This window comes from Bos javanicus, chromosome 7 (assembly GCF_032452875.1).
Source record: "Bos javanicus breed banteng chromosome 7, ARS-OSU_banteng_1.0, whole genome shotgun sequence".
Taxonomy (NCBI): domain Eukaryota; kingdom Metazoa; phylum Chordata; class Mammalia; order Artiodactyla; family Bovidae; genus Bos; species Bos javanicus.
The window spans coordinates 39,669,533-39,741,621 of record NC_083874.1 but is presented as its reverse complement, the minus strand read 5'-3'; the positions used below and the strand labels follow the sequence as shown (position 1 = coordinate 39,741,621).

At 43.5% G+C, this 72,089-nt stretch overlaps 1 protein-coding gene across 4 annotated transcripts; it reads right to left on the bottom strand.

Annotated features, from left to right (window-relative positions):
* Positions 1-36,715: 36,715 nt before the first annotated feature.
* On the bottom strand, positions 36,716-61,468 carry BTNL9 (butyrophilin like 9). 4 transcript variants are annotated; one of them, XM_061423164.1, is made up of 12 exons: positions 59,382-61,468; positions 57,684-57,795; positions 53,825-53,959; positions 50,951-51,298; positions 49,145-49,426; positions 43,580-43,708; positions 43,350-43,382; positions 43,038-43,058; positions 41,896-41,916; positions 41,630-41,656; positions 38,752-38,778; positions 36,716-37,647 (listed from the first exon to the last, which is right to left on the bottom strand). In XM_061423164.1, exons 3-12 carry the CDS (start codon positions 53,931-53,933, stop codon positions 37,031-37,033), a joined length of 1,614 nt encoding a protein of 537 aa, XP_061279148.1. In that variant the 5' UTR covers positions 53,934-53,959; positions 57,684-57,795; positions 59,382-61,468; the 3' UTR covers positions 36,716-37,030. The 4 variants fall into 4 exon arrangements, with proteins under 4 accessions (XP_061279148.1, XP_061279147.1, XP_061279149.1 ...); XM_061423163.1 differs by lacking the exon at positions 57,684-57,795 and having other exon boundaries at positions 59,382-61,467; XM_061423165.1 differs by lacking the exons at positions 41,630-41,656; positions 57,684-57,795 and having other exon boundaries at positions 59,382-61,467.
* Positions 61,469-72,089: the final 10,621 nt, after the last annotated feature.

Here is a 72,089-nt window from a genome sequence, read left to right as displayed (position 1 = left end):
ATTTTGAGCATAACCTTGCTAGCATGTGAAATGAACTCAACTGTTTAGTAGTTTGAACATTCTTTGTCATTGCCCTTCTTTGGGATTGGAATGAAAACAGATCTTTCCAGTTCTGTGGCCATTGCTGTCTTAGTTCTGTGGCCATTGCTGTTTTTCCAAATTTGCTGACATATCAAATGAAGCACTTTAACAGCATCATGTTTCAGGATTTTAAAAACCTCAGCTGGGATTCCATCACCTCCACTAGCTTTGTTCAAAGTAATTCTTCCTAAGGTCCACTTGACTTCACACTCCAGGATGTCTGGCTTTAGGTGAGTGACCACACCATCATGGTTTTCCATGTCATTAAGACCTTTTTTGTATAGTTCTTCTGGGTATTCTTGCTATCTTTTCTTAATGTCTTCTGCTTCTATTAAGTCCCTACCATTTCTGTCCTTTATCATGCCCATCCTTGCATGGAATGTTACCTTGATATCTCCAATTTTCCTGAAGAGATCTCTAGTCTTTCCCATCCTATTGTTTTCCTCTATTTCTTTGCATTGTTCATTTAAGAAGGCCTTCATATCTCTCCTTGCTATTCTCTGGAACTCCGTATTCAGTTGGATATATCTTTCCCTTTCTCCCTTGTCTTTCACTTCTCTTCTTTCCTCAGCTATTTGTGAGGCCTCCTCAGACAACCATTTTACCTTTTTGCATTTCTTTTTCTTGGAGATAGTTTTGGTCACCACCTACTGTATAATGTTATGAATCTCTGCCCATAGTTCTTCAGGCACTCTGTCTACCAGATCTAATCTCTTGAATCTATTCATCACTTCTACTGTATAATCATAAGAGATCTGATTCAGGTCATACCTGAATGGCCTGGTGGTTTTCTCTACTTTCTTCAATTTGAGTCTGAATTTTGCAATAAGGAGCTCGTGATCTAAGCCACAGTCAGCTCCAGGTTTTGTTTTTACTGACTGTATAGAATTTCTCCATCTCTGGCTGTAAAGAATATAATCAATCTGATTTTGATATTGACCATTTGCTGATGTCCATGTGTAGAGTTGTCTCTTGAGTTGTTGAAAAAGAGTGTTTGCTATAACCAGTGTGTTCTTTAGACAGAACTCTTTTAGTCTTTGCCCTGCTTCATTCTTCACTCCAAGGCCAAACTTGCCTGTTATTCCAGATATCTCTTGACTTCCTACTTTACCTTTCAATCTCCTATGATGAAAAGGACATCTTTTTCTTCATAGAACCAGTCAACTTCAGCTTCTTTGGCATCAGTGGTTGGGGAATAGTTCGATTACTGTGATGTTGAAGGGTTTGCCTTGGAAACAAAGATCATTCTATTGTTTTTCAGACTGCACCCAAGCACTGCATTTTAGACTTCATTGTCTGTAAGGGCTACTCCATTTCTTCTAAGGGATTCTTGTCCACAGTAGTAGATTTAACAGTCATCTGAATTAAATTCTCCCATTCCTGTCCTTTTTATTTCACTGATTCCTATAAGATGTCAATGTTCAATCTTGCCATCTGCTATTTCACCACATCCAGTTTATCTTGATTCATGGACCTAATATTCCAGTTTCCTATGTAATATTGTTCTTTACAGCATCAGACTTTACTTTCACCACCAGACACATCCACAACTGAGCATCTTTTCTGCTTTGGCCCAGCTGCTTCATTCTCTCTGGAGCTATTAGTAATTGCCCTCTGCTCTTCCCCGGTAGCATAGTGGACACCTTCTGACCTGGGGGGCTCATCTTCCAGCATCATATATTTTTGCCTTTTCATACTGTCCACGGGGCTATCCAGCCAAGAATATTGGAGTAGTTTGCCATTCCCTCCTCCAGTGGACCATGATTTGCCAGAGAATTGTTTACTGTGATCCATCCATTTTGGGTGGCCTTACATGGCATGACTCATAGCTTCATTGAGTTATACAAGTGCCTTTGCTATGACAAGGCTGTGACCCCTGTCTGGGGCTAAAGATGCAGTGTACCTGGCAGACCAGTTGGTTCCCTGGGCAGGCAGCCATACTAAAGCAAGTAAACACATCTCCATCTACCAGGGCCAGGCGTAGGGCAGGCTGGGCAATTCTCCAGCAGGAGGTGCCCTCTGACTCAGTCTGGAAGGCAGAGATGGGGGTGGAGACCCAGGTTGGGGTCCCTGCCTCCTCCTCCCTGGGGCCCTGAGCTTTGTCCATGTGTGAGTGCCTGGGCGCTTCCACCTCTTCCACCTCTGCTGACCTCTACTGGAACTGAGACTGCAGCTTCACTGAAGGGTGATATTCTTTTGGACAAAGAGTCTTAGGTGTTTATTTATGGGTGATTATGTGGAGATTAAAGTATCGGGTGGTTTCCAGGTACCAGGGATCAGGGGGAAACTTCTTAATACTTGTTGTCTGGTTTCACCTCAGTCTTAACTGTAGAGAACTGACAAGACAGTACAGCGGTAAGAATTTGGTTTCTACACGTCCCTCATCTTATTTCCTTCATGTTTTCCAAGTAGAATACTGGGTCCCATTATCTCTTTGATTTTTAAAAAGTTATTCGTTTGTTTATTTATTTCTTTTTGCAGTTGAATGTGGTATCCATATGTGTGGGTTTGGAAGCGTTTTCCCTGTATTGACTAAAAAGATGCACAATGTGAGAGTTGTAAGTTAAATTTTATTTGGGCCAAAATGAGGACTTCAGCCTGGAAGACAGCACCTCAGATAGCTCTGAGAGACTGCTCCAAACAGGTAGTAGGGGAAGGTCAATAAAAAAAATAGATTTTGGTGAAGAGTGAGTACAATGCCATCAAGCACTCATTTTGCAAAAGGTTTTCTGCTAGTCAGGAGGAGCTGATGTCACCATGAAGGGATTTAGTGCTTTTCTAGATATTAGGGAATGCAAGGATTGAGATCTTGAAGTCAGTTCCTGAAAACTTATATCTAAAGACCTGTTTCACACATTCCTTGGAGCACAGAATGCCTCATTCACCATCCTGAACTGCCTTGAGGGCATGTCGAAGGTCAATAGCTGCAACAGCACAGGATTCAATCTCTGTAGAGGCAGATGGCAAACTCTTGACAAGCACCAATTTGTAGTTGACACCTGCTTGGTATTCCCTTAACTTCCTTGATCTCTGCCTGTTTTGATTGTTGTTCAGTTGCTAAGTCATTTCTGACACTTTGTGACCCCATGGACTACAGCACAACAGGCTGCTCTGTCCCTCACTATCTCCTAGAGTTTGGTCAAATGCATGTCCATGGAGTTGATGTTGCTATCTAACCATCTCCTCCTCTGCCACCCCATTCACCTTTTGTCTTCAGTCTTTTCCAGCAACAGGGTCTTTTCCATTTTGTCGACTCTTTGAATCAGGTGACCAAAGTATTAGAGCTTCAGCAATAGTCCTTCAAATGACTATTCAGGGTTGATTTCCTTTAGGATTAACTGGTTTGATCTCCTTGTAATCCAAATGACTCTCAAGAGTCTTCTCCAACACTGCAGTTTGAAAGCATCAGTTCTTTGGTGTTCAGTCTTTTTTATGGTCCAACTCTCACATTTATACATGATTACTGGAAAAACCATTGCTTTGACTATACAGAGCTTTTAATTTGGGGAAATTCTTGGCCTTAATTGCTTCAATTGTTTCTTGTGTTTCTTCTCTTTGTGTTTCCATTATGAGTATGTTACACCTTCTTTCATTATCTCAAAATTCTTAGATAGTCTGTTTCCTTTTTATCTCTCTTTTTTGTTTACTTTTCAGTTGTTTCTATTGTTTTTGCAGGGAAGAGCCAACTCTGGCTCCATGTTGGATCTGTTTCTTTGGCTTTAATCTTTGTTTTTCATTGCTTTTTGTTATTATAATCATACATAATGGCCTGCCTCAGGGAACCCTGCCCCTCTACCTGACTGTTCAACTAAAGTGCCTTTGTTGGAGAGAATCTGACCAAGCCAACCTGTGAAAGGTGGCAGAATAGAAGAAATTAATATATCCCCTCCTATTTAGCAAGGTAAATGGCCTTTTTACTTTACTTCTCACCCCTTCTCTCTCTGTTCTGTGAAAGAAACTGGAATCCAGACCCTTATAAGATAGCTATTTTGAGACATTAGTCTGCCATCTTGGTGATCCAGCTTTCCAAATAAAGTCATATTCCTTGCCTCAACTCCTCACCTCTGATCTATTGACTTGTGTGGCAAGCAGAGTGAGCCTGGACTCAGTAATATTGTCATATCCTGAAGAGCAGAGATTCTTTCCTCAGCTGTATGTAGTCTAGTAATGAGACCATCAAAGTCAGGGGTCCCCACCCCTCAGGCCATGTACCAGTACCGGTCCATAGCCTGTTAGGAACTGGGTTGCATAGTAGGAGGTAAGCAGTGGGTAAGCAAGTAAAGCTTCATCTGTATTTGCAGCCACTCCCTATCTCTCCCACTACCACCTGAGCTCTGCCTCCTGTCAGATCAATGGCAGTATTAGATTCTCATAGTGTTGTAGCCACGCGTTCCAGGAACCAAACTCACTCAGAAGGACAATGCAGATAGTGGAGTGCAGTTTATTACACCAGCGGGCCCAAGGTAGGGTCTCCTCTTAGCCAAGGACCCCGACCAGTTTTTGTGACAACCTTATATACCCTAAGTGTACTTGCTCAAACCCACCTCCCCAAATTCCTTGAAACTAGTCTGGACAAGGTAAAAGAGAGATACGGTCAAAGTTAACCCATGATTCATGTGTCATAAGCCTAGATAGTTAAACAGTGGACATTTATCAATAGGCCTGTGGTCATATCCTGATAAACATAATGGAATTTATGACTTTGTTCTGTTACAGAGATAATTAACATATTCTTTTAGACGGAGAGTCCAAGTACAAGTCCTGAAGCTCCAGGGGTTCTGGTTTTCCATTGGTATGCCGTTTCTATAGATACCGGGCACAAAGTTCAGAGTCCATTGGGGAAGGTGACCATGCGTGTAGCCTAATGTTCACAGCCTGGCCTAAGATGGAGTCCAGCTCTGTCTGTTTCCTCCTTCAATATGTTAGGTAGGTAGAATAGGGAAAAGAAGTCCAAAATGGCGGTGGCTAAAAGACAAGGAAGGTCCAAGGACCAGAGTGAAGACTTCAGGCAGAACAAACAGAACAAACAGCACTCCTGGCTAAGCCCAATTTGCATAGGGCAGGCCCAGGTGGAGGAAAAACATATAAAAGGAGGAGCCAAAGCGCTTTCTCACGGACTCTCTCTCCTGCGTGCGTGCGCTCTTTTCTCTCTCTCTCTCTCTCTCTCTCAATCCCCCTCTCTCCCTCTTGCTATCTTCTAAATAAAATGGAGCTGTAACACTGAATTGCCTAAGAGCTGTAACACAGTTTGTCCAAGACCGGAGAGCTGTGATGCACCGAGGGCTTTAGTGTCCATTGCTCCAAATCTTTATTGTGACAAGACAAAGAACTGAGGAACATACACTCGCGTGACAAATAGGAGTGTGATCACACTATGAACTGTGCATGCAAGGAATCTAGATGTGTGCTTTTAAACCATCCCTCTCTCATTGTGCATGGAAAAACTGTCCTCCATGTAACCATCCCTAGTACCAAAAACTTGGGGACTGCTGATCAAAGCCTGGAGAATCCCAGGGATGGGGGAGCCTGGTGGGCTGCCGTCTATGGGGTCACACAGAGTCGCACACGACTGAAACAACTTAGCAGCAGCAGCAGCAGCAGATCAAAGGCATTCTTCCTTTCTGCTAGCATTTTTGAACTCTGGTATTTGTTTTTAATTCTTAGAATTTCCATCTCTCTGCTCACACATTACTCATCTGCTTGCTCTCACATGTCTACTTTTTCCATTAGAGTCCTTAGCATACTTTATTTATATATTTATTTAGCTACTCCAGGTCTTAGTTGTGGCTTGTGGGATATAGTTCCCTGATCAGGGATCCAATCTGGGCTCCCTGCATTGGCAGTGTAGAGTCTTAATCACCAGACCACCAGGGAAGTCATAGCATCTTGATCATAGCTGCTTCAAATTGCTCTGAAAATTCCAATGTCAGTGCCATATCTGAGTCTGGTTCTGGTCCTTGATGTCTCTCTTCAAACTGTCTATTTTACATTCTGGTACACCTTGAAAATTTTTGTTGAAAGTCACACATGATATACTGGGTAAAAGGAACTGCTGTTAAAGAGTTGGGGAGGAGAAGCATTTTATAATCCTATGATTAAGTCCTAGTATTTTAGAGAGCCTGTGCCCTTGGGCTGTGTATTTTACCAGTGCTTCTCAGTGCTTTTCCCACATTTAGATGAAGCTGGATGGCTAGAGGGATAGGATTGGGTAGTTCCCTTCTCCTAGGTTGGTGAGGCTGTGGTAAAGTTTTTCTTCAGGTGACAGAGTCAATTCCTAGGTAGGCTGATAAGAAGTCTGGGGTCCCCGAGGAGGAGAGAGGGGTCCGGGGCTCTCGAAGAGGAGATAAGGGTCTGCAGTTCTCAAGGGGGAGAAAAGGACAAACTTTTTTCTTTAAGCCCAGAGCTGATGATTGCACAACAAAACATCTCATCTTGCTCAAGGATATGTTTTTTCTTAAACTCTGTATATAACAACAATGTATCCTGCTTGAGGACATGTTTCTCCTTCTTGAGAACCTTCAGACTAATCCTGTCATCTTAAAATGTATATTATGGGAGTGGATCTGGTAAGATCTATTGTTAGTTCTAATCCTGTCATCTTAAAATGTCAACTGCAGAGTGGGTCTAGTAAGATCTTTACAACCTTGAGACATTCTTTTGATTTATTGTAATAGCCAATTTAAAAAGTATATAGCTCCCTTGCTAAGATTAGCAAGTGGTACACTCTCTGTCCCCCTTTTGATGTCTATATCAAAAGCTTTCTCTGTCCCTTCTTACTTTAATAAAACTCCGCTATACAAAAGCTCTTGAGTGATCAAGCCTGATTCCTGGTCCAGAAGCTAAATCTTCTTGAAATCTTGAATCCGGCATCGTTAACCATAAGCTATCACAGAGGAGCCTTGTGAACAACAGACTGCTACAGTATATTTCAATCTAACTACTTTTTCTTGGATTTTCAATGTGAGAATCTGGTAGAGCTTCTAAGGATAAAACTCACACAAGTGTGAGGACCACCAATGACTAGAGCCCCTGGAGTTTTTAACTTCCAAACTTGATTGATGACACTGAGCCCCCAGCAATTTGTCAATTACAGCTCAGGATTTCCTGCCCTACCACTAGTGCCTAAGAAGGTTTCTATCTGTGAGGAAGTTTCCGACTTAAGTTGTAATTCTCTGAATCTGCCTGTCTCTCCAGTTGTGGGGGGAGGAGTGGAGTGGTTTGCCCTGGGACTTTGAAGCTCAGCAGGGCCCTATGGGGCTCCCAGAAATGGAAGCCTTTCTGTCCTCCATTTCTTGTAGGCAAGACTCCAGCCATTATAACCTTCCCTGAGTTCCAAAGGGATTCAAATTGTTGCTAATAAGGGAAGAGCTGTAAAGAAATCTAGTCCCTTAAATCTATTTCTCACTTCCACTGTACAGTCATAAGGGATTTGTTTTAGGTCATACCTGAATGATTTAGTGATTTTCCCCACTTCCTTCAATTTAAATCTGAATTTGGCAATAAGAATTTCATGATCTGAGCAACAGTCAGCTCCTGGTCTAGTTTTTGCTGACTGTATAGAGCTTCTCCATCTTTGGCTGCAAAGAATATAATCAATCTGATTTCTAGATCTGTCAGACAGAGGGCCTGATGAACTATGGACAGAGGTTCGTGACATTGTACAGGAGACAGGTATCAAGACCATCCCCAAGAAAAAGAAACGCAAAAAAGAAAAATGGCTGTCTGAGGAGGCCTTACAAATAGCTGTGAAAAGAAGAGAAGCCAAAAGCAAAGGAGAAAAGGAAAGATATAGCCATTTGAATGCAGAGTTCCAAAGAATAGCAAGGAGAGATAAGAAAGTCTTCTTCTGTGATCAGTGCAAAGAAATAGAGGAAAACAACAGAATGAGAAAGACTAGAGATCTCTTCAAGAAAATTTGAGATACCAAGGGAAAATTTCATGCAAAGATGAGCTCAATAAAGGGAAAAATGGTATGGACTTGACAGAAACAGAAGATATTAAGAAGAGGTGGCAAGAATACACAGAAGAACTATACAAAAAAGATCTTCATGACCCAGATAATCACAATGGTGTGATCACTCACCTAGAGCCAGACATCCTGGAATGTGAAGTCAAGTGGGCCTTAGCAAGCATCACTATGAACAAAGCTAGTGGAGGTGATGGAATTCCAGTGGAGCTATTTCAAATCCTGAAAGATGATGCTGTGAAAGTGCTGCACTCAATATGCCAGCAAATTTGGAAAACTCAGCAGTGGCCACAGGACTGGAAAAGGTCAGTTTTCATTCCAATCCCAAAGAAAGGCAATGCCAAAGAATGCTCAAACTACCACACAATTGCACTCATCTTACATGCTAGTAAAGTAGTGCTCAAAATTCTCCAAGCCAGGCTTCAGCAGTATGTGAACCGTGAACTTCCAGATGCTCAAGCTAGTTTTAGAAAAAGCAGAGGAACCAGAGACCAAATTTCCAACATCTGCTGGATCATGGAAAAAGCAAGAGACTTCCGGAAAAACATCTATTTCTGCTTTATTGACTATGCCAAAGCCTTTAACTGTGTGATCACAATGAACTGTGGAAAATTCTGAAAGAGATGGGAATACCAGACCACCTGACCTGCCTCTTGAGAAATTTGTATGCAGGTATGGAAGCAACAGTTAGAAGTGGACATGGAACAACAGACTGGTTCCAAATAGGAAAAGGAGTACGTCAAGGCTGTATATTGTCACCCTGCTTATTTAACTTCTGTGCAGAGTACATCATGAGAAATGCTGGGCTGGAAGAAGCACAAGCTGGAATCAAGATTGCTGGGAGAAATATCGATAACCTCAGATATACAGATGATACCACCCTTATGACAGAAAGGAAGAAGAACTAAAGAGCTTCTTGATGAAAGTGAAAGAGGAGAGTGAAAAAGTTGGCTTAAAGCTCAACATTCAGAAAACTAAGATCATGGCATCTGGTCCCATCACTTCATGGGAAATAGATGGGGAAACAGTGAAAACAGTGGCTGACTTTATTTTTCTGGGCTCCCATATCACTGCAGATGGTGATTGCAGCCATGAAATTAAAAGACGCTTACTCTTTGAAAGGAAAGTTATGACCAACCTAGACAGCATATTAAAAAGGAGAGACGTTACTTTGTCAGCAAAGGTCCATCTAGTCAAGGCTATGGTTTTTCCCGTAGTCATGTATGGATGTGAGAGATGGACTATAAAGAAAGCTGAGCACTGAAGAATTACTGTGGTGTTGGAGAAGACTCTTGAGAGTCCCTTGGACTGCAAGGAGATCCAACCAGTCCATCCTAAAGTAGATCAGTCCTGGGTGATCTTTGGAAGGACTGATGTTGAAGCTGAAACTCCAGTACTTTGGCCACCTCATGCGAAGAGCTCACTCATTTGAAAAGACTCTGATGCTGGGTAAGATTGAGGCCAGGAGGAGAAGGGGATGACAGAGGATGAGGCTGTTGGATGGCCTCACTGACTCAATGGACATGAGTTTGGGTAGGCTCTGGGTGTTGGTGATGGACAGGGAGGCCTGGCGTGCTGCAGTTCATGGGGTTGCAAAGAGTCAGACTGAGTGACTGAGTCAAGAAATCACCTGAAGCAAGATTAAAGGGACTAGAGAAGCTCATCAAGATTAGGAGACCTGAGATGAGACTAAGTAGTGAAAGCCCTGCTCACGTCCTAATCTTGTCAGAGACCCCACCTCTGACCTACTATTATAAAATCTTCATCAAGTTCTCTGGAGTTGAGACATATAGTTTTTCAATGCAGAAGCTCAGTGTGTCTAAGCCTGGCAAAGCAATAAAGCTATCCTTTTCTGCTTCACCCAAAACTCTTTCCCTGGGATTTGATTCAGCACCAGAGTACAGAGATGCTGAGCTTTCAGTAACAACCTCACTTCTCTGATAGATCTAAGAAAAATTGTTGATTTTTCAGTTTGTTCTGCTTTTTCATTTTTTGGGATGGAGTGATGACTTCTAAGACCCTTACATGCTGGATTGGAAACTTGAAGTACAGCCCCATTCTCTCTGGTCAAGGTAAGACATCAGCACCAAAGATTGAACTTCCAGAGGGCCTGAGGGTAAGGTGAGCAGGGTCCTGGGACAGACAGAACATCAAGTGGACCCTGCTTCCTCTAGGCTTGGGCTGTAACAGGTTTTGTCAGCAGAAGTGTTGAAGTGTGTGTGTGTGTGTGTGTTTGGGTTGGGGTGGGAGGTTGGAGGGATGGGTGTCCTAGAAGGTCGGTATAAGTATCTTGCTTTTTTTCCCCTTTATTTCAGTATCAGATGGCTTTGTCTGATGTTGATGTTCTGTGTTTATATGTTCTGTGTTTATGTTCAACAGAAGAACATCAAGGTCTAGTCCTAAGTTGGCTGATGGTGTCAGGTCAGTTTCAAGTTGTCAGAGGCTGCTTTTATCTTTCCTGGTATTTCTCACCATCAGTTTAGTTCAGTTCAGTCTCTCAGTCGTGTCCGACTCTTTGTGACCCCATGAATCGCAGCACGCCAGGCTTCCCTGTCCATCACCAACTCCCGGAGTTCACTCAGACTCATGTCCATCAAGTCGGTGATGCCATCCAGCCATCTCATCTTCTGTCATCCCCTTCTCCTCCTGCCCCCAATCCCTCCCAGCATCAGAGGCTTTTCCAATGAGTCAAATCTTCGCATGAGGTGGCCAAAGTACTGGAGTTTCAGCTTTAGCATCATTCCTTCCAAAGAAACCCAGGGCTGATCTCCTTCAGAATGGACTGGTTGGATCTCCTTGCAATCCAAGGGATTCTCAAGAGTCTTCTCCAACACCACAGTTCAAAAGCATCAATTCTTCAGCGCTCAGCTTTCTTCACAGTCCAACTCTCACATCCATACATGACCACTGGAAAAACCATAGCTTTGACTAGATGGACCTTTGTTGACAAAGTAATGTCTCAGCTTTTCAATATGCTATCTAGGTTGGTCATAACTTTTCTTCTCAGGAGTAAGTGTCTTTTAATTTCATGGCTGCAGTCACCATCTGCAGTGATTTTGGAGCCCCCCAAAATAAAGTCTGACACTGTTTCCACTGTTTCCCCATCTATTTCCCATGAAGTGATGGGACCAGATGCCATGATCTTCATTTTCTGAATGTTGAGCTTTAAGCCAACTTTTTCACTCTCCACTTTCACCTTCATCAAGACGCTTTTTAGTTCCTCTTTAATTTCTGCCATAAGGGTGGTATCATCTGCATATCTGAGATTATAGATATTTCTCCCAGCAATCTAGATTCCAGCTTGTGCTTCTTCCAGCCCAGCATTTCTCATGATGTACTCTGCATAGAAATTAAATAAGCAGGGTGACAATATACAGCCTTGACGTACTCCTTTTCCTATTTGGAACCAGTCTGTTGTTCCATGTCCACTTCTAACTGTTGCTTCCATACCTGCATACAAATTTCTCAAGAGGCAGGTCAGGTGGTCTGGTATTCCCATCTCTTTCAGAATTTTCCACAGTTCATTGTGATCACACAGTTAAAGGCTTTGGCATAGTCAATAAAGCAGAAGTAGATGTTTTTCTGGAAGTCTCTTGCTTTTTCCATGATCCAGCAGATGTTGGAAATTTGTTCTCTGGTTCCTCTGCCTTTTCCAAATCCAGCTTGAACATCAGGAAGTTCATGGTTCATGTATTGCTGAAGCATGGCTTGGAGAATTTTGAGCACTACTTTACTAGCATGTAAGATGAGTGCAATTGTGTGGTAGTTTGAGCATTCTTTGGCATTGCCTTTCTTTGGGATTGGAATGAAAACTGACCTTTTCCAGTTCTGTGGCCACTGCTGAGTTTTCCAAATTTGCTGGCATATTGAGTGCAGCACTTTCACAGCATCATCGTTCAGGATTTGAAATAGCTCCACTGGAATTCCATCACCTCCACTAGCTTTGTTCATAGTGATGCTTGCTAAGGCCCACTTGACTTCACATTCCAGGATGTCTGGCCGTAGGTCAATGATCACACCATTGTGATTATCTGGGTCGTGAAGATCTTTTTTGTATAGTTCTTCTGTGTATTCTTGCCACCTCTTCTTAATATCTTCTGCTTCTGTTAGGTCCATACCATTTCTGTCCTTTATAGAGCCCATCTTTGCATGAAATGTTCCCTTGGTATCTCTAATTTTCTTGAAGAGATCTCTAGTCTTTCCCATTCTATTGTTTTCCTCTATTTCTTTGCATTGATCGCTGAGGAAGACTTTCTTATCTCTCCTTGCTATTCTTTGGAACTCTGCCTTCAGATGCTTATATCTTTCATTTTCTCCTTTGCTTTTCACTTCTGTTCTTTTCACAGCTATTTGTAAGGCCTCCCCAGACAGCAGTTTTGCTTTTTTGCATTTCTTCTCACCATAGTGAATGTTAAAATAATTTGTTTACTATTTAGAAAATAAACTCAGTCTTATGGACTCTGTGGGAGAGGGAGAGGGTGGGGAGATTTGGGAAAATAGCATTGAAACATGTATAATATCATGTTTGAAACGAGTCACCAGTCCAGGTTCGATGCACAGTACTGGATGCTTGGGGCTGGTGCACTGGGATGACCCAGAGGGAAGGGAGGGGAGGGAGGAGGGTGGAGGGTTCAGGATGGGGAACGTGGGTATACCTGTGGCCGATTCATTTCGATATTTGGCAAAACTAATACAATTATGTAAAGTTTAAAAATAAAATAAAATTTAAAAAAAAAGAAAATAAAGAAACCTCTTATATTTCAAAATAAAGAGTAAGGAGTTGAAAGTAAGCATGTAAACCAAGGTATATGTTCACCTTGAACTGACAAGGTAAAGATCTTTCTAAAGAAATTGCAAAGATTGATCTTTGAAAATAATACCTGTTTATCAAAGACACCCATGTATAAAGCAAACAGATAAATGACAAATTGGTAAATTTTGTTAATTTTTGACCAAAAGAGAAATCAATTAACATCTCTAATATATAAAGAGCTACTAAAGAGAGACATAACATTTTGACAGGAATGTGGACAGAAATTCATGGGAGAAATAGAATGGCCCCCAAAGAATCTTTATTGATTATTCTTTTTAATTTGAGATATCTTTCCACTTATCAAATTATTTCTGGTTGAAGAACTAATTCTTTTACCTGGAGATGAAGAGGGAATGGAGCTGGCTGCTGCTCTGATGGACCCCAGAGATACAGCCCATCCGGGGTTTGTGTTCATAATAAGCTCCCAGCAGATGCCTCTGCTCTCTGGAAATTATGAATCATAGTAGTATTCAAATCACCAACAGAAATCACAGCCATTTACAGATTATTTGCAATTGTTGCAGACACCTTGAAATAGTGTTTGTTACTTCTTTGAAATTATGTCATTTATTATGCTTACTGTTATATCTTTTTAATTTACTATCTAATAAGTACATATTGGGCTTCCCTGGTGACTCAGTGGTAAAGAATCTGCCTGCCAATGCAAGAGATGTGGGCTTAATCCCTTGGTTCGGAAAATCTCCTGGAGAAGAAATGGAAACTCACTCCAGTATTCTTGCCTGCCTGGGAAATCCCATTGACGGAGCTTGGAGGGCTACAGTCCATGGGGTCGCGAAAGAATCAGACATGGCTTAGGGACTAAACAAGTATGTGTTACTATTTGGCTGAACCACATTGAATTACTAACGGTTTTAAGACCATTTTGACATTCAAAAATGGCCCACCTAAATAAAATCTGTTTTAATTTTTGATAACCATGCATTAGTATAATAGCTTTCCTTTGTATATGGAGGGTGCATCATGTGGCATGCAGGATCTTAGTTCCTTAATCAGGGATCAGTCTTATGCCCATTGCATTGGGAGCACAGAGTCTTAATCATTGAACTACTAGGGAAGTCCCAATACTATGTATTTTCAATGTATCTCAAACATTTTGAGAGGGCATACGTGGTACAAAAAGGGTTAAGGTCCCTTCTTTCTGTGCAATGGTGCTCCTATTTGGTTGCCCATTACAGTCACTGCTGCTGCTGCTAAGTCACTTCAGTTGTGTCCGACTCTGTGCAACCCCATAGACGGCAGCCCACCAGCCCACCAGGCTCCCCCATCCCTGGGATTCTCCAGGCAAGAACACTGGAGTCAGTTGCCATTTCCTCCTCAATGCTTTTAGTGAAGTCTCTCAGTTGTGTCTGACTCTTTGCGACCCCATGGACTATACAGTCCATGGAATTCTCCGGCCAGAATACTGGAGAAGGTAGCCTTTCCCTTCTCTAGGGGATCTTCCTGACTCAGGAACTGAACTGGGGTCTTTTGCATTGCAGGTGGATTCCTCACCAACTGAGCTATCAGGGATATCTGGATCTCAAATGGGAACTTTTGATTTTAATTGCTCTGGGTTATGGCCAAAGCAACTTGTAAAAGATATTTGTCATTCATGTGATGGATAAAGAAGATGTGGTATATATGCATACAATGGGATATTACTCAGTCATAAAACAGAATGAAAATATTGCCATTTGCAGCAATAGGTATGGACCTAGAAATTATCATACTTAGTGAAGTAAGTCAGGCAGAGAAAGACAAATATATATCACATCACTTATATGTGGAAGCTAAAAAATATAATACAAGTCAACTTATTTTACAAAACAGAGCAGACTCACAGAAATAGAAAGCAAACTCATAGTTTCCAAAAGGGAAAGGGAAAGGGAAGGGATAAATCAGGATTGTGGGATTAATAGATACACACTACTATATATAAAATAAATAACAAGGGTTTACTGTATAGCACACAGAACTATATATCATAAGTCAGTATCTTGTAATAACCTATAATGCAAAAGAGTCCAAAGCTGCACACCTCAAACTGATTCAGTATTGTAAATCTTCAGTTCAATACAAAATAAATAAAAGATATCCATGTGATTCTGACACACAGCTAAAGTTTGGAACCATTGCTTGCAATGACCTCTTCCCCATCCCCTTCAAATCCCACAGCAGGGTGAGCAAACTGAAATGACTCACTAAATCAACTAAGATAGCAGCAGAGTACAGTGTAGACCTCTCTTCCCAGAAGTGAAGTGAAGTGAAGTCACTCAGTCGTGTCCGACTCTTTGCAACCCCACGGACGGTAGCCTATCAGGCTCCTCCGTCCATGGGATTTTCCAGACAAGGGTACTGGAGTGGGTTGCCATTTCCTTCTACAGGGGGTCTTCCCGACCCAGGAATCGAACCCTGGTCTCCCGCATTGCAGGCAGACGCTTTACCATCTGAGCCACCAGGGAAGCTCTCTTCCCAGAACACACTGTAAACAGACTGGAGAAATCTTTTTGTTTTTTGGGGTTTAATTTTTTAATTTTTTTGTTTAATTGTTTTTTTGTTTTGGTGGGGGGTGGTTTGGCCACACTGCACAGCATGTGGGATCTTAGTTTCCCCACCAGGGATAGAACCGGCAGTGAAAGTACAGATTCTTAACCACTGGACTGCCTGGGAAATCTCGATCAATGGATCTTTTCAAGTTGATTGTTTAAAAGTCACCCAGGTTGCTTGCTGATGGAGCAGATTTGGAGGTCTACCTTCAGAGATTCTGAGTACATCAAGTGTAGGATCAGGAAGTCATTTGTCCAAAAACCTGCAGGGAGGTGGTAGTGCAGGTGAGACACTCATGTTTAGAGAAGCACTGCTTCAGGAGTGCTTGGTTCAGCCCCCATGCAAAGCCTGCCCCAGTGCCTTCTACTCAGTAAGCCCCTTTCACTCTTCACTTAGAAGTTGAGTGCCTCCCATGGCCATGCTGTCTCAGTTGTCTCTCACTAGCTTTCTGCTGCCTTAGGGTGTGGGATGTCTGGAGAAAGGAAAAGTACTAAATCCCAAGGGAAAAACCCCATTCACCACCCCTTACATTTTTTTGCTTGTGCTAAGTTGCTTCAAAAGTTTACTTTTGAGACCCCATGGACAGTAGCCTACCAGGCTCCGCCGTCCATGGGATTTTCCAGGCAAGAATACTGGAGTGGGCTGCCATTTCCTTCTCCAGGGGATCTTCCCAACCCAGAAATCAAACCCGGGTCTCCTGCATTGCAGACAGACTCTTCACCATCTGAGCCACCAGGGAAGACAAAGGAGCTTACAAAAGGCTTACCCTTTCTTTAGAAAAGTTTACCAATGACTAGGTAGTACCAGCTCTGTTCTCTCCATAGGCTTTCATTCCCAAAGAAATTAGGGAAGAGATTATAGAATAACTATGCTATTTATTCCATCAAAATAGTGTAACTTCTGGTCTCACTAGTATTTTTAGCTAGGAGAAGCAGTAGAGGATGTTTAGCATACTTATTCTAGCTTCTAGAATACTTATTCTAGCATACTTATTTTGGCTTCCCTTGTGGCTCAGATGGTGAAACGTCTGCCTGAAATGCGGGAGACCCAGTTCGTTCGCTGGGTTGGGAAGATCCCCTGGAGAAGGAAATGGCAACCAGCTCCAGTACTCTTGCCTGGAAAATCCCATTGAGAGAGGAGCCTGGTAAGTTACGGTCCATGGGGTCGCAAACAGTCAGACACGACTGAGTGACTTCACTTTCTTTTATCTGCAAAATGTTTTTCTTTGTTTAGAACATTGAAGAAAGATATCTTTCAATGACTTCTTTGATAAATGTTTTTATTATGATTTTTTCCGATTATTATAAGCTTCTGTTTTTCTACCTCTACAATGCCTTTAGTCATTATGGATATGTATCACAGCACAAATATTACCCAGTAATTTTTTGGAAAAAGCAAGCATTCTATTAATAGCCATAATGATGGGAAAACATATTTAGAAATCTCCATTTGTCCTCTCACTTCCAATTTATTTCCTCTAATTCACTACGTCAGTGAGTAAAACAGCCTCACTTGGAACTAAGATTCCTTAATTTTCTGCTAGGCAGATTTCTTATCTTTCTGGGACAGACATTGTCTGGCTCTAATCAGATTGTTGACTGAGAAAACAAGAGCTTAGAGACTGAATAACATTCAAAACAAGCAAACAAATAAAAAAGCCTAGGAAAACATGAGTACTCTCCCTAAAGAAAAAAAAAGAGTACACATAAACTAAGTACACTATTTTTTTTCCCTCAAGAATGTCATTTCTTGACTGAGCCAGATCATTATTTGGGAGATATAATAGCCATTGAATATCTTGTACTAAAATTTTTAAAAGTCTGGTTACATTTTTAAACTTTTTATAGATTGAAATCTGTGTGTGAGTTATAGCTATAATCTGCGTATCCTTCCTTTTACACTGGTCAAATAAGTTTAGACTATAAACTATCAAAGCAAAACCAGTTGGTTACTAAAACTTAAGAGAAGGAACAAAGGGTAGTCTTAGGAAACAAACCTTAAATACAGAATTTCATGGGAATGCAAGTTGGTCAGATGATATGGCCCTTAAAGTTTTATATGGTTTAATTAATCATTGCTAAATTCTTAAAGAAGCAAATGCATTTTGGATTTTAGGGAGGCTCCAAATGACAGAAATGTTATTGGAAATCCTTGAAGGACCCAGCAGGATGTGAAGAGTTGACTCATTGGAAAAGACTCTGATGCTGGGAGGGATTGGGGGCAGGAGGAAAAGGGGACGACAGAGGATGAGATGGCTGGATGGCATCACTGACCCAATGGATGCGAGTTCGAGTGAACTCCGGGAGATGGTGATGGACAGGGAGGCCTGGCGTGCTGCAATTCATGGGGTCGCAAAGAGTCGGACACGACTGAGCGACTGAACTGAACTGAAGTTGCTTCAATCATGTCCAACTCTTTGCCACATTATGAACCATTGCCCTCCAGGATCCTCGGTCCATGGGATTCTGCAGGCAAGAATACTGCAGTGGGTTGCCATGCCCTCCTCCAGGGGATCTTCCCGACCCAGGGATTGAACCCACATCTCTTAAATCTTTCCTGCATTGGCAGGCAGGTTCTTTATTACTAGTGCCACCTGGGAAGCCCTAGAAATACTGAAGTACTGACACAAAGTCAATATGGCTTATCTTAAGAGGGTTAAGATAAGAGAAGAAGAAAAGAAGAAAGGAAATAAAAGATATTTGCTAATTTATGTATATATAACACAAACATGTATAACAAAATAAGGAAATACTTGTAACAATTTTAGTCCTCATTTCTGTGACCAATTGTGTGGTTGTAGCTGGCATTTATCACTACTTTCTACTACCCATCCTGTATTCCCTTTGCTTCAGCAAGCACCTCAGCTGGTCACTGTTCTTTAGCTGGCAGAGTAAGCTTAACTTTCATTCTTATTTTTTTTTTATTTACTCTGCTTCCTCAGGTCTTAGTTGCAGCACATGAGATCTTCATTGCGTCAAGCGGGATCTTTTATTGTGGTGCACGGATTCTCTAGTTGTGGCACCCAGGCTTCAGAACTTGCAAGGTTAGTTGCTGTACAGCATGTGGGATCTTAGTTCCCTGACCAGGAACCAAACTCACATCCTCTGCATTGGGTGCACAGAGTCTTAACCAATGCATTACCAGGGAAGTCCCCTTACTTCTAGTAAATGCTAAGGAAGGTACAAGACTAAGTTCATCCACCTTCTGTCCTCTCCCTTGCTCTCCGGACCAGTCTTTGCCTCCAGCTCCTCCCATCTCCTCCAGCCCTGCACTCAGTGCCCGCCATTCTACTTTCTTCCCTAAGTAAGTACCTGTGTTCTGCTCTCTCCTGGCATCCATGTAACTAGCACTTGTCTTTCATCTTGCATTTCCAGTCCATTAGCAATTTGGACTGTCAGTGACCTCAGTTTCCTCCGCCCTTTAATCTTACTTTCTACTTTGTGGCTCCATGTTCTGCCTGCAATCTAGCAGAAGCAGTGGACATCCTTCCCAACTGTTTCTTTGTTTTTGTTCAGTTGCTAAGTCATGTCCAACTCTTTGTGACCCCATGGACAACAGCATACCAGGCTTCCCCGTCCTTCACTATCTTCCGGGGCTTGCTCAGACTCATGCTCATTGAACATGAGTCAGTGAATCCATCCAACTACCTCATCTTCTGCTGCCCCCTTCTCCTCCTGCCCTTAATCTTTCCCAGCATCAGGGTCTTTTCCAATGAAATGGCTCTTCACATCAGGTGGCCAAGGTACTGGAGCTTCAGCTTCCGCATCAATCCCTCCAATAAATATTCAGGGTTGATTTCCTTTAGGATTAACTGATTTGATCAACTTGCTGTCCAAGGAACTCTTAAGAGTCTTCTCCAACACCACAATTCAAAAGCATCAGTTCTTCAGTGCTCAGCCTTATTTATGGTCCAGCTCTCATGTCTGTACATGACTGCTGGAAAAACCATAGCTTTGACTATACAGACCTTTGTTGGCAAAGTAATATCTCTGAGTTTTAACATGCTGTCTAGGTTTGTCATAGCTTTTCTTCCAAGAAGCAAGCATCTTTTAATTTCACAGCCACAGTCATGGTCTGTGGTGATTTTGGAGCCCAAGAAAATAAAATCTGTCACTGTTTCCACTTTGTCCCCATCTAGAAGAAAAATCATCAATAGAGTAGTGGAGGTGGGGATGAGAGGAGTAAGGTACCATCCTTGGAGTTTGACGTCCAGCAAGTTATTGTTTTATTTTGGCTGCACCATGGGGCATGTGGGATCTTAGTTCCCAGAGCAGGCATTGAACCTGTGGCCCCTGCAATGGAAATGTGGGGTTTTAACCACCAGCATGTTTTGACCTCACCTGGTCTGGGTGAGATTTTTCTATTCCTTGTTCTGAAACTCTCCATGCAGTTTAAAAAAAATTAATATCTCCAAGATTCATATCCTGTGTGAGTCTTTCTTGTAGCTCAAAGAGCAGCAGCTGGTGGTTTAAGGGTGAGGCAGGATTGAATTTGGAAGACAGCGAGCCTCATGTTTGTGCTGCAGTTGGGAAGATGGTGCCAATGCGGAGTTGATGAAAGCTGAGCACTGGACTGTTAGATTCCAAGAAGGAGGGGCATGAAGGAAGAATTAATCTGTTCTGGAGAAGTGATTGAAAGATCAGGTGTCACTGAGTCTCCTCTGGAAGGTACCAGGACCTTCACTCCTAGAGAACACTTAGGATAGTGTTTTCCTTTTACATGCATCTTGGGACATCTGTTGAGCACAACTGCCTTTTAGCCTCACTTTTCCTTCCCCATCTATACTATACTTGTACACTGCATATCCAGACCCACCAGAACTGCTAGGAAATATACAGGGGCTCCAAACCTTCCCTGGTAACCTTCCCTGGCTGATGACCATCAGCCCATTGCTCCCCTCCCCACAGCAGTCTGAGTCTCCAGGCTTCTAAAGTAGATCCACCTAAGTCAGAATCACCCTGAACCCATTAAACCTGTGAGTTCTCCTGACTCCTGAATAAGAGTATTTCAGGCTGGGACTCATGGATCTGTATTTATGAAAGCCCCAGGGAAGTTTTGAAGCACCCTAAATGGTAAAGACTAGTTCCAGCACTGCATGCTAATGGGGCTTCTGAGGATTTGCCCATCCTGACTGTTCCTCATTTCATCTGTCTTGGGGCCTTGCCTACTGATTTGTGACTTTCCAGCTGTCTCTTTGTAGCCTGGCCTTCTTGAGAGCAATATTAATCTTTGGTCTGCAGTGCCTGGCCCTTAGTGAGCTCTGATCTGGGCTCCTCTTTACACCCACACCAACAGCAAACACCTGATATGGTTTATCTTGCTGTATCTCATTGTTTGCTGAACCCAGGGTAGGCAAGACTCCAGCTGGGAAGCTGAAAGAAGGTGCGAGGAGCAGTAGGAACTGCAAACATTACTCACAGCAGCAAGGCAGACATGCTTTACTCTAACGGCTGACACAAACAATGCCACCACCTTGACTCACCTCTCCAAGAGTGTTTCAGGTGCTGCTTATATATATCACACCACGATGTGCATGCTGAGCACTACAAATGATCCCAGCTGTAGGACACGAGTGGAGTGGGGCAAGAGAGTTTTACCGCCACCACCTGGCCAATTGCTGTCTCCCTACATAGTCTCTCACGGAGTCTTGTAGAAGATGCAGGGAGAGAGGGCTGCTGGAGAAGCACAGGCTGCTATATTTGTAACTGGTTGATCCACAGTGGCTCAGGGTCCCTCTGGATCAAAATTTCCAGAAGCCCCATCCACTTCCACAGTCTGGAGGAGCTGCTGAGCCTCAAGTAAAATGTGAGTGGCCACAACTAGGATGGGGCAGGATGCTTCCCTCAAGAGCAGAAGCAGAATTCCTTGTGAAAATGGTTCAAGTTGGAGATAGGATGTGATAGGATTCAGTCCAAGGGTCCACACAGCCAAAAAGCACCTGAAATCTCCAGGGTGGTGGGAAGATGGCAAAACAGTGGCCAGGGTAAGCTTTGATATACAGTCTCTACTTGAGCTAGGTGACAGGCCTCACTGTTCCCCAAACAAAACAGAAAGCTCCTCAATGTAAGTCTGGCTGCTCTAGCCAGAGCACATTCTGGATGGTTTTGGAAGGAAGTGATGGTGATCCTACTTTATTCTAGAGGCTGCAGGGGAGGGTCAGACAGTGGGCTCAGCACTGTATTTCAGCAGCCTGAGAGGGGATAGCTTGTCAAAACAGATAAGTCCTAAGGCAAACCGGGAGGCTAAGGGGAGCTACTGCCACATTCCAGGTGCCAATGAAGGTGTCTCAGACCACATGATAAGAAGTGGTGCAATTCTGGGGTTATTGGGCCAGTAAAGCTGATAGAATTTGTGGGCAGGCTAGGCTGAAATATGACAAATAAGAGTTATAGATGGCACCAAGATCTTGAGCAACGGGAAGAAGTGAAGTGAGTTAGCAAGGGCAGGGAGGGCTTCCCAGATAGTGCAGTGATAAAGAATCCACCTGCTAATGCAGGGGATGCAAGAGATGCAGATTCGATCCTTGGGTAGGGAGGATCCCCTGGAGTTGGAAGTGGTAACTCACTCCAGCATTCTTGCCTGGAAAATTCCATGGACAGAGGAGCCTGGTGGGTTACAGTCCATGGAGTTGACAAGAGTCAGACACCACTGAGTGAATGAGCATGATGAGATGCAAGGGCAAGGAGCAAGCTGGTTTGGAGAGGGGGGGACATCAAAAGCTCATTTGTCCTCAGGTTCTGTTTGAAGTGCTTCTTAGATGTCCTGGTTAGTCTCACCATTCTTCCAAGCCACCACTCCCTTTTGCCTATACCTGAGAACTCATCTCCTGCCCTGTCCCCCTACCTTCATTTTTTTAGTTTATTTATTCTTAATTGAATGATAATTGTTTTACAATACTTTGTTGGGCCTCCCTGGTGGCTCAGATTATAAAGAATACACCTGCAATGCAGAAGACCTGGGTTCAAGGCCTGGGTTGGGAAGATCCCCTGGAGGAGGGCATGGCAACCCACTCCAGTATTCTTGCCTGGAGAATCCCTATGGACAGAGGAGCCTGGCAGGCTACAGTCCATGGGGTCGCAAAGAGTCAGACATGACTGAGTGACTAAGCACACACTGTGTCTGTTTCTGCCATACATCAACATGAATCAGCCATAGGTATACTTATGCCCTTTCCTTCTTGAATCTCCCTCTCACTTCCCACCCCATCCCACCCTTATAGGTTGTTACAGAGCTCCAGTTTGAGTTTTCTGAAAAGTGAAATGTGTTAGTTGCTCAGTCATGTCCAACTCTTTGTGACTCCATGGAATGTAACCCACCAGGATACTCTGTCCATGGAATTCTCCAGGCAAGAATGCTGGAGTGGGTTGCCATGTCCTTCTCCAGGGGATCTTCCAAACCCAGGGATGGAACCTGGGCCACTTATGTTGCAGGCAGATTCTTTACCATCCGAGCCATCAGGATTCCCTGAGTCATATAACAAATTCCCTTTGGCTCTCTATTTTACATATGGTAGTGTATGTGTTTCCATGCTACTCTCTCCATTCATCCCACCCTAGAGCCTTCCTCCCCACTGCCTATGTCCATAAGTCTGCTCTCTATGTCTGTGTCCCCATTGCTTCCCTGCAGATAGGCTCATCAGTACCATCTTTCTAGATCCCATATACATGTGTTAATATACGATATTTGTTTTTCTCTTTCTGACTGACTTCACTCTATAATATAGACTCTAGGTTTATCCACCTCATTAGAACTGACTCAAATGCATCACTTGTTTTTAACTTATTAATATATATTTTTAAAATTTGTTTATTTTTTAACTGAAGGATTAATGCTTTACATAGTTTTATTGTTTTCTGTCATATATCAACAAGAATCAGCCACAGGTACACCCATGTCCCCTCTCTCCCAAATCTCCCTCCCCATCCCACCACTCTAGATTTTCAAAGAGCCCCTGTTTGAGTTCCCTGAGTCATACAGCAAATTCCCATTGGCTATCTAGTTTACACATGGTAACATAAGTTTCCATGTTACTCTCTCCACACACCTCACCCTTTCCCTTCTCCCTTCCCCATGTCCATAATTCTGTTCTCTGTGTCTGTTTCTCCATGCAGTTCAGTCCAGTCGCTCAGTCGCTCAGTCGTGTCTGACTCTTTGTGACCCCATGGACTGCAGCCCACCAGGTCTCCCTGTCGACCACCAATTCCCGGAGTTTACTCAAATTCATGTCCATTTAGTCGGTGATGCCATCCAACCAGCTCATCCTCTGTCTACCCCTTCTCCTCCCGCCTTCAATCTTTCCCAGCATCAGGGTCTTTTCCAATGAGTCAACTCTTTGCATCAAGTAGCCAAAGTATTGGAGCTTCAGCTTCAGCATCAGTCCTTCCAATGAATATTCAGGACTGATTTCCTTTGGGATGGACTGGCTGGATCTCCTTGCAGTCCAAGAGACTCAAGAGTCTTCTCCAACACCACAGTTCAAAAGCATCAGTTCTTCAGTGCTCAGCTTTCTTTGTAGTCCAACTCTCACATCCAGGAAATACCATAGCTTTGACTAGACAGATCTTTGTTGGCAAATTGATGTCTCTGCTTTTTAATATGCTGTCTAGGTTGGTCATAACTTTTCTCCCAAGGAGCAAGCATCTTTTAATTTCATGGCTGCAGTCACCATCTGCAGTGATTTTGGAGCCCCAAAAGATAAAGTTTGTCACTGTTTCCATTGTTTCCCCATCTATTTGCCATGAAGTGATGGGACTGGATGCCATGATCTTCGTTTTCTGAATGTTGAGCTTTAAGCCAACTTTTTCACTCTCCTCTTTCACTTTCATCAAGAAGCTCTTTAGTTCTTCACTTTCTGCCATAAGGGTGGTATCATCTGCATATCTGAGGTTATTGATATTTCTCCCAGCAATCTTGATTCCAGCTTGTGCTTCATCCAGCCCAGCATTTCTCATGATGTACTCTGCATAGAAGTTAAATAAGCAGGGTGACAATATACAGCCTTGACGTACTCCTTTTCCTATTTGGAACCAGTCTATTGTTCCATGTCCAGTTCTAACTGTTGCTTCTTCACCTGCATACAGATTTCTCAGGAGGTAGGTCAGGTGGTCTGGTATTCCCATCTCTTTAAGAATTTTCCACAGTTTCTCCATTGCTGCCCTGAAAATTAATTCATAAGTACCATCTTTCTAGATTCCATATATATGTGTTAATATACAATATTTATATTTCTCTTTCTGACTTACTTCCCTCTGTTTAATAGGCTCTAGGTTCATCCACCTCATTAGAACTGATGCTGGTGGTGAAGAACCCACCTGCCAGTTAAGGAGATATAAGAGAAATGGGTTTTATTCCTGGGTTGGGAAGATCCCTAGAGGAGGGCATGGCAACCCACTCCAGAATTCTTCCCAGAATCTCATGGACAGAGGAGCCTGGTGGGCTACAGTCCAAAGGGTCACAAAGAACCAGATAGGACTGAAGCAACTTAGCACACACGCATTGTAGTTTTATTCCTAGTCTTTAAGGGAAACTCCATACTGTCTTCCATGGTGGCTCTATCATTTATATTCCCTCCAACAGTGCAAGAGCCTACCCTGACTTTAAAAAATTTTTTACTAAGGGATAGTTAATTTACAATGTTGTTATTTTCAGTTATGCAGCACAGTGATTCAGTTATACATATGTATTGATATTCTTTTTCAGATTCCTTTCCCTTATAGGTTATTGCAAAATTTTGGATATAGTTCCTTGTGCTATACAGTAGGTCCTTATTAGTTACCTGTGTTATATATAGTAGTATGTATATGTTAATCCCAAACTTTTAATTTATCCCTCCCACCTTTCCCCTTTGATAACCATAAGTTTGTTTTTTATCTCTGTGACCTACTCTCACTTTTCATTTTCTAGCTTCTGAACCTGGAAAGAATACTTAAAAGTGACAATCTGATTTTCATTGTGGGTATGACCTATCTGCCATGGTCTTCTATTACCTCTTGGGGAACACCTAGCTATCTTCTTGTGTCCCCAAGGCCTCTCCTGTACAATGTCACAACCTCCGTCCATAGCTGTGAAAAGAAGAGAGTCGAAAGGCAAAGGAGAAAAGGAAAGATATAGCCATTTGAATGCAGAGTCCCAAAGAATAGCAAGGAGAGATAAGAAAGCCTTCCTCAGCGATCAGTGCAAAGAAATAGAGGAAAACAATAGAATGGAAAAGACTAGAGATCTCTTCAAGGAAATTAGAGATGCCAAGGGAACATTTCATACAAAGATGGGCTCAATAAAGGACAGAAATGGGATGGACCTAACAGGAGCAGAAGATATTAAGAAGTGGTGGCAAGAATACACAGAAGAACTGTACAAAAAAGATCTTCATGACCCAGATAATCACAAAAGTGTGATCACTCACTCTCACCTAGAGCCAGACATCCTGGAATGTGAAGTCAAGTGGGCCTTAAGAAGCATCACTATGAACAATGCTAGTGGAGGTGATGGAATTCCAGTTGAGCTATTTCAAATCCTAAAAGATAATGTTGTGAAAGTGCTGCACTCAATATGCCAGCAAATTTGGAAAACTCAGCAGTGGCCACAGGACTGGAAAAAGTCAGTTTTCATGCCAATCCCAAAGAAAGGCAATGCCAAAGAATACTCAAACTACTGCACAATTGCACTCATCTCACACGCTAGTAAAGTAATGCTCAAAATTCTCCAAGCCAGGCTTCAGCTATATGTGAACTGTGAACTTCCAGATGTTCAACCTGGATTCAGAAAAGGCAGAGGAACCGGAGATCAAATTGCCAACATCCACTGGATCATTGAAAAAGCAAGAGCGTTCCAGAAAAACATCTACTTTTGCTTTATTGACTATGCCAAAGCCTTTGACTGTGTAGATCACAATAAACTGTGGGAAGTTCTGAAAGAGATGGGACCACCTGACCTGCCTCTTGAGAAACCTGTATGCAGATCAGGAAGCAACAGTTAGAACTGGACATGGAACAACAGACTGGTTCCAAATAGGAAAAGGAGTACGTCAAGGCTGTATATTGTCATCCTGCTTGTTTAACGTATATACAGAGTATATCATGAGAAATGCTGGGCTGGATGAAGCACAAGCTGGAATCAAGGAGAAATATCAATAACCTCAGATATGCAGATGATACAACTCTTATGGCAGAAAGTGAAGAAGAACTAAAGAGCTTCTTGATGAAAGTGAAAGAGGGGAGAGTGAAAAAATTGGCTTAAAGCTCAACATTCAGAAAACTAAGATCACAGTATCTGGTCCCATCACTTCATGGCAAATATATGGGAAAACAGTGGCTGACTTTATTTTTCTGGGCTCCAAAATCACTGCAGATGGTGGTTGCAGCCATGAAATTAAAAGACACTTACTCCTTGGAAGGAAAGTTATGACCAACCTAGACAGCATATTAAAAAGCAGAGACATTACTTTGCCAACAAAGGTTTGTCTAGTCAAGGCTATGGTTTTTCCAGTAGTCATGTCTGGATGTGAGAGTTGTACTATAAAGAAAGCTGAGTGCCAAAGAATTGATGCTTTTGAACTGTGGTGTTGGGGAAGACACTTGAGAGTCCCTTGGACTGCAAGGAGATACAACCAGTCCATCCTAAAGGAAATCAATCCTTGGGTGATCATTGGAGGGACTGATGTTGAAGCTGAAATCTAATACTTTGGCCACCTGATGCGGAGAGCTGACTCATTTGAAAAGACCCCGATGCTGGGAAAGATTGAGGGCAGGAGAAGGGGACGACAGAGGCTGAGATGGTTGGATGGTGTCGCCGAAACAGTGGACATGGGTTTGGGTGGACTTCGGGAGTTGGTGAGGACAGGGAGGCATGGCATGCTGTGGTTCATGGGGTTGCAAAGACTTGGACATGACTGAGTGAACTGAACTGAAGGCCTCTCCATCCTGCCCCTACATCTCTTCCAGTCACTTATCTTACTCCAACTCTGCTGTAATCTTCAGGTTCTTGGGGGCTCCCTTGGTTCAGTGGCATGGACTGGACATTTCCTTCTCTCTAGCCTTTTCTCCTGGGCTTCCCAGGTGGTGCAGTGGTAAAAGAATCTATCTGTTAATGCAGGAGACTCGGGAGACGCGGGTTTGATCCCTGGGGTCAGGAAGATCCCCTGGAGAAGGAAATGACAACCCACCCTAGTCTTTTCTCCTAGGCCTTGATGAGACATCTTTCAGGCCTCTCTTCCTTTCAGAGATCATCCTTGTCCCCACCCCTACCCCTGCTCAGGTAGAATCCATCATGCACTCACTTGGCTTCTCAGTTTCCCAGTTCCTAGTGCACATGGTTCTGCTGCATATAAGTGGTCAATGCCTTCACTTCCTGCTAGGCCACAAGACCCACATTGGATCCTCAACCCTTCAGCATAGGGCCTGACATCCTCTGAGCTTTGAGCTCCACAGTCAGATCTATCGATGGATAGATTCACCAGGCACCTGCTGCAGGTGAAGCTTCCAGTTTTCTGAAAGTAGGACGACAGTGGCCTGAGTCCTGGTCCATCTGTGCCTGTCTCTGAGGTCTTGTGCATGGCCAGTGGCACTCCATGCCTGTTTATCCTACATGATTTTGCAGAGGTCTTTGGCCTGCCACATGGGTCTCTAGTGTTCTTCATTCCTTCTCTTGTCAATTAGGATCACTGACATATTTCTCTAGGAATTCTACTGTGACTCTCTCCCTTCATGGTTCTGGAGCTAATAACTTCATGAGTGTGGGGCCACAGGTCCTAGCTCTCCTTTCTGGAAACCTACTTTCCCCAAATCTAGGCTACCTTTTCCTTTCTTTTACCTTTTAAAAAAATTTATTTCACATATAAGTGAGATCATACAGTATTCCTCTCTCTGACTTATTTTACTTAGCTTAATGCACTCAAAGTCCATACATGGTGTCACAAATGGCAGGATTACCTTATTTTTTTATGACTGGATAATATTCTATTGTGTAGATATAGCACTTTTTTTATTCATTCATTCATCAATGGACAGGTTGTTTTCATATCTTGGCTATTGTAAATAATAGTGCAGTGAATAGGGATGGGGATGTAAAGATATTTTTGAGTTAGTCTTCTCATTTTCTTTGGATAAATACACCAGAAGTGGAATTGCTGAATCATATGGTAGCTCTATTTTTAATTTTTTGAGGATCCACCAGATTGTTTTCCATAGTGGTTGCACCAATTTACATTTCCACTAACAAGGCACAGGGACTCCCTTTTCTTCACATCTTTACCAATATTTGTTATTTTTTATATTTTTGATTATAGCCATTCTGACAGGTATGAGGTGATATCTCATTGTGGTTTTGATTGGCATTTTCTTATTAGTGATGTCAAACATCTTTTCATATATCTGTTACCTATTTGCATGTATTCTTTGGAAAATGTATATTCAGATCCTTTTTGCACTTTAAAATTGTATTGTTTAGTTTTTTGTTACTGAGTTGTATGGATTCTTTCTATTTTTTTGGATTAAAACTCCTTACCAGATACATGATTTGCAAATATTTCTCGTATTCAATAGGCGGCATTCTGAATTCTGTAATACTGTTTTAGATTGCTAGCAATTCTTTTTGATTCCTTCTCAGAGTTTCAGTCTCCCTATATGCATTATCAATTGTATTTGCAATGTGGTCCACATTTTCCATTAGAATCTTTAGCATAGCAATCATAGTTATTTTAAATTCCTAGTCCAATCATTCCAAAATAATTTCCATATCTGAATTTGGTTCTGTTGTTTTCTATTTCTCTTCAGACTATTTTTTTCTTGCTTTTAGCTTTGTAAATTTTCTTAAACTCAACATGATATATTAGGTAACAGGAACTAGGTAAACTGGCTTTAGTGTGATGGTGTATGTTGACCAGGCTGGGAGTTACACTGGGTTTGCTGTTTGGTTTAGCTGTAGCTGTCCAAGATATCAGTTTCCTCTAGTGTCCTTGTTTTTGTTTTCTCCTAGCAAAGTCCTTTATTAAGAGTATGAGCCTTTCATTTTCTTTCCAACTTTAATCTCTGTCATTATGCAGGGATTCTGTGGCTGTGTTGGAAGAAGGTGTTGGGAAGACAGAACATTCTGTAGTGTTATGATTATGTCTCAGTATTCCTATGGGTCTGGGCCCCAGGAATATAATCTTCACAAGTACTTCTCAGCTTCCCCCTTCCTTACTTCTATATGATAGGAAGGCTAGAGGGGGCTGGAGTGGCTAATTGCCCTTCCCCAGGTCAGAAAAAGTAGTTTTCCTTAAAACCTGGCCTTTGTTACATAGAATTGGAAGAAGAACTGAGTGCCCTTGAAGATTTCAAAATGGTTGCTTTTACACTGTTCCTGCTGGAAGCGTGAGAGAATTTTCCTCCAGTCCTCACAGTGAGAACTTAGTGGGGATCCTGAAGGTAAAACTCAAGAAAGTGGATGAAGGTGAAGGTGAAGTCACTCAGTCGTGTCCGACTCTTAGGGACCCCGTGGACTGTAGCCTACCATGCTTCTCCGTCCATGGGATTCTCCAGGCAAGAATACTGGAGTGGGTTACCATTTCCTTCTCCAGGGGATCCTCCCGACCCAGAGATCGAACCTGGGTCTCCCACATTGAAGGCAGACGCTTTAACCTCTGAGCCACCAGGGAAGCCCCAAGAAAGCGGATGGAGTAACTAAAACTGCTGTCCCCTTGAGTTTTAAACTCTCAAACTATTCCACTTCTGTCTCTATCTACTGGAGTGGGTTACCATGCCCTCCTCCTCTGTCTTTAGCAGTTGGTTAATTACAGTTTGTGTTCCTATACTCTCCACTTGGACTCCCTGTGAAACAAGAGGGAAGGGATCAGGGCACAGACCTTAAAGAATGACAGAACTGTTGAGGATACATTAACTGGTTAGAACTAACTAGATCTAAGATGGTAGAAGCTTAGACTTCCAGTAGACCTCAAGCCTCATTATACACTTATTGTAGTACATTAGCATATGCTAAAAGATACACTTATAGGAACCATGACAATTCTGAGGCAGACCATAAAAGGTCAGAAAGGCCCAATTTCTGGAAATCTCCACCCCTTCTCCAAGACAGTTGGAATAATCCTCCCATTTATTAGCCTATGAAATTACCCAATTCATAAAAACTAACCACCTCTTTTTTCTGGGCAACTCTCATCTTTTGAGATGGACTGCATTCTGTCTATGTAATGTGTGTGTCTCTAAATAAATCTACTTCTTACCTATCATTTTATCTCACTGAATTACTTCTGCATTGAGACGTAAAGAACCTGAGCTTGAGTAAACTGATACCAGATGAGCGGTCTTATCTAAAAAACAGTTTTGGTTAGGTGTGAATCTCCTCTGAGTTGTGCAGTTTTACCTAGAAGCTGTGATTTTCTGTATCTGCCTATCTCTCTAGTTTTCAGGGTAACAGTTTGCCTTGTGACTTCAATACTCTGACAGATCTGAGATATTTTTTCAGTGTTTTCAGTTATTCTTATTGTAAGAATGAGAATCATGCTTCTAAGCTTTTTATATTGCAGAGAAGAAATCTGAAGTCTAGGTTACTGTGTCTGAGGTTCCCTACCCTGGCTGCCAACAGAGGGACCTAATTCCATTTAAATGACTCATTTCCTTTCACTGATTGTTTTTTTTTTTTTTTTTTAAATGCTCCTTTGCCCGTGTAGCTCAGTCAGTAAAGAATCTGCCTGCAGTGCAGGAGACCGGGGTTCGATCCCTGGGTTGGAAAGATCCCCTGGAGAAGGACATGGCAACCCATTCCAGGCATTCTTGCCTGGAGAATTCCATGGACAGAGTATCCTGGTGGGTTACATTCCATGGAGTCTCAAAGAGTCGGGCACGACTGAGCGACTAACACTTACTTACACTTACTTTTGACCTACTGAGAGCAACAGGTGACAGCTAGAATGGTGGTCTGTACCTGGCCTTCCAATAAGGTTGTGGACTTCCAGATTAGTAGAAGACAGATTACAGGCGGGCCCCATCTTGTGTGGGGTTTATGTCCTACATCCAGATTCAGGACCCACAAAGACTCCAGCCAGTACCCCGTGCTGCCCAGCTCACCAGCTGCATCTCTGTTTCTCAGTCCTAGGGTTCTCCCAGGTCTCTTGCTGACTGCTCTTTTCCAAAGGCCCCCTCCAGGGAACGTCTAGAGAACATCCAGGGACACAGCAGCAGTGACATACACAGGAATGCCAGCAATAATGTGGTTTTGGAACTTTGTCTACAAAATCTTCTCCAAATTGTTCCTGGGAAAGAAGGTGATGGTAAGAGTTGCTCACCCTGATATGAACTGTGGCAACCAGTACAGAGGGGTCTGTTGGCTGGAGGAGGAGCCCCCCAAGCCTCATCAGTGTTGGGAGTGTCCTGAGTCTTGGCCCATGTGGGACTGAGCTTCAGACCAAGACTTTGGGAGCAGGCATGGTTAGAAGATACAAAGCTGCCTGGAGCCAGGGTGGAGCTACCAGTAGAAGAACCAGGGAAGGAAGCAAGCAGAGTGATGGCAGTGTGGTGAAGGCTGCAGAAGTAGAACCAGAGAGAGACGCTCATGCTGGAGTAAATCTGGGAGAGCACCGACATTACTGTTTGCAATTCTTTTAAATTATTTTGAGAGATACTTTTTTAACCTTTAAGAATCAGTGTAGTTACGTTTATAATACTTTCTGTATGAGTTTTTAGGTGTTAGAAACTGGCAAGAAGCCTGAGAGGAGGCTTAATTCTGGAAAACATATCTTTTACAACAGTGTCAATGTGAAAAACATTTTTACACGTGAATTTTGGCTCTCAGGCACTGATAAACTGAGGCATTTGAGTGTATGATATGGCCGCCGTCTTCAAATGAGAAAGCAAGCACTTGCTGTCTTTGAAATACCTGCTGCATCTACACTGCTATGTGTGCATGAGTTAACCTGTTTTTATGGTTGTATTTTTTGTGTTGAATATCTATTTTGAATCTGCATAATTATACTTTGATTATTCATAAGTTCTCACTTCATGTAACAAATGCATGTTGACAATAAACTGTAAATAAAAGAAATGTATGAAATAAGGTATTTATTTATTTATAGCTTAAAAAGGATCATTTCCTTTGGGGGACAGAGGATGGGAAGGAAACGGGGGAGGGAGTCACCAAGGTTTTGGGTGTTTGAATGCATATAGTGAGAGGCAATAACCCTCTCTGGTGGAATACTTGCCACTCCCCTAATCCAACCCTCAAAGAATCATGCAATTTTCGGTGATGACTGCAGGAAGAGCTTAGCATCTTGTTTGAGAGGATAGCATCTTGTTTGATCCACCCAGAGGAAGAGGAAACAGGGAGATGTGGTCCCTGAAAACAGCATGCCCAGTCTGCACTCAATATGCACACACATATGAATTTACTATGGGTCAAAAGAACATCTGGGAAGCTACCCAAAATTAAATCACTTTACTGCATCCTTCCTAAGCATGCTGTCTGCCAAGTGAAGGGATCCAGAATCAAAGGAGTATTGGGCTGTCCTGGCATAAACAGGATGGAGCAGAGATTAGGACTCAGCCAAAGCTGGGGGAACTGAGGAATAGGGAGGATTCAGAGAGGTTGTGGCTGCACCATTTCTCTTGTCTCCTCTTCTTGCCTCAGCACTGAGGCAAGAGCCTGTGAGAGTGGAGCAACAGGAAGTTTTCAGAGGCAGAATGGCCACCTCCCCACATTAGGCCCCCAACCTGCTGGGGTCAGAATTGGATACAAGGTCAGAGTTTGCGAACTAAACAGTATAATTAAAGCTGTATGAATATGATGGGCTCTGTTCAAGATGCTACTGAGGAACAATAAGGAAGGATTTCATAGAGGAAATCAAAGGCAGTGATTTGAAAACTGTAACAGACATGACAACATGTCACGTTACTACCCCATGGTGTTGACTCTTCAACCAGATGGATTCAATTATACATTTAAAAAATATTTTCTTGTGACTTTTTTCTGATTGAGATGAGGCAGAAGGAAAAGACTCATCAACTTTTTTTAAATTATAGAAGCAATATATGTTCCCTGTAAAGATACATGTGCACCATAAAAATTTATAGCACCGTGGTACCCCACAGTATGAATAAGCCATATTTATCTGTTCTCCTAGTAGCAAGTACATGGCTCCAAACCTCTGTTTTCACTGCTGCAGTGAGCATCCTCTTGCATCATTAGGTGTAAATATTTCTGTAGAACAGATTCCTGGATGTGGAATTGCTTGTCAGAGGATGTTCATGTTTAGAAAAATTTTTTTCATGTAATGAGACCATGTTTAATGAATATGGAAGTTCAGGTGGGGCCAGCTCAAGCAAGGGGGCTCAGCGAGGGCTGCTGAGTCTTGTGTGGGAGGTAAACTGTGACACCACCTCCCAGCACCTCTCTCCTCTACAGGGATTTACACTGGCCCCCTCAGAGCCTCTCAGCAGTCCTATGGGGACAGCAGAGCATGATGACTGGCCCCATTTTACAGTTGGGAAAACTGAGTTCCAGGCACATTCACTGCTTGCCCAAAGCCACACAGAGCTCCTGGTCCTGCCTCCTGCATCACTGTGGCCTGGCTCAGAGGAGATGTGAGTGGTGTGGGGGACAGAGGTGTGGTGTCTTCCACATGGGTTGATGTTACCAAAGTTGACCTCAAAGTAGCTGTACCAATACATAAGCCCACCAAAAATGTGCCCGATCCATGGGAATCTTTGTCTTTCCACGAAAGATTCCTGTGGAGACAAGGATGACTTGCGTGTTGCCATCAAAGTCTAGGTGTGCTCAGCTCTGCCAGTCTCTGTGAGTTAACCACAGAGGCCACCTCAGGTAGGGTAAGCCTCACATCACAGGTGTGCTTTGTACACTGGATTGGGACCCATACATAGATGTTGTTTTCATCCTTTCCCAGGTTTGAGGAATAGCTGCATGGAAAATGTGAACAGTGGGGAGAACTGAATGTACCAGGTCCTAGTTTTAGAAACTTGACAGAGGGTCACTGGGCATAGACTGGAAGGAGGTGGGGGTGATTGGTAAAACTTTCCCTTCTCCCCCATTTATTTGTTCATTTATTTATGTATATCAGTAAAGATACACATATTCTTGGATTCCTTTTTTCTCAATCTATAACTCCTATTAATCACTTTGATGTTCAAATTTGGCTAATGGGAGTCCCTCCAAACTGGCTTTTCTGCCCAGTTGACATTTCCACCTCTATTGTTTGAGGACTTGCATTCTGGTAAAAGATAGACTCATTCTGCTGCTGCTGCTGCTGCTGCTGCTGCTGTCGCTTCAGTCGTGTCTGACTCTGCGTGACCCCATAGACGGCAGCCCACCAGGCTCCCCCGTCCCTGGGATTCTCCAGGCAAGAACACTGGAGTGGGTTGCCATTTCCTTCTCCAATGCATGAAAGTGAAAAGTGAACGTGAAGTCGCTCAGTCGTGTCCGACTCCTAGCGACCCCATGGACTGCAGCCTACCAGGCTCCTCCGTCCATGGGATTTGCCAGGCAAGAGTACTGGAGTGGGGTGCCATCGCCTTCTCCACATTCTGCTACATGTTTATTTCAACACTCCCAATCTATTAACTCAATTCTGGCACTATCCACCTAGAGTGTGCGTGCTAAGTCGCTTCAGTCATGTCCAACTCTTTGTGACACTATAGACTGTAGCCCACCAGGCTCCTCTGTCCATGGGATTCTCCAGGCAAGAATATTGGAGTGGACTGCCATGCCCTCCTCCAGGGAATCTTCCTGACCCAGGGATTGAATCCGCATCTCTAACATCTCCTGCATTGGCAGACTGGTTCTTTATCACTAGCAGCACCTGGGAAGCCCGAGAGATAGGGTCAGATCCCACAGGTTAAGGGCTCAGTCCTGCAAGACTTCCCTCTCACTTTCAATACAAATTACAAATCCAGGTTGCCTGTGCTTCTGACCCACTCACTATAAATTGGAGATTCCCAAGACCCCTACCTTGAGTTCCATTAATTTACCAGAGCAGCTCACAGAAGTCAGGAAGAGTTTACTAACTAGATTACAGATTTATTATAAAGTGATATAGCTCAGGAACCAAGTAGAATAGATGCATAGAAGAAGGTATGTGGGAGGGATACAGAGCTTCTTCCTTGATCTCTCTGAGCACCTCTCCCTTCATCTCCAGTGTTCACCAACCTGAAAGCTCTCTGAACCGAGTCCTTTTGGGGTTTTATGGAAAGGTTTCATCACATAGGCATGACTGGTTAAATCATTGGCCCTTGGTGGTTGAACTCAGTCTCCAGCCCCTTTTCCCTCTTTGAGGTAGGTGGGTAGGGTAGGGCTAACCCTACCCTCTGGTCACACAGTTGGTTCCCATGGCAACCAGCCCCATCCTTACTGGCTTTCTAAAAATTACCTCAGTAACATAAACTCAGGTGTGGTTAAAAGGGCTTGTTATGAATATCCAAAGACATCCTTAACGACTCTTATATTTTAGAAAATTTCAAGGGTTTAAGAGCTTTGTTCTAAAATCTATGTCAGAAACCAAATAAATATTTCCTACTGTAGATCAGAATCTCACCATGTATTTTCCCTGCCCCAGCCCTGAAGTGCATCATTTCTCCAAGGAGCCTCGGTTCCTTTCGGTAGTAAATAGTAACTAAAAACTAAGATCTCAGTGCTAGATGTGCTCATTGGTACAGGGGTTTTGTTGTTTCTAAGCCCTCAGTGTAGACAGAGCTAGGAGCTATATCACATCTGTCTATTTATCAACAATATGCATCTGTTTGATAGTAAAAACCTTGAGTACACAATTATTCTTTCATTCTCTCCTTTCCCTTATGTCTTGTTTTATGTTTTTATATTTCGTTTGTTTTGTGAGCTTTTCTTTTTCTTTTTGTATCTCTTGTTTCTGGCTAAAGAAACCTCTCAGCACACTTAGTGAATTGACCTCTTGTTGGGCAATTCTTGTCATTATTCATTTTAATGTTCAAATTGTCCTATAATTGGACTCAATGGAGCCCCTTTCACCTAGTTCCAGTGTCTTTTTGCTATGTTCCCATCCGTTTTTGAGCATTCTTGTACATAAAAGCAAAAGATGTTCTCTACTTTCACCACTTCTCCAAGTTCATTTTGGTACTAATTGGCAGTGAAAACTAGCATCTGAGCCTTAGGTGAACTTATTGCTTATGAAGTGTCATTGTTTCCAGACCTATGTAGAGCTAGAAAATATATGCAAAAATATTAAAATACAGAAATTAACTGATACTCCTAATCTTATCTGATAAATTTTCTCCTCGTTTTTCCCCCATTCCAGTTTCTTTCATGTCTTCACAGTGAACACTGTGACTCCTAGCAACATGAACATATGTTTATTCATCTGCTCAATCCTACAACACACACAGATAAGCTTTGGAATTGTCTTTCTTTAAAAAAAAAAAGAAAGAAAGAAAAAATCATATTCATACATGTACACGTTCACATCTACATAGGCAAAGGTCTCTCTTTGCCCCCTTTCTGCTACACTGAGCCTTTTAGCCTTTGCCGGCATTCTGTGGCAGACAGTGGGGTTAGTGTATCTGTTGGCTTTACAGGAAGCAGGAGAGCATAGCGCCAGCTGGGTATTCAGGAAGCCGCCCAGGACCCAGTCCAGTGGCCACGAAAGCACTTCACTACAGGCCCAGGTCAGTGTTTGAGGACTCATAGGGTTGTAACCAGGCGTCACTGTCCTCCTCTTCGAGGACGTGTTTCTCACCAACTGGTAATGGGCAGATGGTGAGCGGATCTGGGTGTTCGCTGCCATCGTGGGCTCTAGGCCTGAAATATGCGCAGAGCATCCCCGGGAAGGTGTCGGTGAAGGTGAAAATGTGGGAGCCGTCGGATACGTTGAAGAAGGACAGCTTTCCAGCCTCAATATCCAGAAAGATGCCCACGCAGCGCGGTGGCACGCGCACGCTGAGCGGGACGCGGTGCTGGTCTAGGACGAAGTACTCACAGCTGTTCCACAGCCCCATCACCCAGTAGCCAGTCGCCGGGCTCATGCGAGCATGCCCTGCCCTAGGCACCGCTGCCAGACACACACCGAGGAACCAGCGGCTGCGGCGGCCCACGTGCACCTCCCAGTAGTGGCGGCCAGTGGAGAAGCGCTCCCGGCTCAGGACGCACGTCTGCTCAGACAACCACTGAGGGTTCTCTGACCCCGGCGCAGTCCTGAGTGAGGACACGCTTTTGCCATCCTCGGAAACCTCCAGGCTGGGGTGAGCAGAGCCAGGATCCAGGGTCACATCCACTGCGCAAAGGCACAGGGTCAGTGCCCGCCAGGGACGGTTCTGCCCCCACCCACATCCCTGTCCCCTCCCCTGATAGGCAAACCTCTAGTTCTCCAGATGGAGCAATCGGTGGAATAGTTACCCCTCTCCTGAAGCCCCTCCTACCACCACCCTGGGACTGAAGAGGCATGGAAGTCACTCCCTAGCTTTTGAAAGTGATAAGAGGAATTCATTTCCTTCCTTAACCGGAAGACTCTTGAATTCCATGATGCCATACAGAGCACAGATAGCAAATGAGGGAGGTTTGTGGGGATGGAGGCGGGCTCACTTTCCCCAAGACCTGGGCTGCAAGAGGGCTCCCCAGGTAACGATGGTGGTAAAGAACCCGTCTGCCAATGCCCGAGACATAAGCGAGAGGGGTTGATCCCTGGGTCGGGAAGATCCCCTGGAGGAGGGCATGGCAATCCACTCCAGTATTCTTGCCTGGAGAATCCCATGGACAGAGGAGTCTGACCAGCTACAGCCTATAGGGTGGCAAAGAGTCCTACACGACTGAAGTGACTTAGCACACACACACAGTCAATAGGAAGGAGCTTAGGACTGGTTCTTCCTGGCTGCTCTCATCACTCAGTGTGACCTTGAGATCACCAGTGAGCTCTGGGCCTCTGTTGTACAGCAATGTTAGGATTTTAAAACTGAAGGGGACCCCAGAGATCATCTAGTCCAGTATCCTGCACTCCAGCAAGCCATTCCCCCCACCCCCCAAATCACACTCATTTGATGGACAGGGACCCCAAGGATCCCTCTGTCAGATAATGTGGGAAGTTCTGCCAGATGGATACAAATCTAGTAAAACCCAGAAAGTTATATGCATGTGGGAGCGTCAGAGTGCACACAAATGTGTGCATGTGTAAGTGCAATCACATTTGTGCATATGAGCATGTATGTGTGCAGGCATATGTGTCATACTGCATGTGTGTGCAAGTGAGCTTATGAGTTTGTATGCAGGCTCCATCCATGGCTGCTGGACAGATCCTTCTTCTAATCTCAGTTCTGGATACCTCCCTTCTGATTAAGATCCAGCCAGCCTAATTCACAAGATACAGTTCCTTGGCTTCAGTTACCTGCATGTCGTTGAGCTTCTCTCCACTCTGAAACCAAACAGAGAAGAAAAAGGGACTCAGAGATCTGAGTCAGTAACTCCAGAACCTTGAGGGAGCCTCAAGATGCATGAAGGATGCCTGTAAACTGAATAATCTCATTTCCACCATGATAACTTGTTTGGACCCAGACTAGCCTGGGTCCACCATGGCATCTTCCCAGGAATTTGGGATTGGGCAGGGAGGCTGGTACCAGTGCTGGCTTATGCCAAAGCTTGTACAGGCTGAGGTGGTGCTGGATAGTGGGATGATAGAGTATGTGAGCAAAGAGAACCAATATAGGCAGTTGGGTGCCTTGAAGGATGGAAACAAAGCCTCTATTTCTGACTGGCTTAGTCCCCAGGAGGCCCAGCTGAGCTTGGCTCCTGTCCTAAGACATCCTCTGGACACCCTGACTTGCTCTCTTTCTTACTGTGTGGATTTCTGTTTTGTTTTATCTCTTCCTATATTACAGAAGAGAGCACCAAAGTCACAAAATGCAGAAGCAGTAGAAGACGTCTTCAGAGCTCCATAAATTTATAGCAGGGCCTTTCAACCCTGATTTTGCATCAGAATAACCAGTAGAACTTCACAAATCTAGAGCTGTTGCATAGAATAACTCAAATCTATACAGATGTCAGATCAGATCAGATCAGTCACTCAGTCGTGTCTGACTCTTTGCGACCCCATGAATCGCAGCACGCCAGGCCTCCCTGTCCATCACCAACTCCCGGAGTTCACTGAGACTCACGTCCATCGAGTCAGTGATGCCATCCAGCCATCTCATCCTCTGTTGTCCCCTTCTCCTCTTGCCCCCAATCCCTCCCAGCATCAGAGTCTTTTCCAATGAGTCAACTCTTCGCATGAGGTGGCCAAAGTACTGGAGTTTCAGCTTTAGCATCATTCCTTCCAAAGAAATCTCAGGGCTGATCTCCTTCAGAATGGACTGGTTGGGTCAATCCTCCCTAAATTTAGCTGTAAATTCAAACCAATCCCAGCTAAAACTACTTTTGGATGTTTTGGGGGAACTTCATAAATTTATCCTAAAATTTATATTTTAAAAAGGTCCACAAACTTTAAAAAGGAAGGGGAAATGGAGGAGAACTTGTACTTTCAGGTACTTTAAAAGCCAAGGTGATAGGTGACCAAGAGGCAGACCCATCAAGACATGGCAACTGAGTATGCACTAAAGGTGATGTCCACATCGATGGGTAAGTCACAGATCGTGTGTAGTAAGTGGCACTGGGAAAGCTAACTCTTTATATGAGAAAAATCACTGCATTCTTGTCTAACACCACATAAAAAGGTGAATTTTAGATGGATAAAAAGACTTACACATAACATATAAAGTGAATAGAAGAAAATGTAGGAGACTATATTTGTGACCTAAATGTGAAGAAGATCTTCAACAAAAGTTAAAAGACACAAACCATAAAGTAAAAGTGTGATAGATTATATTTTATCAGAACTAATTCTTTTCAATAAGGGGCACCATTGGACAAAGCTAGTAGCAGATGACAGAAGAGAAGAAGGAATTCACAATGTGTAATAACAATGAGAGATTACTATCATATATATTATATAATAATAATATTGCATGAAGGATGCCTTCAAGCCCAAAGGCTCCATTCCCCAGCACTGACACCAGCCCTGTCCTGTGAATCAACAAGAAAAAGATAGCAACAACATATGGAAAATAGGCAAAGGACATGAACTGGCAATTTTCAGAAGAGGAAGCCCAAAAGCCAGCTAGCATGTAAAGAGATGCTCAGATGAGTGCAAACCCAAAGAATAATTACTCATCTCCATTGACTGGCAAGCTTAGAAAGCTGGCTCACACGGGATGTGGGCTCATGGAGCTTCCATGCACTGCTGGCATGGGATGATGGTGCTACTTTCAGGAATCCCTTTATCCCTAGTGGGCCAGCACTTCTCCTCTTAGAGAAATCTCCACACAGGGCTAGAAAACAATTTATTCAGCACTAGTGGTCTGTAGTGATATGGAGTTAGAAGGCTGGATGTCTACTCCAGGAGGATGGCTGACTCAAATGGAGTGCTCTGCAGCAAGAGGATACAGACTAGATTTACATGTGGCAGCAGGGATGGATGTTAAAGCACAGTGATGAGTGAGAAAAGCAAGGAACAGCATGAGACTGTAAATATCTTTACAGTAACTACAGTGTATGTGCACAAAACAGAAATTTCACCTCTTTCAAGAATACATACAAAATAAAGATACACATTACTGGGGAAATCGAAGAAGGTACAGGGACAAATATTTACATGTAAGGTAACATGCCCATTCCAGAACCACAGGTGAGAGTTTTTGAGGGCAGGCACCAGGAATCTAGGTGATTCTGATGTGCAACCAGGATTGGCACCAATGATTTACTGTATGCTTACACCTCTGCTGCTGCTGCTAAGTCACTTCAGTCGTGTCCGACTCTGTGTGACCCCATAGACGGCAGCCCACCAGGCTCCCCCATCCCTGGGATTTCCAGGCAAGAACACTGGAGTGGGTTGCCATTTCTTTTTCCAATGCATGAAAGTGAAAAGTGAAAGTGAAGTTGCTCAGTCATATCCGACTCCTGGCAACCCCATAGACTGCAGCCCACCAGGCTCCTCCATCCATGGGATTTTCCAGGCAAGAGTACTGGAGTGGGGTGCCATTGCCTTCTCCACCTCAGGACAATGTAAACATAAATATAAAAGTCAAAGTTAAACATAACCTATACTGAGTGATGTAGATTAATACATATGTGCAGCAATGGAATAAATCAGAATGAAGCATAGTTGGTTAGAGCAGGTGACTAGGATGCTGAGGCATAAAGTGGACAGTGGGAGAAACATGGGATTCACTCACCAGCCTGGCCTTCGGCCCTTCTCCAGTCTGAAGTAGCCAAGGAAAAGCAGAATTAGAACAAAGTCCCTTCAGCCTTCTTGTTCACACATCAAATTTTGCACCCACCCCTGCTCCACTCCCCTTTCTCCTGCCACCCACACAGCCAGCAGGGTTCCAATCTGGCTATCATACCTGCTTGGGAGATCAGAAGAACATTTACAGATAACCAGGTGCTACAAGGTAGACAAGAAGAGATAGTTCTGGGGGGGGGGGGGAGAGTCACTTACCCAGCTCTACTTGAAGCTTCCCTGTAAGCAGAACCCACAGAGAAAATATCAGCCTTTGGATGAGTGAAACCACCTTTGCAAGGCAGTTAGGTCGCTGAGACGTTTCATAGTCTTAAACTATTACTCATTCCAATCCTGTTTTAGGTGCTGCATCACCCATCTGCAAGCTTCTTACTCCTCATCCTATTCTTTGCTCTACGGCAGAAATCTGCACAGGGCTGGGAAGGGAAAACCTTTGCCCTGAAACTGCAAGCTCTTCCTAGGGAGGAAGTCCTGGGTAAGTCCAGGCACTGGGCACATCCTGCACGAACCTCAAGGTCACTTACTGGTTACATTATTTTAAAAACCGGGTGGATATCACACTCAATTATTTCCCCTGGCCAGATACCAAGACTCTGATATTTTGCCACTAGAAATGCATTCTTCTGAGTTCTCTATGCCATCTTTTAAAAGTTAAGAGTAGGAAAGGCAATAATATACACTAGTTCAGACTATGGTGTTAATGATTTATCGTGCTGTTTTGTTGTTGTTTGGTCAACTGCCTTTTGTTTATTTTCCCTGCATGACTAGGTTGACTGCAAGACAAGCTTCTACTTCACTATTTTGTCTGGTGTTTTTCTGGAGCAGACAAAGTGGTTCTCAAGGTCTTCCCCTACCCATTGTGGCCTTCTCCTCCATCCCCTCATCCTTTGAATTCACTCTTTCCTCCTCCCCCAACATGGTTTCAAGGTGCTGAATCTCCCTGGGGAGAAAAGTGGATTTGATAAATTACTTTCACTTTGGTGCAAATTACAGATACCTTCTTTCTCGGTGACATTTGCTTTAAAAAGAGAAGGCTATCCTAGGAAGATGAACCAGAAGGAGGAGACCTTTAACCGTGGAACTGTAACTGAATCATATAATTTGCAGGAGAGGGCCTGGCAAAATCTATCCAGAAAATCTTAAGTCATACTTCCTTGGCAGGTGTGCACACGTCCATTTGGGAGGGGAAAGGCAGGATGTGCAGCAGGCTGGATATAGAATTAGATCACTGTGATTCAGTGCTCTCCAAAGGGGGCCTAAAATCACTGAACCCTTGCTTCTGCCATGGGTTACCCCCCTAGCCCACAGCCAGCACAATGAGCATGGCACCCAGAACTTACCCAGCTCCACTGTGAGTTTCCCTGGAGAAAAAAACAAAGAATAGAGAAACATTTCCATCCATCACTGAGGGCTTGCTTCTCCAAAGTGCACAGACTTGGAACCCACATGCTCTGGAGAGCAAGTTTGAGCTGGACATGGGGGAGGAACAGGCTCCAAGGCAAGAGAAGTGAAATTAAACCTCTGCTGCAATCCCTCTCTGCCCCCTCCCAAACTCCCCTAACCCCATGTGCCCTACTTGTCTTCTTGACCCAGTGCCCAGACTTCTGTTACTCAGAGATGTGAGTGAAAAGCCCATCTTTCCTCCCGCTTACCTTTGTCTCTCTCTGCCTGCTTCTTCAGCTTTTCTGAAAGGAAGAATAAAGGGGAGCAGAGGTCAGTGCGTGCACTCCTCTGCCTGTTTTCCAGGTCCCATTCCTGCCTTGCCGCCCGGCAAGATAGCCCTTCAGCAATGGTCTTCCCCACCCCACCACCATGGCCGCCTCCACCACTTTTCTCCTTGGCAAAGCCAATTCCAGGAGGCAGCCCCCTGACTGCCTGGTACCTTGGGACTTCCGTTGCTTCCGAAAGAAGTACAGCACCAGCATCATGAGGAGAGCCAGAAGGAGCGGCAGACCCACCAGAGTCCCAAGGAAAGCTCTCTTCCAGGGAGAGGTTCCAGGTAAAAACACATCTGGAAAACAACCACTCATCACTAAACACTAAGTGAGAAGACTGGTCCAGACACTGTATGCCAGAAAATCTTTCTAGCAACTGATTGGCCCTTTCTGGGCCCTACCGTGTGTGTGTGTGCATGCTTAGTTGCTTCAGTCATGTGTTCAACTCTTTGCAACCCCATCACCTGTAGCCCACCAGGCTCTTCTGTCCATGGGATTCTCCAGGAAAGAATATTGGAGTGGGTTGCCATGCCCTCCTCCAGGGGATATTTGTATCTAGCGATTGAACCCACATTTCATGTGTCTCCTGCATTGCAGGCAGATTCTTTTCCCACTGAGCCACGTGGGAAGCCCAGGCCCCACAACAGCCATCTGTAAAATGGGCATGAAAGCTATTGCATGGTGCTTAGGAGAAGTAGCATCTGAGGAAGAGCAGAAACTTGAACTTGCTCAGCACAGAGGGGAAAATACTGCAAACTGAGGGATGTAAAAGGAAGGAGCTGATGGGCTCTGCCCAGTCCTTCATCTTGGAACTTATGTGACCACAGCCCTGACCTCCCTCTACTTCTTCTCACTCTTGCTTTACATCTAAGAAAATTAGAAATCAAGGTGTTTATATCTGAAACCCAGTGAATAATTGCTACCTATTGCTCTGACAAACTATGGAAAATTCTTCAAGAGATGGGAATACCAGACCACCTGACCTGCCTCTTCAGAAATCTGTATGCAGGTCAAGAAGCAACAGTTAGAACTGGACATGGAACAGACTGGTTCCAAATTGGGAAAGGAGTATGTCAAAGCTGTATATTGTCACCCTGCTTATTTAACTTATATGCAGAGTACATCATGAGAAACGCCGGGCTGAAAGAAGCACAGGCTGGAATCAAGATTGCCGGGAGAAATATCAATAACCTCAGATATGCAGATGACATCACCCTTATGGCAGAAAGCGAAGAGGAACTGAAGAACCTCTTGATGAAAGTGAAAGAGGAGAGTGAAACAGGTGGCTTAAAACTCAACATTCAGAAAACGAAGATCATGGCATCTAGTCCCATCATTTCATGGCAAATGGATGGGGAAACAATGGAAACAGTGAAAGACTTTATCATTTTGGACTCCAAAGTCACTGCAGATGGTGACTGCAGCCATGAAATTAAAAGATGCTTGCTCCTTGGAAGAAAAGTTATGACCAACCTAGATAGCATATTAAAAAGCAGAGACATTACTTTGCTAACAAAGGTCCATCTAGTCAAGGCTATGGTTTTTCCAGTAGTCATTATGAATGTGAGAGTTGGACTATAAAGAAAGCTGAGCACTGAAGAATTGATGCTTCAACTGTTGTGTTGAAGAAGACTCTTGAGAGTCCCTTGGACTGCAAGGAGATCCAACCAGTCCATCCTAAGGGAAATCAGACCTGAATATTCATTGGAAGGACTGATGCTGAAGTTGAAACTCCAATACTTTGGCCATCTGATGCAAAGAACTGACTCATTGGAAAAGACCCTGATGCTGGGAAAGATTGAAGGGAGCAGAAGGGGACAACAGAGGATGATATGGTTGGAAGGCATCCCTGACTTGGTGGACATGAGTCTGAGTAAGCTCTGGGAGTTGGTGATGGACAGGGAAGCCCGGCATACTGCAGTCCATGGGGTCAAAAAAAGTTGGACACGACTGAGTGACTAAACTGAACTGAACTGATTGCTCTGATGAATCCATGTGTCATATTGCCCTTCGTGCGAACACCTGGCTTCTACTTCTCATCACACCTTTGCAAGAATTGTTAGCAAAGCCATGTAGGGCTGACTGACAGTTCCCCTCTTCCCACTCCAGACATCCTAAGGAGGATCTGCCCAGAAGCAGAGTGTGGTGCAGAGCTTATAGAGACAGTGGCCAGACAGTAAAGAAATACATGCAAAACAGAGCAATCCTCTAGAAACTCTTGTGGAAATTTGATAGAATAATTTTATGTCTGTTGAAGATAATGAAATTGGTGCTTTTATCTCAATGGTCTTTAATTTTTTCTTTTTTATTGTAGTAAAATAAACAACACAAAATTTACTATCTTAACCATTTTAAGTTTATAGTTCAGTGGCATAAGTACATTAACACTGGAAATTCCCTGGCAGTCCACTGAGTTCAATCCCTGGTTGAGGAACCAAGATCCTGCAAGCCATTGTGGCATGGCCAAAAAGATTAAAAAAAAAAAAAAAAAAGTACACCAACATGATTGTGCAACCAACACCAGCAGAACTTTTTTTAATTGTCCCAAACTGAGAGTCTGTACCCATTAAACACTAACTCCCCAATCTTCCCACCCCAGCCTCTGGTAACTTCTATTCTGCTTTTCCTCTCTATGAATTGATGATGCTGGGTACCTCATATAAATAGAATCATACAATATTTGTCCTTTTGTGTTTGCCTTTATTTCACTTAACATAATGTGTAGTTTTGGTTGGTTTTTAATTTTCTTTTTTTAGCAGTGTGTTTTTATTATTTGGTAAAAGTATTGAGCCACAAAGGACCGGTCCTTCTCCACAGATGGTTTTGAGAGCTCAGAGTCCTATGCTTTGATGATCTGTGATCTCCATCTGGCTCTCTGTTCCAGCCTTTCCTGCATCTTTCCAGCTCCTCCAGTAGCTATGCACATTTCCACCTCAGGACCTTTGCACTTGCTGTTCCCTCTACCTAAATGGTCTCCTTGCAGAAATCCATGTGACCAACACCCTTTGTCAAGGTTAAACACAAATTTAAAGGTTTGTGCAAAAAAGCGAGCGAGATTCCCCTTCCCCTTCTCTTAGACTGTTTCCTTTAGAAAATTTATAAATTATTTCTCTGTCCCTTCAAGTGCTTCCCAGGTGGCACTAGTGGCAAAGAACTCAACTGCTAACGCTCTCTGACATAAATCACAGCAAGATTCTCTATGACCCATCTCCCAGAGTAATGGAAATAAAAACAAAAATAAACAAACGGGACCTAATTAAACCTAAAAGCTTTTGCACAAAGAAGGAAACTATAAGCAAGGTGAAAAGATAACCCTCAGAATGGGAGAAAATAATAACAAATGAAATAACTGACAAATAATTAATCTCCAAACTATACAAGCAGCTCATGCATCTCAATACCAGAAAAACGAACAACCCAATCAAAAAGTGGGCAAAAGACCTAAACAGACATTTCTCCAAAGACATACCAATAACTAATAAACACATGAAAAGATGCTCAACATCACTCATTGTTAGAGAAACCCAAATCAAAACCACGATGAGGTATCATCTCACACCAGTCAGAATGGCCATCATCAAAAAGTCTGCAAGCAATATATGCTGGGGTGTGGAGAAAAGGGAACCCTCTTGCACTGTTGGTGGGTATGCAAACTGGTACCGTCACTATGGAGAACGGTGTGAAGATTCCTTAAAAAAAAATGGGAATAGAACTGCCATATGACCCAGCAATCCCACTACTGGGCATACACCCTGAGGAAACCAGAATTGAATAAGACACACGTACCCTGCACGCGTTCACTGCAGCACTGTTTACAATAGCTAGGACATGGAAGCAACCTAGATGTCCATCAGTAAATGAATGCATATAGAAGTTGTGGTACATGTACACAATGGAATATTCAGTTTAGTTCAGTTCAGTTCAGTCGCTCAATCGTGTCTGACTCTTTGCGACCCCATGAATTGCAGCACACCAGGCCTCCCTGTCCATCACCAACTCCCGGAGTTCACTCAAACGCACATTACTCAGCTATAAAAAGGAATGCATTTGAGTTGGTTCTAATGAGGTGGATGAACCTGGAGCCTATTATACAGAGTGAAGTTAAGTCAAAAAACAAATACTGTATATCAATGCATACATATGAAATTTACAAAGATGGTACTGGTGATCCTACATGCAGGAGACACAGATGAAAAGAACAAACTTTTGGACTCAGTGGGAAAAGGCGAGGGCGGAATTTGAGAGAATAGCACCGAAACATGCACATTACCATATGTGAAATAGATGACCAGTACAAGTTCAATGCATGAAGCAGGGCATCCAATGCTGGTGCTCTGGGACAACCAGAGGGATAGGGTGGGAGGGAGGTGGGAGGGGGGTTCAGGATGGGGCGGACACGTATACCTGTGGCTGATTCATGTTGATGTGTGGCAAAAACATCACAATATTGTAAAGTGATTATCCCCCAATTAAAATAAATAAATAATTTTTAAAAAGGAAAAAAAAAAAAACTGGTTAAAAAAAAAAAAGAACCTGACTGCCAGTGCGGGAGATGCAAGAGACCTGGCTTCAGTCCCTGGGTCGAGAAGATCTCCTGGAGGAGGAAATGGCAACCCATTCCAGTATTCTCGCTTGGAAAATCCATGGACAGAGAAGCCCAGCAGACTACAGTTCATGGGGTCAAAAGGAATTGGACACGACTGAAGTGACTTAGCATGCACATTCCTTCAAGATGTATATAAATGTTTCTGAAAGTTATATAAGGACCTTCCAGCTTTACAATCCAGGAATGATTTTCTTAAGGAGCTCAGAGCCATTTCTTTGAAATGGAAACATCAAGAAGAAAGCACTCCTATCTCCAGGCCTCCTGAGAGGTTCCCTTAGGCACCTGGCTCCAAGTTGTAGCTACATGCTTGTCATTGAGATAAGAGATATCTTTCTCCTTTGCATAAAAGCAATTAGCTAACACAGATGTTACAAGTTACCCAATTACCAGGTGAATTTTGGGTGAACTATGTATGTATCACACACATATATATCCCTATGAACATTAAACCCATCAGTGGGGGCCTTATAACAAAACTTTGATGCTAGATAATGGCCTCACTTTCAACTCATTGCCTAACAGTCTTCTTTCCTGATTCACCACTTTAAAATCCATGTATATATATATATACAACCCACCATACTTAGCACTCTTCCCTGCTTCATGTTTCTCTGTATCACCTAATACCTTCGAACATGTGCTATAATTTACTCTTTTGTGTATCTGTTTCCCCCATGGAATGTGCTCCTGAGGGCAGGGGTTTGGGGAACATTGTGAGTGCTCAATAAATATTGTTTGAGGGATAAAATTAGGAACACGTGGGTTCTTATGATGCTCTCTAATAATATTGGCTTTCTGGAACCTCCCCCAATTACTGTACTCTTAGTAGGTTTTAAATATTATGGCTTCAGGTGTCAAGTTCAGCCTGCCCTGTACACAACCAAGCTCCAGAGCCCTTGTGTCCTAATAGATGGTTTTGGGGATAATGGCCTGGAGGAGGACATGGCAACCCACTCCAGTATTCTTGCTGGAGAATCCCAGGGACAGAAGAGCCTGGCAGGCTATAGTCCATGGGGTTGTAAAGAGTCAAACGCGATTGAAGTGACTGAGCACACACACACATAGGGATAATGGACATGGAGAACTTAAAGGCTAAGAAGATGAGGGTGAGCTGGCACCCACTGACCTGCTATGTGGACCACAAACTCTTTCTTTTGGCCTAGGAGGTGGTTCTGGATGGAGCAGGACACGTTGCTGTGGGCCCCCTCTTGGACGACCACAGACGTTTCCAGACTGAACAGGCCTTGGACATCCTCAGTGATGTTTTCAGTCTCCGGGGGCAGGCATCGTCCGTGATGGTCTCTCCACTGAGCCTGTGGCTTGGGGTACCAACCATTGGAGTGGCACCTTAGCTGAATGCCTCCCTCCTTGAAGCCCTCAATGGAGATATGAGGGTCTGAGCCCAGTCCTGGGAGAGGCAGGAAGAGTAGGAAAGATCAGGCTCCTTCCCAGATGTACATGAAGTTCATGTCACCATTCACCATTTGCAGTCACCATAAGGCATGGTGACTGTGACTACTCAACATATGTGGGCTTGCAGCCCACCATGGATTATAAATGACAGGCTAAACTGTAGATGGCATGTGGGGACAGCACTACCTCTGAAGGGCATTTTTAAATAGGGAAAGGCTGCTGGTATTTAGCCATATAATGCAAGGGACCGTCCCCTTGGTTGAAGAGTAATCCCATCCAAAATTTCAATAGATTGTCTTCTCTATCTCTTGAATCCCACCAGAACTAAAGTATCTTTGTTATGCATACTTTTTAAAATCTCTCTACCCAAGTAAACTAGCTTTATATTTTGAATATGCAAAACATTAATATGGTTTAAACATCAATACTATAAAAAAAGGTAGATCAAAAAAGCCCCAGGCTTTTCTCCATCCTTTGCATCTCATTGCTCCCTCTCCTTTAAGTAACCAATTTCATTAGCTTCCTGTGCTTTTTTTGTGCCATGTTTCTTCTTTCTTACACAAAAATTAATATGCTATAGAGCTTCTTTTGCATCTTGCTTTTTTCTCTTAAAAACACCCTAGAAATCACTCCACATCAGCTTAGCACTTGTCCTCAATTTCTTCCTCTTTTTTTTTTTTTTTAAAGCTACATAGCTTGATATAGACCTTACTCAGCACCTATGCTTGGACATTTAGGGAGTTTCCATCAACCCTAAGTACTCATTGGAAGGACTGAAGCTGAAGCTAAAGCTCCAATACTTTGGCCACCTGATGCAAGGAGCCGACTTATTGGAAAAGACCCTGATGCCAGGAAAGATTGAAGGCAGGAGGAGAAGGGGGTGGTACAGGATGAGATGGTTAGATGGCATCAGTGAATCAATGGACATGAATTTGAGGACAGAGGAGCCTGATGTGCTGTAGGCCATGTGTTCGCAAAGAGTTAGACATGACTTTAGGGACTGAACAGCAGCAACACTGCTGAACAATGTAAATTTATACAAACGCCTTTCTTTCAGTTGGAGTTGTGGGAGGTATATATCCAGGGTCAACTCCCAGAGGTGGAATTGCTGTTCAAAGGCAGATACAAAGGAAGTCCAGTTAGCTATTGCCAAATCCCCCTACCCTGAAGCTCAGGACTTTGAATTCCACCTGCACAGTAAGAAGGGTCCTGCTTCCTCCAACAAGAGTGTGTAGTCCAACTATTGAATGTTTGTCAGTCTGATAGGAAAAAATTACCTCTCTGTAGTTTTAATTTGCCTTTTTCTCACTGTGAGTAAAATAATTGTCTTTTCCTTTGTTCAAGGGCCATTTTGTGTGCATTTTGGGGGTTCATTTCCTAATGAATTTTTTTAATATTCTTTTTTTTTTTTAATTAGAGGAATTTTCCCTTTCTCTGTGCTTTTCAATCTATCTTCTCCTGAGCTCTTTCCAAATGGATCCTTCTTCCCTCCGTGTTGGGGATTGACCAGATCACTCACCTGCTACCTCCAGCTCCCAGGTCGCCTCCCCAGTGAAGTCGCTGGAGAGGAAGCGGCACCCATACAGACCCTGATCGGCGGGGACCACGAGGTGGAGCCGCAGAGTCACACTGCCATCTATGATATCGTCCCTGATGAGTTGGGTCCTGTTCTGGAACTGCTTCATCTGCCAGCCATAGAACTCCTGCTGCTCCCGGTACAGGTGCACCACGTTCGAGGCCTGGCTCCAGAACCAGAGGATCTCCATGTGCTGGGCGTCCCGGTATGGTGACAGGTGGCAGGAGAATTCCACTTCATCCCCGACATGTGCCAGAATGGGTTCCTCATGGCCTACCACCCTGATCTCCTCTAGGACAAGATCCCAGACAATGGCCCAGATTAACTTTCCTCAAATAAGATAGTGTACATATGTTTTGTGGGTTGTTTTTTTTTTTTTTTGCCAAAGATTCCATGTAATTTAATGCCTCAAAAATGTTTATTTGTTTGTTTGTTTGTTTTTTACAGCTCAGAAATCCACAGTGAACTATTCAAATGACAAAGGTGAAACACTCTACAGTACAACCAATCCTGTTTCTTGAACAAGTAATTGTCATGAAATCGCTGGATGTGCCATGTTAAAAACTACACAAGACACATTACAGTTCAGTTCAGTTCAGTTCAGTCACTCAGTCGTGTCCGACTCTTTGAGACTCCATGAATCGCAGCACACCAGGCCTCCCTGTCCATCACCAACTCCCGGAGTTCACCCAGACTCACGTCCATCGAGTCAGTGATGCCATCCAGCCATCTCATCCTCTGTCCTCCCCTTCTCCTCCTGCCCCCAATCCCTCCCAGCATCAGTCTTTTCCAATGAGTCAACTCTTCGCATGAGGTGGCCAAAGTACTGGAGTTTCAGCTTTAGCATCATTCCTTCCAAAAAAATCCCAGGGCTGACCTCTTTCAGAATGAACTGGTTGGATCTCCTTGCAGTCCAAGAGACTCTCAAGAGTCTTCTCCAACACCACAGTTCAAAAGCATCAATTCTTCGGCGCTCAGCCTTCTTCACAGTCCAACTCTCACATCCATACATAACCACAGGAAAAACCATAGCCTTGACTAGAAGAACCTTTGTTGGCAAAGTAATGTCTCTGCTTTTGAATATGCTATCTAGGTTGGTCATAACCTTCTTTCCAAGGAATAAGCGTCTTTTAATTTCATGGCCGCAGTCACCATCTGCAGTGATTTTGGAGCCCCCAAAAATAAAGTCTGACACTGTTTCCCCATCTATTTCCCATGAAGTGATGGGACCAGATGCCATGATCTTCGTTTTCTGAATGTTGAGCTTTAAGCCAACTTTTTTACTCTCCACCAGATACAAATGTGTGGTGGGGTACTGGTAGCTGGTTTGAACCAATCAGTTGCCAATATTATTCAGGGGATGGTTGTGTCAATATGGCCAGGGCATTAAATTAAATGGAATCTTTGGCAAAAAAAAAAAAAAAGTACACTATCCTCTTACGTGAATAAAAATTGACATATTTGCATAAATGTGCAGAATAAAAGATCTGAAAGAAGAAAGACCAAATTACTGATGGTGATCATTTCTGCATGGTGTGAATAGATGTTTTCTTATTTTTGCTTTTGTTTTCCTATTTTGCTTTTTTGATTTTCTAATATTTTATAATGTACACGCACAGCTTCTATAATAACAAAGAATATTAAAATAATCTGGGAGGGGTGCTTCTTGCCTCATGGGTTTTCCTATCTAAAATCAAATCCTGCTGTCGAGATTTTTATTCATCTGGATCTTTCATTTGATTGTCCTCTGCAGTGATGTCTCCACTGGCTGCTTTACTCCCTGTTTTCTGCAATTTCCATGAGAGTCGCTGTTCCTTCTGCAGTGCCTTTCCACCCTGCATGCCTTCATTCATTTTTTTCTGGCTTCTGTGTTCCTCCTTTCCTTCTTTCAAATCTCGGCTTAATCCCACCCCCAATTCTTCCTTTATGAATTCCTCCCATCCTTCACTTGGCCCATATAGCATGGGAGCACCTTTCTTCTCTCCATATGAGACCCCTTGTTGCCTATTGGGTATAGCCTTGACACCGCTCCTACCAGCTTCCCTGTTCAGGTTCTCTCCAGCTGTCACTGCTCCCATGCCTGATGCCTGGCTCTTTTCCTGGGCGTACCCTGCCTCAGACTGTCTCTTGCAAGGTTCTACTCATACAGTACCTCTTGTCATGGCCCTTCTTGGCTTTCTGGAAAAAACAAATTGGTCTCTTAGCTGTGATCCCAGATCTTTGGGTACATTTCTCTTGCAGCTCTGGTCACACAGCTGGACAGTCATGTATATCATGTCTGTTCACCGTCCTTGAACAGACTAAGGATTTGGGCTGTTCTTTGTCAATCACTTCAGCATCCCTGGTTTCCAGCTCAGGGAGTTGGGGAATTCTATTTGCATAATCAGTTTACATTCTCTGTTAGTTGCTTCTTTCATGAGAGATGGTATGACCAGGATCCTTTGTGTTCTTCAAAAGCTATGGCTTATATCGCAGCAGAGGAGTTAAAAATATTTTCCAACTGGTTCAGCCTAAGTATAGATCAATAAGACTTTCCTGGCACCCTCCCACTATGCCTTCTGCCATGTTTGTGAGCTGTGGAGTTGTTGGGGATAGGGGGGCCCTGAAGGGATGGTGGAGAAGCACTGTGGGGCTAGATGGTGCTCAGGGTCAGTGACTCTTTAATAACTGGGATGGAGGGCTTATTTTGTAGCCCCTGAGACAGCCTAGTAAAAGGCTGCAAGATCTCAGTCCTGGAATAACCTGCAGAAGGGGTGGGCAGAAGCTGATGTGCTCGCTGAGGTCCTGGCTGTCTGGGATATAGTTTAGACATGTTACCTGAGCACAGCACCCTGGGCTGGAGGAGAAGGAGCAGGTGAGTGAGGAAGAAGAGACTGCTGGGCAGACGTCCTCGCTGGTAGGAGTTCAGGAAGACTGAGAAATCCATCACTTTTCCACAGAAGTGGGGGCCACCTGCAGAGGGATAAAGACATCCTGGAGTGATGCAGTAGAGTTAGAACTCCATGTATCAAGCCTGACATCTGTTATTGCCTCAAGTCTTTTTTTGGGGGGGACTTGCAAGCTCCAGGGCCTGGCTTCTTTCAGTCATAGCCAGATGTGAGAGTTGCTTCTAATTTTAACAGGCAGCATTGCTTGTGGTGGGGTTGACCCTTGCTTGGACTCACAGTCCTTTAACAGGACAGGGCCAAAGGGTCCCAGAGGAAGCAGCTTCTGAGCTTCACATTGTTTAGGGCCAGGAATAGAGCCATGCATTGTGTGGGAGCTGAGTTAGGTTTCAGTGACTTGGCCCAAACAAAGGGAAATCTATAAGAACTCCCAGATGCGTTTTCCTTTTCTCTGCCCAAACCTGTTCCTGATTCCCTTTGACCTGGAACATCAGGTCCACAAAACAGAGGAACAAACACAGTGCACTTTCCTAAGTGGCATGCACGCCTGGCTGCCTTTTAACTCCAGCCACACCTAGGACACCTTTTTCCAGCCCTGAGACCTCAGGTGGAGTTCCCAGGAGGTCAGTTGATGACTGTCACTGAGTTAATAACATCTTTAAGACCACAGTGATGGGGCTGTCTCATCGATCCCTCCCCAAACCCATCTGTGGCCCCAGAGACCCAGCCCCAGTGCAAGCAAGGGCTGTTCCCTCTTCACTCCTGATGCCCCTTGAGGAGCTGTGGTAATGTAATATGAGAATCAGTGAGCCTGGGCAGCCAATTCATCTTGGGAAATATACAAGCCTCCCCACATTTCTCCTCTATTTAGTTGTGGGACTTTATGCAGACTATGTAACTTGTTGAACGTTAATTTTTTCACTTGAACAATAGAAGAAACCAATCCAGCTCAGAGGGTTGTTAAACCTTCAAAGTGAGATGGATGCTCTTTAAAGAAAAATCAGCTCCTCCCTCTGCCTCCAACTGCTTTCTTCTCCCCATCTTCTTCTAGAGGCTACATCCCTCTCCTTTCACTCCATCATAGCATCCCAGAGCAGAAAGGCCCATGGCAGTTTCTACTCTCCAGCTTCCCCAGTCTCCCCTCTCCCTCTGTCTGCCACCCCACTCTACTATTTGGTTTGCCTTTTCCCACAGACCTGCGAGATGGCACCCGTTCCTGGGGTCCTGTGGCTACAGAGCCCCAGCCACACCATCAGTAATATCACCAGCAGGGTTTACATGAAGGACTTTAGTTCTTTTTTTATTGTGTGGTGGATTTACAATGTCTTAATTACTGCTGTACAGTAAAGTGATTTATTCTTTTTTTTAATATTTATTTCCATTATGGTTTGTGTTGGGCTTCCCTGGTTGTTCAAATGGTAAAGAATCTGCCTGCAATGTAGGAGACCTGGGTTTGATCCCTGGGTTGGGAAGATCCCCTGGAGAAAGGAATGGCTACCCACACCAGTATTCTTGCCTGGAGAATTCCAAGGACAGAGAAGCCTCGTGGGCTACAGTCCCTGAGATCACAGAGTCGGACACAACTGAGTGACTAACACACACACAGTTTGGGTTATAGAGACTTCCCTGGTGGCTCAGACGGTAAAGAATCTGCCTGAAATGCAGGAGACCCAAGTTCGATCCACTTTCTTTTTTAAAAATATTTTCATTATGGTTTATCATAGGATATTGAATATAGTTCTCTATGCTATACAGTAAGACTTTGTGTATCCATCCTACATATGAAAGCTTACAGTAAAAAAAGTTGAATTGCAAGAGTTGAATGACGGTTAGCAGGGGAAGAGGATGGGGGAATGTGGTACATGTTGGTCAAACGGTACAAGCTTTCAGTTACAAGATGCATAAGTTCTGAAGATCTAACGTATAGAATGGGATCATAGTTAATAATACTGTATTGTATACTTAAATTTTGCTAAGATTAAAGTTTTAGTGTTCTCACAACAAACAAAAAAGATAACTATGTGAGATGGTAGATATGTTAATTAGTTTGGTTGTGATTATTATTTCACAATGAATGTGTTTATCAAGATATCATATGGTACAAATATATACAATTTGGGGGGCTTCCCTGGTGATCCTATATATAGGATTTCCCACTGCCAATGCAGGGGGCCCAGGTTCAATCCCTGGTCAGGGGACTAGAGCCCACACGCTGCCACTAAGAGTTCACGTGCCACAACTAGAGATCCTGTATGCCGCAACTAAGACCCAACACAGCCAAGTAAATAAATATGTTTAAAAAAAATAAATAATACATACCATTTTTATTTGTCAATAATACTTCATAAAGCTGAGAGAAAAGTGTATTAGCTTTTAGTAAATTATTTTTCTGCAACTATTCAGGTAGTCATATTTTTTTTTCCTTCTTTTTCAATTGATTAATTTACCTAAACTGTCAAAATCCTTAGAATAAAATAGTTGACAATGAAAAAAAAGCTAACAGTATGTGAAAGACTTTAAAACTGTTGGTCATGTAGCAAAAGATGGTCTGAGGAAGTGTGTAGGTAAGTTGATGGAAGGCAGGCAACATGAATGACCTCTGTGCTGGAAGGACCTGGGCTGACAGGACCACTGTCAGAGGGAGGGGCAATGGCCTTTGAGGCAGTGGGTCAGGGGCCTTGCCTCATGGAAAGCAGAGGCTAAGTTGGGGAGGCTTCATTCATGCATCAAAAGGGGCCCCTAAGGAAGGAGACTGGAGTCCCCTTTCAAGGGGGCCTGGCTGTTTTGATAGCCAGCAGCTATTAGAATATGATCACACAATAACCAGCAGAACAGAGGCCCTGGGCCAGAGCCCAGGCTCAGGCTGGGCAGTCTAGCCTTTCACCCTTTTGGCTGACAGCAGGAATGTGTCTGCGACAGGCCCACCAACTGGGAGCAAAGGACACAGAGCCCTATGAGTGTGAAGCTCTAAGGATACATCAGCACCAGCTAAGGCCTTCCAAAACAAGAGGAGCTCAGAGGGTGTTTATGGATCCATATGGACTGGCCAGACTGTGAGGAATTAGTCAAGACCTGTGCTAGGAACAACTTAAGTGTTCCCAAGGCAGCAACAGGGCATTAGATTGGCCTGCAGCTGGGGGAAGGGGCACCTCACAGCAGGATCAGTATTCAAGGTCCCATATTCCTGGGGAAGGAGGAAGCTGCCATCTATCAGTCAGTCTGTGTGTTCGAGACCCTGGAATTACTATCAGGACTGCAGTTCTCTGTTGTGATACACTCTTGCGATTTCAGTCACTGAGGCTGCAGGTGGAAGAGGTCATAAACACACATACATACATGCATATGTCCACAATAATAAAAACTAATATGAACTGAGTGCTTACTATCTACCCAGAACTTTCCTATATCAGAAGTATTATTACTATTATTATAGGACCAAGGTACAGACAAGGAAACTGAAGCAGAGAGAGGCTAAGTGACTTGCCCTGCACACATGGCTGGAAGGTGGTGGAGTTGGAGGAGTTCCTCCCAAGCTCTGCACTTCTCTGGACACAGCTTCCTCACCAGCAGTGTCGTGTCAAGGGCACCTCAGTTCTCCTGTCCCCCAATTCACGACCCCTGTTAGGGACCACCTCGTCACAGACTGCAGCACTCACCCTGACAGCATCTCACAGCAATTGAAGAAGTGGCTTGAGTCCCCAGATGTCAGCCGCAAGACTAACCAACCAATAAATGAATATAAACAAATCCACTTGTGATAAAACAGTTTAAAATGAGTGTTTCCCTCAGACCTTGTCAACAGCATCTTCTCCAGCAGGAGGTCATGCTCCATAGTACTTTTGCTTCCAACACGAAGGAGCTGATTTTAAAGCCTTTAATTGGAGGGAAGCCATCTGGTGAATTCTTGAAGGGAAAATAGAGGGGCTGAGATAGCATATTGAAAAGCAGAGACATTACTTTGCCAACAAAGGTTCATCTAGTCAAGGCTATAGCTTTTCCAGTGGTCATGTATGGATGTGAGTTGGACTGTGAAGAAAGCTGAGTGCCGAAGAATTGATGCTTTTGAACTGTGGTGTTGGAGAAGACTCTTGAGAGTCCCTTGGACTGCAAGGAGATCCAACCAGTCCATTCTGAAGGAGATCAGCCCTGGGATTTCTTGGGAAGGAATGATGCTAAAGCTGAAACTCCAGTACTTTGGCCACCTCATGCAAAGAGTTGACTCATTGGAAAAGACTCTGATGCTGTGAGGGATTGGGGGCAGGAGGAAAAGGGGACGACAGAGGATGAGATGGCTGGATGGCATCACTGATTCGATGGACGTGAGTCTGGGTGAACTCCAGGAGTTGGTGATGGACAGGGAGGTCTGGCGTGCTGCGATTCATGGGGTCGCAAAGAGTTGGATACAACTGAGCGACTGAACTGAACTGAACTGAATGCTCCCTTCCTGTTCTAAAGAGCATATTCCTCCCCATTTGCTGCCAGAAGTTTGCCTTTTCCAACCTCCCTCAGCAGTTGAAACACTCTGATCCTTACCCCTCTGAGAGGAAACCCCTTCTGATCTCAGCTATTCACATCACAGTGGAAATGGATTTTAGCTTCCTTTTCTGATGGTGAGGTTTTGCTGGGGAAAGGTGAGAGACTGGACACGTTGCAGATTTGAGGAAGATGGAAGACCCAGGGAGGGGAAGGATGGCCCAAAAGGGGGTCCCAGGTTAGAGTTAAGCTCTGCTGGTGGGGAACATGCTCCCTGCTCTCCAGGGAGCCTTTGAAGACACAGAGAGATATAAGGGTCGTGCACACCAATGCCAAAGAAATGCTGCTACCCTCCACCCAAGTTTATCTTTCCTCTTCTTTCTGTGTTCCTTCTCATTTTTTCCCTGGCCACACTCCAACTTCACTCCAGTTTTCTCCTCCTGCATGTCCAACTCCTGAACAACATTTATGTTTTCTTGATTTCCAGTCCTTCAACTCTTGAGTTTCTCTTTGAATATTATTTTACTTTGCTTTTGCTGTTTTGTAGGCTTGGGCTGTGTGTGCTTTGCCCCTCTCTCATTCCCTGTGTCCTAAGCTTTAAGCCCCCAGGGGTAGGACTTTGGCACATTTGCACCCTCTCCTCTTTCAGCACCCACGGCAATGCTTTGCCCTCCGCAAACTGTTAGTTAATGCTCCCTGGCTTGCTTTGGTTTTATTTCAGTAGGTCCACAAGAGTATTTACACCCCTGGTCTCTAAGGGAGATGAATTGCCCCAAGGAGAGATCTTCAATGAGGTTTCATATGGCTTGAGGGGGAAATGGGATGTGTCTGAATCCTTCCTATTCAGGTGGAACTGCCAGAACAGGCATCTCCCCTCGGTCACACTGACATCCTTATCCTGCAGCCAGGTTCAGCTGATAAGATGGTACCAACCCATGCTGTGCTATCTCCTCAGCCCTCATTTTCTGTGTCCCATTTCTGAAAGGTGGAGGTTTAGACAGGATTGAGTCACATACCTGGCAGATAGCAGCAAAGGGTCCAAAATGACAGGTGATCTCAAGTTCCCTGCAAGGCAGACAATCACGAAGTATTCTGGCTCCAGATGCTAAGGTCCTGTAGACACGAGCTGACACAATAGAAGGGGACCAGCTCTTCTGTGACAGAATTATTCACTCACCTTCCACATTAAGATACATGCTGCTTGCTCAGCCCCTTGTTATAAAAACCAAGATAGATAGAACAAAACGAGGAAGTCTCTGTCACATCCTGCCTGAATTGAATTTCCATGGAAAGTGCCCCCACTAAGGTCTTAGAAGTAGGGTAAAGGTATCTGGGAGTTTTGTAGGGACTGCAAACTACAGAAGCTCAGAGCAGGGAGAAGACACTCCAGCTGGCTGCCCAGGATCTCTGGGGTTCCAGGGAGGCAGGATGGCCATGCCTGCCCCTTTCTCTTCACCATCATAGCAAAACATATAGGGACTGGACAGGAATATCCACTGAGGATTAGGAAAGGTCTGGTGCTCAACTCTTAACTCTGGTGCTCAACTCTTACCTCCACAGGGTTAAGGACAGTAAGAAAAATAATCTTGGAACTTGGCCATGAGTAAAACCTGCAATAGCTGTTCACATACAACTTGGAAATGCAGCAGGGTGTTGTGCTGGGACTCCTCTAATGGAGCAAAGCTCAAAAAGAGGAGAAACAATGACTATCCCACCCTTACCCCATTTTTCCATATGCCACTGTGCCACTTTGGTGTTAGTGGGAATGAAGCACAATGGACCAAGGTGCCAGCCTAACCAGCTATTACCCCCACCCTGACATCATTCCTAGGGGACAAGTCAGAGCTGTGGTACAGGGGAATTCAAGCACATGGAGGACTCCCAGAAAGAAATGCCTGATGTTTAGGGAGGGGCCTGTGCAGATGCTGGGGTTCTGGGTTAGTGGATGGAAATGAAAACAATGAACTTCAGAGCCCCAACCTGATGGTGATGCTCCATATTGAGGCAGGCTGGTGCATGCACCCCATAGAGACATCCCAGGACAGCAAAGGGAGCTGAGTAGTGAGCTCAAATGGTGGGTCCCAGTCCCGGAGGGTTGGGGAGACAGAGGAGGGCCCAGGGACAGATTTAACCTAAAATTGACACTGAATAAAGAACAGGATCAGGGAAATGATGGAGACAAAGGGAAGGGTAAAAGCACTGAGTGGAGGGAGGCTGTTAGCATGTATGGGGCAGGAATAGGTTATGGGCTTGCCATGAGAGTTTACAAAAATCACCAGTTGAAGGCAGTCCTGGAAAGAAAAATAGATGGGACCAAATTGCAAAGGACCTTTTATTCTACAGAAGGAAGTGGAACATTGTCCTAGTTGGCAGCCAAGAGTCAATCGGACATCCAAAGGACCTGAAGTGATTCAGGATGGGAAGAAAAATGGTGATTGTTTGAGGGACTATTTGGAAAGGTTAATCCTGAGATTTTTATTGGTCTTTCCCTGAGGTCCTACACACCACCTGGGGAGAGGTGAGAATGTCACAGCAGGAATCCAAAGGCAGCATACAGAGTTCACTTCTGTGACTTCTGGACACAGCACAGCTGGACACAGTGGGATGGAGACCCCCAGCTGCCACTTCCTGCACTTCCGGGTGCGTCCTCCAGCAGGGACAGGACCCTGTGCCCCCTCCTACCAGCTGCACCTGAGCATCTCATTCCAAAGCCTCAAGAAATGCATACATGCCTGTGTTTAAAAAGAGGATGACCTCTGGACTCCTGGGGAGCTGCAAGTGAAAAGGGAAGGAGACTCAGCTGCATTTGTCTGAGCAAGCTCCAGGTGATGGACAGGGAAGCCTGGCATGCTGCAGTCCATGGGGTTGCAAAGAGTCAGACACGACTGAGTGACTGAACTGAACTCAGCTGCCTTTGGTCAGTGAGGAACTCATCTTTACAGCTATTCCATTGGGTCACTTTGGCCAATTCTCCTTGGTGTATACCAACCTCGCCATGAGGTTGTCTGAGAGGATTCATGGGTGGGGGAGCCGGAGAACACCCCCAGCATAAAGGCCATTCTCACATACAACATGGGAAGATGGAACAAAAAGTCATGCCAAATTCACAAGTAGATCGGTTAATTCTTCTGCAAAAAAAAAAAAAAAGGAAAGACAGCAGAAGAAATGGCAATAAGAACAGCTTAAGATAAACTTGTGAGAACAGATGTAAATGTAGGGGAGAGGGGAAGTCCCCTTCTATACTGAGTTTGAAAATATATACAGCTTTCCCTCATCTTCAGAGTCCATGGAGGAACTTGTGTCCTCTTTCTCCCTACCTCTCACTGTTCATTCTAGCTTTTCCAGTCTTCTTTCTGTTTATTCTTGGCCCCTAATCTCTACCAGCCAAGCACCCATGGTGGTTACCTCCGCCCCCATGCATTTTCTCCTAGCATCCCACCCACCTCTTCTCTCTGCTAATCTCTTTCCCCAAGTTTCTGCTCAAAATTTCTTCTTCCAATGCCTTCATGAATGAATTTCCTCTTACCTCTGTATACATACTTTCTTCTCATTTTTTAAGTTGCCTCATATAGTTTAAACTTGTATAAATGTCTCATGGGGCCACATTTACAAATGTCTTTATGTAACTTTTTTTTTTTTTTTCCTCTACAATTCTGGCTCCTGCTTTTCAGCAGCCAAGTCTCCTTGACCCTTGGGTACCAGCAGTAATTCTTCCTCACAAAAGATGCTAGCCAATCACATGACCTGATCCACAGAAGAGAAGACAGTTATTAAAGGAGATGGGTTTTGCTCTGCACTGCTCAGAGGCAGAAAATTTGCTAATTTCTCAGCAACCTTCCCCCAGCCCATAGCATGGCTCCCTGAACTCTCCTATTACATACCTTCTTTTGTTGTTTTCCAAGAAACTTAGACTGAAAGTCCTGTGCTTGTCAGCTGGCAGGGCGCCTACCACTGTGCTTTTGTCACACAAATGGTGACGTGCACACTTGTGTTGAGAGAGAAGGAGAAACACACTACCAGCTCAGGCATTCATTTTAAGCTAGGTCCTGGGGGACATAAAGGGCTACAAGGGCCTCACACACCCTTCCACTACTCAACCACCCTGAATTCTCCAAGGTCAACAGGCATTTCTGGAGTGACTTTAGGAGTGTGGCCCAAAGGCATCCTCATTGGACACTCCAGCCTTAAAGGAATCCCTGTCTAGTAAAGAATTAGCCAATATCCTCTTATAATGAGCAGAATCATGGAGAGTAAGAATTGGTTGTAAAGAAGCCATCAGCTAATGCAGGCCCTGTTGAGAACACATAAAGGGTTCACATAAAGGGAAAAGAGGGCACGCTTTGACCAGTGTGCTTCGATTATGTTTTTTTTTTTTTAAGCAGCCTGTCAAATCCTTTTTTAAATAGGATTTGACAGAGACTGAGTTACATGAAGAGATTTTAATAGAAAAAAGTGATTAGGCTGTTATTTAAGGATGCTCCACGCTCATGGGCGTCAAACCAGTGCTTCCTTCCCCGGCATAAGGTGGATTCCACTGTGTCATCTACACTCTCTCCTGGCTCCTTGGACATACAAATAGTATCTGTTGGTTATGTTAGATGGAAACCATTTTTTAAAATATTTAAAATTTCTAAATAAGGCATAAAAGGTGGCAACATATCCTTTCAGGGTCATATGGAAACACTTGTGCAACCAAGGATTCATTATTGATTGGAGCATATATACTTTATTTCACTACTGTTGATGAAAGTGAAAGAGAAGAGTGAAAAAGTTGGCTTAAAGCTCAACATTCAGAAAATGAAGATCATGGCATCCGGTCCCATCACTTCATGGGAAATAGATGGGGAAACTGTGGAAACAGTGTCAGATTTATTTGGGGGGCTCCAAAATCACTGCAGATGGTGTCTGCAGCCATGAAATTAAAAGACGCTTACTCCTTGGAAGGAAAGTTATGACCAACCTAGATAGCATGTTCAAAAGCAGAGACATTACTTTGCCAACAAAGGTTCATCTAGTCAAGGCTATGGTTTTTCCTGTGGTCATGTATGGATGTGAGAGTTGGACTGTGAAGAAGGCTGAGCACCAAAGAATTGATGCTTTTGAACTGTGGTGTTGGAGAAGACTCTTGAGAGTCTCTTGGACTGCAAGGAGATCCAACCAGTTCATTCTGAAGGAGGTCAGCCCTGGGATTTCTTTGGAAGGAATGATGCTAAAGCTGAAACTCCAGTACTTTGGCCACCTCATGCAAAGTGTTGACTCATTGGAAAAGACTCTCCTGCTGGGAGGGATTGGGGGCAGGAGGAGAAGGGGACGACAGAGGATGAGATGGCTGGATGGCATCACTGACTCGATGGACGTGAGTCTGGGTGAACTCCGGGAGCTGGTGATGGACAGGGAGGCCTGGCGTGCTGCGATTCATGGGGTCGCAAAGAGTCGGACACGACTGAGCGACTGAACTGAACTGAACTGAAGATGAATGATACTATAAATAAAGTTAGAACACAAACAATGGGTAAAATATTTCCCACATGACAAAATCTCTTTATTTTAATAGGAGAACTTAATTTGTCACATTTATTGTGCTTACTGATTTGCTTTGACTTTTACTCTTGTCTTGTTATTTTATGTTCCTATGAAACAATTTCTTCTTGCATATTTGTTTCCTAACAGTCGGGTTGTACAATTTTCTTTCTTTGTGCTCCTTCTAGTGGTTTTAAAGTTCTGTAACCTATTTCTATTTGTAATTACTCTTAAAAATGTAAGAGAGTATTTTTTTTTCCTCAGTGTGTCTAGAAGTGCTGGTCACTTCTCAATGAGACAAAATATTGAACATGTTTTTACTTCTCTTCCCTTTTTTTCTACTCATCCCCCTCCAAACTCCCAAGGTTAAGTGAAATAATCTGGAAGTTTCGTTTCAGATGTTTTTAAATACATTTTGTCCTTCTATGTTAAGAACTATTTTCTAAAAATTACATTAAAAATCACTACATTAGCCACAGTTAAAATAACACTCATTACTTTTGGCAATTTTGCTGCACACCACTCTTCCTTATGTTACATATCTCATCTACTTTATCTTTCCTTGGGTTCATTTTGCTTGAAATACCCTCCAGTATTTTATTTCCATAAATGTCCTTTGATAGAATAATTTCTCTGATCTCCTTCATTCCTGAAGATCTTCTTTCACTTCCTTAGTTGAAAAATGATTGTTCAAAAATGTAGATGTACATATATATGGGAGAAAATGAGCCTGTAACAGTCATGGGGGAAGAGTGGTGAGGAGGTAGAGAGTAGTATAAATGACTTAATCATGAGCCCTCTGACCAGAGGGGCAATAGACAGGGACTGGTGATAAAATTTACACATAAGGAAGTAATTACAGGCAAACCAAACCCCAAAGTCACTGAGTTCTCCTTCTGGCAACAAGACTGGGATGACGAGGGAAAGGATGAAGAAGGGAGGGAGGTTAAAGTATTGTTTTTTTGTTTGTTTGTTCAATTTTAATCTTTAAACATGAGCCTGAATTACTTCAATATACAAAGGAACTTCTTAGTTCCAACCAAATCTGGGGTATGAAGTTAGGTTTTACCTGTGAGCGACTCAGTTTATTGGCCAAATAAATAGAGAATAAACCACATAGAAGTTTACAAAATCAATGTCTCTCCAACCCCATCACTTTCTTTACTACACACACACACACACACACACACACACAAATACCTTTATGTGTGAAGAGTGTGGGGGTGTGCGTGTGTGTAACAGGCTTCTCTCTGGCTCTCTCTCTCTCTCTCCTTTCCTCCTAAGGGATGCATTTTTGACCTCTCCTTCAACACTGTCCCCTGAGCTGACCATTTTGTTTCTAGATAACAATCTCTTAACCCAACCCACCCCCATAGCCTTCTCAGTTCTTGGCTTTATATTTCCTACTCCCTTTGGAACCCATAGAGAACCAACCCTCACCTCTGCCACTCACCAAAGTGTTCCTAGATCCTCTGATTCCTCTGGTCCCCTGAACTCAGTCCATATTTCAAAACAAGTCCTGCCTCCTCTTCTTGAAGTTCTTCAAGAACCATGTCTGTATCGCTAGGCACAGTGCATCAGTCTGGCTTGATTTAAGCCCTACAACCTGATCCTAATCACCGTCCTAAGGTGAGAAAGTTCAGAAGGATGCCCCCAGGAGACAAGGTCCCTAAGCTTCCACTTGCCTAGGTCTGCAGTGGTTTGACTCTGACACCATCCTGGGCTTGACTAACAGCTCCTGTGGCCTGCAGTTATATCTATGACCTTGGTGTTTGGCTGTTTTGCTTTCCATATCTATTAAGAAAAGCAATTAGGATTTAGGGGGGCAAGATGTTCATTAGCACTCATATTCCAAATCTGACTACCACACTACGTGAGCATTAACTTTTTCTCTTATTCATATGAAATTCTGGCAGACTCCTTGACCAAACTCAGGTTCTTCTGAGCCCTATTCTTAACTAGTCTTCAACCTTGTAGTCTCCCAGCACAAAGGATTCCATCTAACACCCAACCTAAGAGCCTTGAACAAACTTGAGCATCATTTCTAACAACTCAAGGCTGTGTCCCTGGGATGACCTAGCCCCTGTTACAGCTCCTGCCTGAAAAAACTCAAGGCTAAAAACACAGTTTACTGCCAGTCAACACTTGAAGATAGTATCCTGGTCTCCTAGTTTATATAGAAGGGTAGGAGCCAGTTTCCACAAGTGTAAATTCTTGTAAATTTCCATTTTTCTTTATTTAAATTTTTATTTTATATTGCAGTATAGTTGATTAACAATGTTGTGTTCATTTCAAGTATACAGCAGTGATTCCGTTTTGCATATACATGTATCTGGGCTTCCCTGGTGGCTCAGTGGTAAAGAACTGCCTGCCAATGCAGGAGAAGCAGGTTTAATCCCTGGGTTGGGAAGATCCCCTAAAAAAGGAAATGGCAACCCACTCCAGTATTCTTGCCTGAGAAATCCCATGGACAAAGGAGCCTGGTGGACTACAGTCCGTGAGGTCCCAAGAATCAGACACAACTCAGTAACTAAACAACAACAACATACACATATCTATTCTTTTTCAAATTCTTTTCATATTTAGGTTACTATAGAATGTTGAACTGAATTCCCAGTGCTATTCAGTAGGTCCTTGTTGGTTATCTATTTTAAATATAGCAGTGTATATATTTCAGTCCCAAACTCCCAATCTATCCCCACCCTCATCTTTCCTCACTGGTAACCAAAAGCTCATTCTCTAAGTCTATGAGTCTGTTTCTATTTGTAAATAGGCTCATTTGTATTTTTTTTTAGATTCCACATGTAAGTGATATCATGATATTTGCCTTTCTTTGTCTGGCTTACTTCACTTAGTTGATAATCTCTAGGTCCATCCACGCTGCTACAGATGTCATCATTTCATTCTTTTTAATGGCTGAGTAGTATTCTATTATATACATGTACCACATCTTCTTTATCCATTCATCTGTCAATAGACATTTAGGTTGCTTCCATGTCTTGGGTATAGTAAACAGTGGTTCAGTGAACACTGACTCTGCTTAATCCCCTGCTTACCTCACTCCCTACTTCTTCATCCTCCCTTTCAAACACCCAGTCACCTCTGCTCAAGTCATAGTTGAACTCAGTTTACCCTGGACTCTTCCCTATTTCAATAATGTATTAATCAATAACACCTGTTTATCATCTTACCTAGGACCCAGTTTTATCTTTGACAATTATCTGGTGTCACAACTTGGAAAGAATCAGATACATCATTTGACTACTGGACCACTCACTCAGGACCCCAGGTGCACAGTTTTGAAGTCTTTGTCTTCACTCCTGACTTACTGATTGGGAATCCATTGGTGAGTCCAACTCCTGATCCAGGGCTCAAAAAAAAAAAAAAAAAGAAGAAGAAGAAGTCTGTTGAAGTTGATAATGATAAATTTTGACATAAGATTCTGAATATACTTTACAAGCTGAGTCAGAATCCCAGTCAAAAGAGATCAGGTTAGAGTCCCAGACTTCTCTGTTTATAAGACAGGGAGCCTGGGTTAAAGCAGGTTTCTTTGTTTGAAAACTAAAGAGGAGAGTGAAAAAGTTGGCCTAAAGCTCAACATTCAGAAAATGAAGATTATGGCATCTGGTCCCATCACTTCATGGGGAATAGATGGGGAAACAGTAGAAACAGTGTCAGACTTTATTTTGAGGGGCTCCAAAATCACTGCAGATGGTGACTGCAGCCATGAAATTCAAAGATGATTGCTCCTTGGAAGAAAAACTATGAGAAACCTAGACAGCATACTAAAAAGCAGAGACATTACTTTGCCAACAAAGGTTCGTCTAGTCAAGGCTTGTTTTTTCCAGTGGTCATGCATGGATGTGAGAGTTGGACTGTGAAGAAAGCTGAGTGCCGAAGAATTGATGCTTTTGAACTGTGGTGTTGGAGAAGACTCTTGAGAGTCCCTTGGACTGCAAGGAGATCCAACCAGTCCATTCTAAAGGAGATCAGCCCTGGGTGTTCTTTGGAAGGAATGATGCTAAAGCTGAAACTCCAGTACTTTGGCCACCTCATGCAAAGAGTTGACTCATTGGAAAAGACTCTGATGCTGGGAGGGATTGGGGGTAGGAGGAGAAGGGGACGACAGAGGATGAGATGGCTGGATGGCATCACTGACTCGATGAACATGAGTTTGAGTAAACTCTGGGAGTTGGTGATGGACAGGGAGGCCTGGCATGCTGCAATTCATGGGGTCGCAAAGAGTCGGACACGACTGAGCGACTGAACTGAACTGAAATGAACCACCAGTTAAGAACTTGGGAGATTTTCAGCCAGCTGAAATTCCATCTTTTCAAGCTCTCGCAGCCTATATGCTTCACCACAGTGACATTCATTCTGTTCATGTCCTTTCCTGTGGACTGACTTTACTAAAGACAATTTGAAATTCAGTGGCTTCTTTGGGAAACTTAATATCCCCCCCAAACCATCTCATCTGAGATGTATCCTTTCCTTTCCCCTTTACTCCTCCATCCTTCTATCACCTTAAGTTTTCCTTTTGGCTCCTTTAAATCTTTTGATTGGTTTCCATTCAAACTCCTACCTCCTGTATTCCTCCCTTCACCCACTAGACCTTTCCTTCCCACTCCAGCCTCTCACTTTCCTGTGGTGTGTCAAACTTTAGGCCCTGCTCCCCTACCAGAGGTTCTCAAGAGACCACGGACCCAAAAAGCTACCTGAGGCTGAAAAAGTAAAAAGAACTAATTGGAACAAACCAAATATTTTATCCATTTATACAGAATTTGAACATAGCCAGATTGCTATTTACTGTCTCCTCAGTCCCTCACTCCAAATTTAGCCCACAGCCTCTGCAAGATTATATATCAGAACAAAATAAAATCTTAAAAGTCTCCCTTGAGAAATATGGCAAAACGTTTTAGTCCCCATATTGAGCAGGTAACTTTAACGTGTTCCATCTGCCATGAACACAGTTCTGATAAAAATATAAAGTGAGCAGCACCAACTCTTACATAAAATTCTGAATTTTATATCATTGTCATGCCTGACTCACAGCTAAAATTTTAGAATGGAAGCCATAAGATTCCTATTTGCATCTGTCTGTGTATTTATGCATGAATGTTGTGTATACTTGGTATTTTCCTCCCTGCAGATGGTATTCAGTTCAGTTCAGTTCAGTCTCTCAGTCGTGTCCGACTCTTTGCGACCCCATGAATCACAAGAAACCAGGCCTCCCTGTCCATCACCAACCCCCGGAGTTCACTAAGACTCACGTCCATCGAGTCAGTGATGCCATCCAGCCATCTCATCCTCTGTTGTCCCCTTCTCCTCCTGCCCCCAATCCCTCCCAGCAGCAGAGTCTTTTCCAATGAGTCAACACTTTGCATGAGGTGGCCAAAGTACTGGAGTTTCAGCTTTAGCATCATTCCTTGCAAAGAAATCCCAGGGCTGATCTCCTTCAGAATGGACTGGTTGGATCTCCTTGCAGTCCAAGGGACTCTGAGGAGTCTGCTCCAACACCACAGTTCAAAAGTATCAATTCTTCGGCACTCAGCTTTCTTCACAGTCCAACTCTCACATCCATACACGACCACTGGAAAAACCATAGCCTTGACTAGAAAGACTTTGGTGGCAAAGTAATGTCTCTGCTTTTCAATATGCTATCTTAAGTTGGTCATAATTTTTCTTCTAAGGAGTAAGCGTCTTTTAACTTCATGGCTGCAATCACCATCTGCAGCGATTTTGGAGCCCAAAAAATAAAGTCTGACACTGTTTCCACTGTTTCCCCATCTATTTCCCATGAAGTGATGGGACCAGATGCCATGATCTTCGTTTTCTGAATGTTGAACTTTACGCCAACTTTTTCACTCTCCACTTTTACTTTAATCAAGAGGCTTTTTAATTCCTCTTCCCTTTCTGCCATAAGGGTGGTGTCATCTGCATATCTGAGGTTATTGATATTTCTCCCAGCAAACTTGATTCCAGCTTGTGCTTCTTCCAGCCCGCGTTTCTCATGATGCACTCTGCATACAAGTTAAATAAGCAGGGTGACAGTATACAGCCTTGACATACTCCTTTTCCTATTTGGAACCAGTCTGTGGTTCCATGTCCAGTTCTAACTGTTGATCTTGACCTGCATATAGGTTTCTCAAGAGGCAGGTCAGGTGGTCTGGTATTCCGATCTCTTTCAGAATTTTCCACAGTTTATTGTGATCCACACAGTCAAAGGCTTGGCAGAGTCGATAAAGCAGAAATAGATGTTTTTCTGGAACTCTCTTGCTTTTTCAATGATCCAGCAGATGTTCGCAATTTGATCTCTGGTTCCTCTCCCTTTTCTAAAACCAGCTTGAACATCTGGAAGTTCACAGTTCACGTATTGCTGAAGCCTGGCTTGGAGAATTTTGAGCATTATTTACTAGCGTGTGAGATGAGTGCAATTGTGCGGTAGTTTGAGCATTCTTTGGCATTGCCTTTCTTTGGGATTGGAATGAAAACTGACCTTTTCCAGTCCTGTGGCCACTGCTGAGTTTTCCAAATTTGCTGGCATATTGAGTGCAGCACTTTCACAGCATCATCGTTCAGGATTTGAAATAGCTCAACTGGAATTCCATCACTTCCACTAGCTTTGTTCGTGGTGAAGCTTGCTAAGGCCCACTTGACTTCACATTCCAGGATGTCTGGCTCTAGGTCAGTGATCACACCATTGTGATTATCTTGGTCATGAAGAGCTTTTTTGTATAGTTCTTCTGTGTATTCCTGCCACCTTTTCTTAATATCTTCTGCTTCTGTTAGGTCCATCCCATTTCTGTCCTTTATAGAGCCCATCTTTGCATGAAATGTTCCCTTGGTATCTCTAATTTTCTTGAAGAGATCTCTAGTCTTTCCCATTCTGTTGTTTTCCTCTATTTCTTTGCACTGATCACTGAGGAAGGCTTTCTTATCTCTTCTTGCTATTTTTTGGAACTCTGCATTCAGATGCTTATATCTTTCCTTTTCTCCTTTGCCTTTCGCTTCTCTTCTTTTCACAGCTATTTTTAAGGCCTCCTCAGACAGCCATTTTGCTTTTTTGGATTTCTTTTCCATGGGGATGGTCTTGATCCCTGTCTCCTGTACAATGTCACAAACCTCCATCCATAGTTCATCAAGCACTCTCTATCAGATCTAGTCCCTTAAATCTATTTCTCACTTCCACTGTATAATCATAAGGGATTTGATTTAGGTCATACCTGAATGGTCTAGTGGTTTTCTCTACTTTCTTCAATTTCAGTCTGAATTTGGCAATAAGGAGTTCATGATCTGAGCCACAGTCAGCTCCTGGTCTTGTTTTTGCTGACTGTATAGAGCTTCTCCATCTTTGGCTGCAAAGTATATAATCAATCTGATTTCGGTGTTGACCATCTGGTGATGTCCATGTGTACAGTCTTCTCTTGTGTTGTTGGAAGAGGGTGTTTGCTATGACCAGTGTATTTTCTTGGCAAAACTCTATTAGTCTTTGCCCTGCTTCATTCCGTATTCCAAGGCCAAATTTGCCTGTTACTCCAGGTGTTTCTTGACTTCCTGCTTTTGCATTCCAGTTCCCTATAATGAAAAGGACATCTTTTTTTGGGTGTTAGTTGTAAAAGGTCTTGTAGGTCTTCATAGAACTGTTTAACTTCAGCTTCTTCAGCGTTACTGGTTGGGGCATAGACTTGGATTACTGTGATATTGAATGGTTTGCCTTGGAAACGAACAGAGATCATTCTGTGGTTTTTGAGATTGCATCCAAGTACTGCATTTCGGACTCTTTTGTTGACCATGATGGCTACTCCATTTCTTCTAAGGGATTCCTGCCCACAGTAGTAGATATAATGGTCATCTAGTTAAATTCACCCATTCCAGTCCACTTTAGTTTGCTGATTCCTAGAATGTCAACGTTCACTTTTGCCATCTCCTGTTTGACCACTTCCAATTTGCCTTGATTCATGGACCTGACATTCCAGGTTCCTATGCAATATTGCTCTTTACAGCATCAGACCTTGCTTCTATCACCAGTCACATCCACAGCTGGGTATTGTTTTTGCTTTGGCTTCATCCCTTCATTCTTTCTGGAGTTATTTCTCCACTGATCTCCAGTAGCATATTGGGCACCTGCTGACCTGGGGAGTTCCTCTTTCAGGATCCTATCATTTTGCCTTTTCATACTGTTCATGGGGTTCTCAAGGCAAGAA

Bases quoted from the DNA above. Each gene is read 5' to 3' on its own strand.
- BTNL9 (XM_061423164.1), bottom strand. From the start codon at position 53,933: ATGGATTTCTCAGTCTTCCTGAACTCCTACCAGCGAGGACGTCTGCCC. The intron at 43,383-43,579 runs GTACCAGGCAGT...TCTTCCTTTCAG, and splicing joins GAAGCAACGGAAGTCCCAAG to AAAAGCTGAAGAAGCAGGCA. The intron at 37,648-38,751 runs GTAACTGAAGCC...GCCTTTGCGCAG, and splicing joins AGAAGCTCAACGACATGCAG to TGGATGTGACCCTGGATCCT.